We start from the raw sequence: 60,948 nt of genomic DNA on the forward strand, positions 1-60,948 counted from the left end.
ATGTAATACCTACGTGACAAATTAGATATAAGTACTATCTATTAACCCAACTCTTGAATACCAAATCATCGGAGGCGGCGAAACGTTTATTGCAAACGAGTAGGAAGATACTCGTCGACTCTCTGTCTACCATTCTCAAGAACACTGCCCTCGGCTAATAATCTACGTGCAAACACACCGCCTCCGTCCGAGTGACACAATTCCTGACACATTACCTAATTTCAACGTACGTTACTCTGATTTCTCTACATCGGTTACTTTGATTAACCGAGTTCCGGATACATCTATTGTAACTTGGGATTCTTCATCTAGAGGACTAGGCCTATTGGGGACACCTCTATAAAAAAAGCGCGCCATTGGTTCTTACCTCTTAGGTGGTGTGGAAATGGAACCATTGCAATCTACTCTTCTTAGAACTCAATTATTTTACTCTTCAGATATTTTTAACTTACATAAATACGTTTTTTATCAATATAATCTTTGTTATGAAGTCTTAATCAAACTAGGTATCAAATATTGATCGAAACGAATGTGTATAGAGCTCTACTCTACAAACCAATAATATTTCTAAAGACAAAAGACTTTGTAACTGGAGTATTAAAGAATATAGGTACCTCATTAAAATTTGTTATATGCACAATGCAGTTATCACCCTCTTAAATCTCTGAGCATCAATGGAGTTCATTGTTGAAGTCGTTTGCGACCACTAACAGCAGCTTAAACGTTGCAAGTTTGTTTTAAAGCGACGTAGAAATTGTCATTTTTATAAATAACCGTTTCTTATCAATTATAGCAAGGACGCGATAATGTTGAGCACATATTAACTACGGATTGCGATGTGTTTTCTCATTAAATCATTTAATTAGAGTTTATTGAATTATTAGCATTGTTCACTGTCTTTTTAATAGCCACAATGAGATTTGTAAGTTCGAGGTCAAAATCTTTACTTCATATTATAGTAGTGCTTTATTAATAATTTTGACGTAAGATACGATAAATGCCCGCATCTCTTTATGATCCAATCGAGATCGAAATCTAAATCCTGGGGTAGGTATAACGGAACTATCTCGCGGATTTAGAAAGTAAGCCAATATTCGCTGGTACGACCTGAGTAAGTAAAATGACTGAATAAATGGATAAAAACTTCGACCAGTGAGTTGAAGACACCGTTTAAAGTTATTTTGGTAGCTCTACCATCATCGCTAACTTTTTGTGATTGGCTCACATAGGTAATGGAAACTTTTTCGGGAAAAGTACTTAGACTTTAGACTTCGAATCACGCGATCCTTACAAGGAAACAGACAATATAATTCGCAGCATATAGTCGCGGGTCATTAGCTGTATCATGGTCGCGCGCACACGGGTCGCACGCGCATGTGTGTCCCGTGATGGCCATTTGTAGCGATCGATTGTTTTGGCTGCTCGCAGTCACCTTAATTGCTCATGAATCAAGATGTCTCGAGAATTTTGCAAGTCGAATAATGTTTGAACGCTTTGTAAAATATTTTATAAACACACGTTTGTGTTTGTTATTTAAAACGTGATCTGTAGAAGTTGTAGGTAGGTAGAGCAATATACGATCTGTTTTTCACATATTATGTAAGTAACTGTGTCTCATAACAGAACTGTGGTCTCAACGATAGTAAAATGTCTTTTAGGACCAAGCCTGCTAAAATTACCTAATGTTTGATAGAGACAACATTATTACTAGGTGATGAATGTGATGATTAAGGATCAGGAATCAGAAATCTTCCGCAGTATGAACTTATTTTAATTGGTCTTCAGTGTTATGATTGTACGAATAGAGATTAAATAGACGTCCATATCAATAGGTTTATCATTGAAATAACTAAATTAACACCACTTAAAAATTTCATAAAATTACTGCACAGTTTGGTTATAAAACATTTTGTTACTAACTGACAAAATGTCTGAAGTCCCATTGAATTTAACAATGTGAGTAACGACCGCTCAATTGAGTAGCCTGTACATACTATGTTTTTGGCTGCGCCATTTCTTTGGTACAGGAGGGAAGGAATGATATAAAGAAGCGGATATCTTGAGCAAGGAAAGCGCATCCGCGAAATTAAATAGCGTTGCGAATAGCGGGCGACTCCTGCGCAGCTGAGCCCGCATGCCGGACCACCCCCGAGCTTCGCAACAGAATCGTGAAATCTACCCACGCTTCTAATAAATGGCCAATGACATGTCATTGTCATCCCTCATGGATAATTTTATTTATATCCCCATGCTTTTAGATACGAATCTAACAGATTATTTATATTGATCTAAGTACACCATTTGCAGCATTTTTAAATGTTGTTATTATTATAAATGCAAATCAACGCGTCGTGAATTTCAATATTTGGACATGTAAGCTTGAGTTTGAATCGAGTTTTGAACGGATCTCTATTTATTTCATACCTATGCAGATTATTGTACGAAATTATATCTCAGCTGACTCTATCACTACCCGGTTTGTGTGTGCACCGACCAATTCACGGACAGATAGCGTACTTATTTTAAGCTTGATGTTAAATTGTAACTGTGCATACTTATTCAATAAAAAGATATAGTAGTTTATCATATTGCAAAGTAATTTAGGTATTTATCCGAGAAATTAAAGAACTATCTGATGATAGACGAAAGACTGACTCCGTCCCCTTGGAAATTGTAGGTAACCTAATACCTACGTAATAGCTGAGCTGGTCAGCAGAGCAGTGCATAGCAACCGAACAAGAATGGACATCGAAGATAGAAAAAAAGGTCAAGTGGAAGAAGGTCGATCACTCGGAAGAGCTAATTTTAGAGTGGGAAGGGGTAATAAGTATCCCATGTACTTATATGTTAATTAAATACAATTTTACAAGCTATTTACGTACAAGATAGAGTCAGCCTTAGTTTTCAAATAGGTCGTTCGCATTATATTACTACTTTGGAAATCAAAAAAATAATTAAGTAAGGTAAGCAATATCCCACCTCAAAGATTGACACTGTATTCTAAAAACTGTTATTGTATGGCTATACGAATATTTAATAAATTACCGAACAATGTAAAAATGTTAACTTTTACCAAATTTAAAAGTGCAGTTTTTGACTTTTTGTTAATTAAAATGTATTAAACAGTGAATGACTTTTTAAATGATAGAATGATGTGACATCGGTAATGTAACTTAATTTGACATCTACAATTAAATTAAATTTCTTTGACATTTGCAATTCAAATTTTGTTCCCTGACATGTATTTATTGTATTGTTACTTGTTACTGTCATGGTATATGAAAAACAACTATGAGTAAAATAAGTATTTTGAGTTGTAAAAATATGTAAAATCTAAGACTAAATGTAGCAATAATAATTAACATAACTTTAAGAACAAAAACTTTTGCACGTCGCATGCGACAGAATATGGTGGAATTAACTAAATTAACACCAATCTGACCATGTTCTTGCAAATAAATGATTTTATTATTATTATGTTTGTACGCTTTAGAGCTCACGGGTCAAAAGTGACCCGGTCCTTTATAAGGCTTGCGTGGGGATACAGATCCAACACGTAGAGGCCGTTTTAAGCGCAAAATAATCGACAAAATTGAAAGTGGTGTACATGCTGGATCTAGTCTCTGACTATATCATGGGATGTAGCCAGAGACCATCCCCAGCCTGTGCACAGGAGCTATTGCAGTTATTGAAGAATGGACTAGGGTTATGGATGAAGGATGGAGGGACTGGTTGCTGGGCTATGGATGGAGACTACGGGACACCTGCCTGGTTCATAGTCTCTGACTGAAAAAATGGCAGGCGGTGACTAGCCAGCGACTAAATGGGCCCCCCCTGGCGTCATGAGTCGTATAGACCGGACTGAGGGGCAACATTGGCGTCTGCCAGCTCAGGGGTGTAGAGAGGTGTGCTGCGCTTTCTCCGAGGTTACTCGCGGCGTTATGCCCTTTAACACTTCCACCCCTGGAGCATATAGCTCTAGCGACTCCACTCTGGCCGGCCGGTTAAGGCAAGCCAGAGGTGAAAGTCCTGCAGACCCTCTCGGATTCCACTTCGGCAAGCCGAAGACGAGGGTCTTGACCGACTCTCGGGAGCACTCGGATTAACAACTGGCCCCGTGGTGTCGCTACTCACCAACAGCTCGCCACAAAGCTGCCCTGCGGGGCTATTATTATTATTATTATAATAAAGAGAGTTCAAGTGATTAAACATGGTTCAAATAAAGCTCAAGACAGGTTAATAAGTAGGTACAAAACTATGTACGAGTGATTTTCTTGTCATTATCTTGACTTAAAACTAAACTACAGAACCGATGTTGATGAAATCCCATAGAAAAGATGGAGATAAGTTTGTTACCTCAGAAGTCTCAGAACTTCTGAGACTTCTGAGGTAACAAACACAAAAAATACAACTATCTTACTTTTTTGCAGCCTGTTAAATACTTAGGGCTGATTTTTCAATCGTCGGATAACTAAATCAGCCCGTAAGGGAAAAAGATTTTATTTTTGCCCGCAACTGCAATAATTGGCGTTGTCAGTCCGGTACGCGGCGGATCATCAGTCCAAGCAGACGTTACTCGTAAGTTAAAACGTTGGTTTATTGCATTTTGTTAGTTTAAACTTTAAACTTTAAATTAATTTACATAAATTAGTTAGGTAATTTATTACTTAATTTCATGAATTTTCTTCAAAATTCGCCATAACATGTAACTAACCATGTAGCAATAGAAGCTTGCGACTTTAAAAATATCTGTAGTAAGTGCGCTAATTCTTACACATTTTTACACCTATGTAGAGTCCTATAAGTTAAAGCTGGTAGTGGCAATAATTGTTAACGTTTTGAAAAATGTTTACCCAAATGAGCTACAAAGTACAAAATCATCTCACCTATTGGGTAATTGGTTCGTTAAATACTTCTCTCCAAAAAAAATCTTTAATTTGTTTCGTTCGTTCGATCGTTTCAGCCGAAAGACGTCCACTGCTGGACAAAGGCCTCCCCCAAGGGACCTACACCTATTTAAGCTCTAAGCTCGACATAGAGAGGTAAAAACCACTTAGAGGTTCTAATAAGAGGACCAAGAACTTCCATATAGCACCTACATTCGCAAAATTCAAATTAAATTAAACACATTATTTATAACGAACCAAGCCAATACGATAATTATAATTAACTCTGTAAAAGTTTTTAAGAAGTTAAAGTACCTACACCTACTAAAATATTAATCTGTTAAAAGCACTTCTATTCTACGAAATGATTATTGATTAGGTACTTAATGTAAGTAAGTAAATTGTTAATTTATGATATTGATAACGTTAGCATTATTAACGATTTGCATTATTTTATATGGTAGAGTCGGGTGTTATACCGTGTTATGCACCTTTAACCGTATATAAACCTAATCGCATATGATTAAGCGCCTTCGGCCTTCTGGTCAATAACTATATCGTTATGACGAGAGGAGATGATAGTTACAAGGTACTTGTACACGGTCAATTATAATGCCCCATTCTGCATTGAAAGCACCTACTGGTCCGATAGGAAAAATTCTGAATTTTGTGTTGGATAGCCCATTTATCGAGTCAATATGTCATCACGCTACAATCAATAGGAGCAGAGCAGAGCATCAATGAAAAATGTTGCGAAAACAGGAAAAAAAATATTCAAACTTATGAAGTCGCTAAGTATAAAACCATCGTTGTTTGGATGGCATAGAAATTAAAAGTCCTAGAAATAGATCTTTTGAAAAACAAACTCAACTTTTTTACAAGTGCAACTAAGCAACAAGAAAGGCTAGATTTTCCCCAACGTGGTAATTATATTATAATAACTATTATTGCCGAAATACGTAAATTCTTCAAGAATAAAAAGCAATCAGGTATTGCACATTACTCGTGTATGCGCACCTTAAGCATGTTGTTTACTAGGATGGAGCCTGCAATCTACCGTTTAGTTTAGCTAACCGTTAGGAATTTTCCAGATCCACCTATCGGTCACGAGGTTACTGCAGCTCTACCCCACAACACCACTACGTAGGTATTCATCTCATACTCCTGATAAATGCGCTATGTTCATATTTACACCTGCTAATGCAAAGAAAAGAAAGTAAGAATATTTAGATCAACATCATTTCAGCCAGCGTGAGTATTTTGATTTAAGCTTCAGGAGTTTGAATTACGGGAACATACTAAATATAGTCAATAGTTTTGAGGCTACCCTTTTTAATGCAAACAACAGCAGGCACCTTGACACTAGAGGTTGTTAACCGATGCATTAGATGGGGCACAACACAACACAATTGAGGCCAGTGTGTGAGCGAGTTCAAGAGCAATTTAGGTTCCCTAGGTCAGTTCGCCGAAGGTAACCTTGACTTTGACTACAATATTTACACCTGCAATGTTTGTTTTCGCTCTATTATTTGCTCTGATCTCTGAAGACCGTATTTTTCATAATCGCATATGATAATGGTAGTATCTTACGTCATCCACTTGCTGAATGTTCAATTTATTATCGTGTAACAACAGTAATGAGATAATAAAATTCGTGTATCCAAAGTAAGCTGGCAACTATTAAACAATTATTGTTTTTGAGATTTCATTGAGAAATATGGTGCCTATTCCCTTTCCAACAATGGTAGATTAATTATTAAAAAAAAATTGCGTTAAAAGTGGGAATCGAATCCACGACCTTTCGTTTGCCGGGCGACTGCTCTCACTCCCACTGTCTCAAAACGATTTTTCCAGTTATTTAAAACAAGATCGATGGTAGAGTTCGGCAGGTGGGTACAACGAATAAAAAACGAGGTTAGCGTTATTTAAAATCTAGACGGGCATAAGTATAAACACTTTTCGCTTTTTCCAAAGTCCAGACATCGTCTACGTGTGTTTCGGTCTATTTATATTCAAAGAGTTCGGAGTAATTTAAACGCGTATACGGGAGTCGAGTTGAAATGAACAAAGATTTTGTTACAACCTCCTTTACTTTAGTGGTTCAAAATAGCACATCTGTAAAACGTCGCGACGGATTTCCAGGAGACAGCAGAGACTCGCAAAAAAAACGAGTAAGTTGTAAATTAAACGACCGGAGACGCGTCGAGGCGCTCCTCTGTTGATTCTGCTTTTATACAGGGTTGTTTATTTATGTGGCCTCCTTCTGCAACTTTACACAATTGTAATTCGCGCAAGGAGTGTGAAAACAATCATGGCAACAGATTTTCTTTTGAACCTTTCAGGAGATTCTAGGAAAGTCGGTTTCGTACTTAATTATTGCAATTTCAAATATGAGAATTGGAACTGGAACCGGAAAGGAAACATGCATGAATTTAATAGTTGGTTAAAGTCATCATGGTCTGCTTCACTTTCTACCAAGAGGTAGTGCCAAAAGAAGTTAGATTCACGATCATCGCCTAATTTTTCATTAATGTTTGCTACTACGTAATGCCAACGTTTCACGCTACTGCGATTATTACGTTTATTTAATAACAAGGGAAACTTGTGTTAAAAGTCTTTGTGTTATAATTTTACTATTATGATTATTGTACGTTGCACATACACACAGATGTAAATAATTAAAAATACACACTGATAACCTCTTCGGCCGTACAAAGAGTCGCTAAGTCTACACAGACACAACCCTTACATTAAAATGCTTGGCTATGTACTCTATGACACACACACACCTATAGTCCAGTCAATGAATGCTTTAACGACGGTGTAGAGAGAAATCCGTGGAACACAATTTCTGACCTCGGGACTTTATTTAGACTAGTTAGGAGGTGAACATAGCAAAAGTCCCCGCCCTTAGCCCTTGAGCCGGCAGGGAGAGGAGGGTTTAAAGGTACTACTTTTCGGTTTTTCGCTTAATCCTCGGAAACTATGCGTCCTAGTGACATGACTACTATGAACCAAAAAAAGCTTATTCAATTTGCTACAGGTGAGACAATCAAGTTTTTCTATATCTTTTATAGTTTTCACGGCATCTGCTCTAGAAGGTCTGTAATATTGGAAATTTTATTTTTATCTTACATGTTCCCATCAGGAGAAAATTGACTAAATCAACATTAAGCCAACATTCTAGATATGCGGGAGCATGTTAAGCCTAGTTCCAGGGAGGGGACTGCACCGTGCGTATATTTAGACGACCCAATTGGAGTCACTTTTGACTCCTCATCACTCAAAAACTACTGTGCATTAACACTTCAAATTTGGCTCATGTGTTGAAACTTGCAATGTAAACATCAGCTTCAAATTTCATAAATATACCTCAAATGGTTATTTAGGTATTGACGTTCAAAAATCGACATTTAGAACACTAAAATCTATCTATCACCTGTGAAATGTTAAAATTTATTGGTTTTTTATTTGTTCCTTTGTATTTACACATCTACCTATCTGGATGCCAAATTTCAACCTTCAAGGTCATCTGGAAGTTGTTAGAATTTGGTCTATAGGTCAGATACGTAGATTTTTAGACGTCAATACCTAAAGAACCGTTTGAGGTATATTTATGAAATTTAAAGCTGACGTTTATCTTGCAAGTCTCAACACATGAGCCAAATTTGAAGTGTTAATGCACAGTAGTTTTTGAGTGATGAGGAGTCAAAAGTGGCTCCAATTGGGTCGTCTAAATATACGCACGGTGCAGTCCTCTCCCTGAAACTAGGCTTAACATGCTCCCGCATGTCTAAAATGTTTGCTTAATGTTGGTTTAGTCGATTTTCTCCTGATGGGAACATGTAAGACAAAAATAAAATTTCCAATATTACAGACCTTCTAGAGCAGATGCCGTGAAAACTATAAAAGATATAGAAAAACTTGACCGTCTCACCTGTAGCAAATTAAATAAGCTTTTTTGGTTCATAGTAGTCATGTCACTAGGACGCATAGTTTCCGAGGATTAAGCGAAAAACCGAAAAGTGGTACCTTAAAACCCCCCTCACCCCGCCGGCTCAAGGGCTAAAGGCGGGGACTTTTGCTATGTTCACCTCCTAACTAGTCTAAATAAAGTCCCGAAGTCAGAATTTGTGTTCCACGGATTTCCATCTATAATGCTTTATTGACTGGACTACTATATTATTAGCTCTGCTGTGAAAATAATAGTAAAGCTGCCTTTAATGTCAAAAAGAACGACTAGTGCCTACCTATTAACACCAATCCCAGTTACAATAGATTTGTATCTCATTTATTGCTAAATTCTATTGACGCAGACTATGTATTTTAAAAAAACCTAATCATTTCGGCGTTTGGTTTGCGTACCGGACTATTATGCCAAGAATCGCAGGTTCGATTTCCGCTCATCTTATACTTATTAATTATTGATAAAATTTGTTTTTGCACAAATTACTAACACTCCCGTTAGCCCCTCGTAGTCCAGTCAAATTAGACATGAACCCTGCAATAATTCGCATACAGCTGAAAATTGGTACGAATGTTCTGAGCACCATTATGAATTAACTGTGAAAAGTCCCCATCGATCCGACATGTGCTAAAAAAAAAATTCAAGGTCAAACTTAAAAAATACGGGTTTTTGAGATTTTCAGCCAAACGGTAAGTTTTATCACAAAAATATGTATGACAAGGTTTAAGACCATACAATTATCTATCAAAATTGTCTATACACTTTCTCCTAAGAGTCAGCGTTTCTGAGATTCGATGATCCGAAGAGTCAAAAAAGTGTTTTCTTCATAACGGTCTTACACATAAATCCAATGTGATATCGCCTCGTGCCACGACTCAGTATTGTATCATGATGTGTTGTCGACGTCGAATATAAAATGATTAACCTCAATGTCATTTGTCATCTTTAATTCTCGAAAAATGTTTGCAACTTAGACGAAGGACTGCACCGTGAGTTTCTAAGATACGAAGTTTTCGTGTCTATTATGTTTAAGAGCTCTTATATGCACACGTCACTACTCTACTTGTAACTCTATGGTCACTCTTTTAGCCCGGTCAAGTCAGAAAATCCAGGTTATAATAATTCGAATAGAGCTGAAAATTTGTGTGATTGTTGAGAACACCATCCTTAATGAAATGTCAAAAGTCCCCAGCGATCCATCATTTGAAAAAAAAATTTACGAAGTCCAAGTTTTTTGCATTTTTCCGCCAAACAGTAAACTTATCATAAGAAATGATAATAAATAGTAGTAGATCATAAAATTATCTATTAAAATTGTCTTTGCCCCTTTTTCCTATGAGTCACCGTTTATGTGGTAACGATGCAAAAAGTTGGAGAATTCGCATTCTGTTAACTACTCCAAAAGTCCACAACTTCAACTCTATTAAAATAGTTTTGAATTGAACAGGATAACAAATACACCTTAAAAAAGGCCTACTGGGGAAACCTGGTAAAAAAAATACGCCAAATAACCCTCATAGGTGTTGTGGAAACATGTGCATATAACGAGAACATCAAAACTAACTTTTTGAATCGTTCTACCTCATAATCGGTGACTCTTAGGAAAAAGGGGGTAAAGACAATTTTAATAGATAATTTTATGATCTACTATTTTTTCTTATCTATTTTTATGATAAATTTACTACTTGGCCAAAAAATGCAAAAAACTTGAGACTTCGAAATCTTTTTTTTTAAATGACGGATCGTCGGGGACTTTTGACATTTCATTTAGGATGGTGTTCTTAACATTCGCACAAATTTTCAGCTCTATGTGAATTATTATAACCTGGACTGTCTAACTTGGTCGGGCTAAAAGAGTGACCATAGAGTTACAAGTAGAGTAGTGACGTGTGCATATAAGAGCTCTTAAACATAATAGACACGAAAACTTCGTATCTTAGAAACTTACGGTGCAGTCCTTCGTCAAAGTTGCACCCATTTTTCGATAATTAAAGATGACAGACGACATTGAGGTTGATTATTTTATATTCGACGTCGACAACACATCATGATACAATGCTGAGTCGTGGCTAGAGATGGGTTTCCACCCGGGTAAAAACCCACATGAGGGTAAAAACCCAATAAAAACCCGTTTCATTCCACCCGTGGGTGTTTACACCGGGTGAAAACAAATAATTTTATAATTATTTCAATTGGTATCTTTTCTTTATTTTTATTGAATTTTTCTCATTTAAGTTTATTGATTAATAAGTAATAAGTCAAATTTAACACTAATATGCATTTATATCGTGGCCAAATCGTAAAGTTGATCACGTTATGATGATGTGACCAATTATTTTATAAAATGGTGTTATTTCAAGAATCGTTGAACCGATTTAGAAGAAATTTAGTAGGAACACAATAATTTGTGATCATGGCAAGGACATGGAGGGGGGAGGATGCCAAAGATGCCAAACTCTCTCTTTGATGACATTACGGTATAAAGTTACAAATAACAACACCAACTACAAAGTACTTCTGCTTAAAAACTTGAAATCGAACCGCCCTTCCGCCACTGTAACGCATTGTAACGTTTTTCAAGACCTCCTCTCCCCCCAGATTGCATTACGTAACACTAGAATGCCCCCTTAGCAACAAATACCACTTCTCACTTTAAAAAAAAGCTATTTTTGTTTTCACCCACCAGAATGGGTGATAATGGGTAAAAACCGGGTTTCTACCCAAATCACCCGATTTTAACCCAATCGGGTGAAATGGGTTTTTACCCACTACCCATCTCTAGTCGTGGCACGAGGCGATATCACATTGGATTTATGTGTAAGACCGTTATAAAGAAAACACTTTTTTGACTCTTCGGATCATCGAATCTCAGAAACGCTGACTCTTAGGAGAAAGTGTATAGACAATTTTGATAGATAATTGTATGGTCTTAAACCTTGTCATACATATTTTTGTGATAAAACTTACCGTTTGGCTGAAAATCTCAAAAACCCGTATTTTTTAAGTTTGACCTTGAATTTTTTTTTTAGCACACGTCGGATCGATGGGGACTTTTCACAGTTAATTCATAATGGTGCTCCGAACATTCGTACCAATTTTCAGCTGTATGCGAATTATTGCAGGGTTCATGTCTAATTTGACTGGACTATCGTGGTAAGCTAAATATTATGCTTGTGTTACGAGTGGACCACAATTATAGTCGGGCGGTGGGATTCGAACCCGCGTTACTCGGATCTCGAGTCGGCCAGTCCGACCCCTTCACCGTTCGGCTATCGAAATCGTTTGTATTGGTCTGGGTTTTTTCTATCTACGAGTATAATATGTATGTATTTCCAAAAAAGTATAAAAGTATGTTTATATCCGTTGGCTGGTCAACGGTGGTACCTACCCATAGTTCAAGCTTTGTTTAATTTGGGACTAGATGGTCAGTGTAAAAGTGTCCAAGTAATATTATTTATTTGTGAATTTCTCAAACTTGTGACGAGTAGCAACCCTTAGTAAAATCTTGGCGACGAAAAAGAGGATGTCATGATAATGCGTGATTGTTGATTGCAATAAGCAGTTACTTTGCATCAATGCAGTGAGGACGTCGATTTCAATTTGACCGCATCCTGCTTTCTCGAGATATATTGAGGAGAGGAGGGGCAGTTTTTTAAGTCACCTTTTTGTCCTCGGGTTCAACGAAACACACCTACCTACGTCGTGTCTTATAGAAATCTACGTGTGCAACATTTTTTAGTTTTGTGAAATTGCGTAAGTAATAGCAACTAAGTCGACCGTCAAGGGCTTGCAGTTAGCAGCTAGAATTAGAACCCAGCTAGATTTTACTGGTTGCATTTAGTACCTACTTACGCATTTCAACGGGATCCGAACCCCTTGGGTGCAAAGGTTAGTATGATGAGCACGAGAATTTGATAGCCAGAGCCATAGGCGTACCTACCTACCTACATGTAAGTATTGTTGTAATTTCCTATGATAATTTATCATTCATCACCTTTCGTTATGAGTTAGCGTTTTACCCCAATATCACCTGATTTTATGTCACGATGAGGTCTAAAATATAGGTAGGTAGGTATCTGTGACATCTGTGTATATTTATCCGTTCTAAAAAACTATATCAAAATAAGATACAAAAGGAAAACTTTATTTTCTTCATTTAAACCTTTACTTTTATTTTCTTCATTTATTAATTAGGTAGGTACATTAGTACCGATACCGAATCACGTACTCTATGTACCTATTAATAATATTCTATTTACAGGGTGGAAACGATAAGTGATCTCACTCGATTATTTCTAAACTATACAAGATATCGAAAAACTGGTTACTGATCGGACTTGTGATCTAGGGATGTCTGGCGGAGCGGTCTTTATGTATCTAATACATAAAATAGGATTGCTTTTCTACCGAGAAAGAGTTCGGGAGTATTGATTTGATGAGCGAGCTCATTTTTACTCTTTTTGCCCTTTTTATGTAGGTATATGCATTTTTGTATTGCAAGTTAAACGCAGTCATTAATGGGTTCCGCCGCTTATGACTCCGCGCCAAGCCAACTGGCCACCGACCACGGACTTTAAACACTTTTTAAGTTGCAGACTGTAGTTTAGTATAGGTAAAGCCTGGTGCGCGAGCACCATAGAGTTGTTAATAACTCTATGGTGAGCACGTAGAATTTTATAGCCTGACCAGGAACATAAAAACCCTCGCCATGTTGCGGAAAACTAATGGTACTAATTTCTTTTAATGGCAACAGTAACTGAAAACTTCATTGACATGTCACCTTGCAGTCAGTCTATTGCTGTCAAAGTGTAAACAAACTTTATTTTAAATGTGCGGAATTGATTTTGTGAATTAAATTGCTAAAATCTTTTTATAGTCGTGAAAGAAAAGTGGTTCACAATGTGTTAAAGTATTTGTCGAAGAGAAATACTAAGGGTTCGGACAATATTTTCATTGAATAATGTTTCCGACAAAGGTTGTCAAATTGACTGACATGTTTATCGTATAGTACAGTCCACTATGAAAATTAGCTGTGGTTTGTTTCAACTACCTATTTTAAAGTTTTTTGTCACTTTCTAAGTGTTGAATTTTATGGAATTGGGAAAGAAGTACCGAGTTTGAAGCGTTCAAGAGCAGACATTGCAGTTGAATATTCAAGTTCTGAATTTGATTATTGATGAATAATAAAATAAATCCTACTAGCTCGATTGATGGTTTCATTTAATTTATTTAAACCAGGTTACCTATAACAATATTTTTTCGTTAATTTATGAAAATATCAAATTAGCCCGTAATCCTGAATCCTGATACATAAAGTTAGCCTATTAATTTAACACAGGTACGACTGTACTCAGTGTTGCACTATCAAATGCAATTGACGCGCCTCTATGCCAGGGTTTTTATGTTCCTGGTCAGGCTATACCTAGTATGATTTAGAATTTAGCCTAGGCGCAGACCACCGACTTTTAGTTGGCGATAGTTGGGTCGGGCTGATAATCAGTATGGAGATTTAGGAATGTGCATAGAAGAATGTGCGCACATCTCTGCGTCTAGGCATAAAGCAGAAAGATCAAGCTATGACAGTTACAATCTTTTTCTCAAAACTAGGATTTATAAAATAATTTCTATGCCACTACATAAAACACAGACATAAAAAATTTTAATGTCGAAATGACAGATGACTGACATTGACATAAGAATGACGTCAGGGTTTTGACAAAAAGTTGGGATGGGGATTTGCACTCAGCTATTTATTACTTTACGAAAACGTAATACTAATGCAATAGTTCCGTTGTTACTGAAAAGTCATTAAAATGTGGTGAACATATCAGCTTTTCAATGTTAATTTAAATAAATTTGTAGGTTATATAATGTTAACAATTTCCTTGAAACATTCAATCAGCTGACAAGAAAATGATCGCGCCAAGGGAATGCTTTCACATTTCCTCAGTTTTGAAGTGCAATTGGAAGTATATTAATCGTCATGCAAGATTATTTTCATCGCAAGCAGAGCGTCAACCGTTGGCATCTGAAGGTCCTTGGCAAATATACTCTGACAAGATTTCAAATGGCATCCTAAGCAGAGATGAGCATCAGGAAAAAGTGGTTCACCAGCTTCAACAGATTTATCAAGAAGTAGCAGCATTCGAAAGACCAGTGTTACAGAACCGGACTAGTAGTTCACTGTTTAATTTCTTCAAAAAAAGTGAACCTCAGAAAATTATTGCACCTAAAGGTCTTTATATTTATGGCAGCGTTGGTGGAGGAAAAACGATGCTGATGGATTTATTTTACGAGACAGTGCCTGTAAGTCCATAATTTCAGAGGAAATAGCAGTGGAAAAATATTTTACAAAGTTCTTTACATATTCTGTTGTTTTAGATAAAAGAAAAGTTAAGAGTACATTTTAACTCTTTTATGCTGAATATTCATGCTCGAATTCATGAGCTTAAAATCAAATCTGGTAAAGGAGCTAGCTCTTTCAGAGATGAAGGTTCCAAGCCATTTGATCCCATACCCCCCGTGGCAGCAGATATCACACAAGAATCATGGCTCATTTGTTTTGATGAGTTTCAAGTAAGTATTCAACGTACTGATTTAATAATAAGTAAGTATTGCTAAGTTGTACTTATATTTATTTTGATGTCATATTTTTTCTTGCAGGTAACTGATATTGGTGATGCTATGATTTTGAAGAGATTGTTTACACAATTATTTGATAATGGTTGTGTTGTCATAGCTACCAGTAACCGCAAGCCTGATGACTTGTACAAGAATGGATTACAGAGATCAAATTTTCTGCCGTTTATTCCGATCCTCAAGTCTCATTGTGATGTAATCCAGCTAGACTCTGGAATTGATTATAGATTAAGAGGAATGGGTAGCAAATATAGTAAATATTTCCTGTAAGTAGATGCAAATATTAATTTTTAAGTAGTAAATTATATAAAGTTATATATTTTGTCATAATATGTTTTTAGGAACAGTGAATTGACCCCTGAAAATAATGTAGTAGACAACTTATTCAAGTTCCTGATATCAAAGGAGAATGATACTGTAAGAGTTAGAGTTATAAATATAATGGGAAGGAACGTCAAGTTTTCAAAATCTTGTGGAAGAGTTTTGGACACTACTTTTGAGGAATTATGTGATAGAGTGAGTTTAATTTTAGAAGTTACTAAAATTTATCTTTGGTCAGAATAAATAATATAAAAGCTTTGTCAGCAAATTGATATTGAACTGATATTATTATTAGTGATTACATAAGCATAATGGCACATTATCAAAAACTTTGATGTTTAACACAGAGTGGAACTCAATTTCACTGTCTTAATATTTGTCATTTGCTTCAAAATACATATTTTATTTTAATTTTCAGCCTCTTGGTGCTAGTGACTATCTTGTGATATCAAAAACTTTCCACACTGTGTTCATAAGGGAATTACCTCAGCTATTTCTGTCAAGACATAGATCACAATTGAGAAGATTTATTACTCTCATTGATACTCTGTATGACAACAGGGTGCGGGTAAGTTAAAACAATAGCAATTACAATCTAATTTATTGTAAGTTGTGTCATAATTTATATTAAAGAATATGTTGTTATAAAAATAATTACATGATTATTTATTCACAGGTTGTTATAGCTGCAGATTGTGATCCAAAGGATCTATTTAAAGCAGAGGAAGTAAAAGAAGTTGGTGATGCAGACAGGGCTCTTATGGATGACTTGAAAATAACAAAAGATTCGGTAATATTTTAAAATTGAAATTAAAATATGGTTTTTTATTTATTGGATTTTGTCAAGACATTTTTAATTTCATTTGTTATTCTTTTTTTGTATAGGAGGATGCTAATGCTGCAATATTTACTGGCGAGGAGGAGTTATTTGCATGTGACAGGTGCCTTTCAAGAATAATGGAAATGCAAACAGATGAATACTGGGAGAAGTGGGGAAAACATCTCAACTAAATTCTTAACTACACTGTTTTGTTTGGACTAAAAGTAAATACTAGATAACGTCTGACTCGTTTCATAATAATTGATCCAGCAATATTAGTTGTAAAAGTGCTAAAATATTAAGTCAGTATTAGCTCACATTGTCATTTGATTTGATAAGTTTGATTCCATTCATTACCTTACAGTGTGAATGGGAGAGATAGCAAATTAAGTAATTTATAGCTGACCAAATATTGCAAGATGTATGTACTTATTTGGATTTAGTTGTGTGTGGCAAGGCCATTGTGTTGTACCTAAATATTTTTAATGAGAGAACTTTTATTTTGTTAATTATTTATTATTTCAATAAAAGTGTTGAATTGTAGATATGTTTTTATTAATTACACTAAAACAACTGTGGACGATTAATGCGTCGTTTATTAATAACGTTCTTAACATAACATTTATCCTTATCTATTGAAGTAATTTAATCGTACATATGGCTATAATATTCCTGATATACCTGTATGTATGTTTCTTTCTCTGTGGGCGTCATCTGTGCGATGACGTCATCGTCGACGCTGGTGATAGGCACTGCCTTGCCATTTACCAGCACGGTAGGCGCGTTGTCATCTGAATCTGAGTCTTCGCTTTCCATTTCAGCTGAAAAAAAAAAAAACAAGATTATTATTGAATTGTAGCAGCAAGACAAAACATACTAAAATATGTATTAAGAAGTAAACAATGAGTAACTGCTGATTATGATACTTATAAAGTATCTAAAATAGCTTTCTCTTCTGAGAAAAGATACTTACCAACAGCAGCTAATTCATCTTTGAGTTTGTATGGGTCCTTAGATTCATTGTCACTAGAATCTGAACTATCTTGTTCAATGCCTTTCAACGCGTTGGCCGCTGAAGTACCTAAAACAAAGATTTTTTCGTTATCAATAAGTAAGTGTTGTATGATATTACGTAACGTCATTAGATTTAGGAAAAAAAAATATTTTAAATGTTTACCTGTAGTTTGTTTTTCATGTGCCAAGAGAACAGACATGATGTCATCGTTCTTTTCTTTCCCAGCACTTTTAACGTTGCTTGCATTGCTTGCGGCCTTCTCAAGAGCGGCGTCTGTTGAATGTACGCTGTCGCCCTGTAAATAAAATTACAAATGTGATCTTCGATTCTGGAATTCGTTGCCTGCTGCTGTCTTCCCCGAAAACTATAATCCGGGCCTCTTCAAGGCGAGAGTGAATAAGCACTTACAGGGCAGATATGTACCATCCTAGACTGCATCCCACTTAACATTTGCGATTGTGGTCAAATACCTGCCTTGTTATGCATAAAAAAAAATCTCATTGGAGTCGAATTCGTGACCTCTGTGTCTGAGACAGGACGTTGTCTTGCAGTGGTCGGCTAGTGAGACTACAGAGGCGGCATTTCCTAGCGTATTGCCCCCACTGAGGGTCGAACCCAGACCCCTGGGTCTAAGACAGGCGGTATCATGCTCTGCTGCTCACCTGGTCGTTGGCTGCAATGGTGCTTTCCACCATCCAGACGCTCGCCGTCGGGACCGCGCATCGCTTTTCGCAACCGCGCATCGCTTTTCGCAACCGCTTACTTGATCGTTGACGATGATGGTGTCCTCCACTATTCATTTACGATGGTAGTAGCTAGTCAGGAGGACCCCATCGGGAAGCGAATCCAGGAGCCCTTGGTCTGAGACAGGAGATCTTGCCACTAGCCCACGAGACGGTATCCTGTGCTTCATTACCTGGTCGTTGGCGGCAATGGTGCTCTCCACCATCCAGACGGGTCGCTCCTTGACCCTTGCCCGACCACTGCTCGCCGCCGGGACCGCACATCGGCTGCTTCATTAGTCTACAACCGCTTACCTGATCACTGACAATGATGGTGTCCTCCACAATTCATCTACGAATGTGGTAGCTATAGTCAGGAGGACCCCATTGGGAAGCGAATCCGTTGGTCTGAGACAGGAGATCTGGCCACTGGCCCATGAGACGGTTCACTCACCTGGTCGTTGGCGGCTCCACCATCCAGACGGGCCGCTCCTTGCGCGCGGCGGCAGCGTCGGCGGCGCCGGTCTCCTCGCCGATAGTAACGTCCACGCGCGTCCTACCGCCACCCCTGGCCTCGCACGACCACTGCTCGCCGCCGGGACCGCACATCGGCTGCTTCATTAGTCTACAACCGCTTACCTGATCGTTGACGATTATGGTGTCCTCCACTATAGGTGGTAGCTAGCCAGGCGGGCTTAGAAAAGTCCTATTATCAACGAAATCGAGCAGAAAATTTTGTTCTCACTAGGACCGGACCCAGGATTCCTGCGTGAGGACAGGAGATCTTGCCACTTGGCAACGAAAAGGCATTTCTTAGAGGTGTATTTCTTAGTGTGTATTGCTCCCACTGGCAGTCGAACCCGGATCCCTGCGCCCTGGGTCTATAAAGGCCATATTTCTAGAGCTTTGCTTGCCTGGTCGTTGGCAGCAATGGTGCTCTCCACCATCCAGACGGGCCGCTCCTTGCGCGCGGCGGCGGCGTCGGCGGCGCCGGTGTCCTCGCCGATGGTGACGTCCACGCGCGTCTCCTCCACCGCCAGCCCCTGGTTGCGCGTGGCCTCGCCCGACCACTGCTCGCCGCCCGGACCGCGCATCGGCTGCTTCATTAGTCTACAACCGCTTACCTGATCGTTGACGATGATGGTGTCCTCCACTATAGGTGGTAGCTAGCCAGGCGGGCTTAGAAAAGTCCTATTATCAACGAAATCGAGCAGAAAATTTTGTTCTCACTAGGACCGGACCCAGGATTCCTGCGTGAGGACAGGAGATCTTGCCACTTGGCAACGAAAAGGCATTTCTTAGAGGTGTATTTCTTAGTGTGTATTGCCAGGCCTGTTCATCTCCGCGAGTTTGCATCGAAAACAAAACACGCGCGACGACCCCTCCTGAGGTACCTAAGTAATCGACAGGACAATCACGAGCGAGTATTGACGGACGCACGTGTATTCTTCACCCATTTGCATTGTAAAGACAATAAACTATATGTAAAAACGGTGGTGTAATTAATACTGTGCAGTATTTTTTAACTGCCTGAATAATAATAGAAACACAAAGTATAATTCATGCTTAATCATGAAACAAAACACGCACGATGGCCCACCCACATACAGGACACAACACACAACCCACATACAGGATACTATTCGACAAGGCCTCACATACGAGCGAACATTGACTCACGCACGCGTATTCTTGTGTATGATGGAAGAAAATAAAGAAAATGGTGTACTAAATACTGTGCAGTATTTAAATGCCTAAATAATAATAAAAACACAGAATGTACTTTTTTAAGTTGCCTCAAGACACTGAGAGGTAAATAAGTAGTTAATATTATTCATGATAATTCATGCTAAATCATGTATTTCCTCCGCCATTTTCCGCAGTTTGGCACCTCACGTCACACATCATTTTACCGAAGTCAGCCCTATGCCTTCGGCGCAGTACCGAACACTGACGTTTGTCAACAAAATGGTGCTCGACTATTGAGACAAGCTAAATTATACCATATTATTAACGACATTAAGCATACATTTTTTTAAATACCTTTGCAAAGAGAATCTTCTGTACGTAGTACTTGTTATTATTCTGTGGTATTGCTCCCACTGGCAGTCGAACCCGGATCCCTGCGCCCTGGGTCTATAAAGGCCATATTTCTAGAGCTTTGCTTGCCTGGTCGTTGGCGGCAATGGTGCTCTCCACCATCCAGACGGGCCGCTCCTTGCGCGCGGCGGCGGCGTCGGCGGCGCCGGTGTCCTCGCCGATGGTGACGTCCACGCGCGTCTCTTCCACCGCCAGCCCCTGGTTGCGCGTCGCCTCGCCCGACCACTGCTCGCCGCCCGGACCGCGCATCGGCTGCTTCATATTCAGACTGAAACATGGTTTTGATTAGGAACAAATTGTGTGATACAAGAAATACAAGAATGTTTCTAAGACAAGGTATTTACAGAACCCGACATTTTCAGACACTTTCTCTGGGTCTGGAGGAAAAACAAATCAATCAAACATTATTATCCGGAGGTTCGATTACTAATTCTTCTTGATAAAAAACCTTGTTTTGGTAAGTAGGTATTCTCAAATCTGGCATTCTTTTCGACCCCGCCAGCCGCGAATTCGCAATGTTTCAAGTTTGTGACTCTTGCTAATATTTTATTTGTGATTCATCGCTAGCGCTACATACATAATATCCGCGCCCGTCATAGCTACATGACTAATTTTATCAAAACAAAGTGATATCAGAGGTTTTCAGAAAAGATAATAGTTTTCCTTTTATTTCAGGAGAAATAATAGTTTTTCTGGTGAAATTAATACAAAAACGTCTACAGAAATTCTTATTACCCTCTGATTGTGTTGATGTCTACTGGTTCTGGCTCCAATATCTCAGGCGCCAGTTTTATTCCTTCCACTTCTCGTAGCAGTATGTACAATGTTTCCAACTGTTCGTTAAATTTGGCCAACAGTAATCTGGAATCCTTTTTAGGTAGCGCCGATTGGTCCTCTTCAACAACTTGGTTACAAAATGTACATCGGAACTCTTGTGTCATCATGTCGTATAATTGATCTGCCTAAAATATTATAAAATATAAATAAAGATTTATGAATGGCACAGGAGAAAATATTAACGACTCGACATGGAGTAGAACTCGGAAGTTTGGCTTTTGTACCTAACAAACTTTTATTTGCTACATGACTTACTTTCAAGTTTCAGAGAAAATAAGTTGTTTCTGTAAATGATAACTAAGAAGGCTTCTGTCGTAGTAGAGCGATGTGCGAGATATGGACATGGGGCGTAAGTAAGTAAAACAAGTCGGAATGCTAGAAGTAATACTTATAGTCCTCCCGCACCACTTCATTACTGCAGTAACCAACCAATTTATGGGCTACTCTCAGTTTAGCAGTTCCTTACCTCGAGGTCTGTGAACGTCTTGCCACACGCAGGGCATTTGAAGCTGGCGCGGCTGGTGGCGTCGCGCTCCTCCGTCTCCATGCGCTTGCGCATCAGGTCCAGTTTGTACTTCACCACGTTCACGAATGTCTTGTAATTTATGAAGTAGTAATTCACTTTTTGTGCTTTTCCATCAGGACCTATAATACGAAAATATAATATGATTTTGCGCGATATAACTTTTAGTTTTATGTAGTAACGGCATTTATAGACGTGTAGTTAATAGTTATCCACTAAAGTACCTACTTGTATCGTGCAAGATAGTGTTAGTGTCGCTTAATAAAGCAGAGGCAAATCAAACCTGTTTCCATTTTTAATCGAACTTGAATGAATTTATCGTTCTTCAATGTAGCTATCCTGGCTCTCAACATTTTTCTTTCGAACTTGAGCAGTTCGCAGATGTCATCTTCTTTCATACCTAAAATAGAAAAATGATAAGTAATTAGGCAGTAGGTAGGTATAATTTGGGAAAGAACTAGGTTAGGTTTGGCCTGGGAATCGAACCCGAACTATCAAGTGGGGTAAAAAAATCATTCAGTATAAGATAGTTTTCACTGCTTTATAACGAAAATTGCGAGTGTTGTGTGATGTTTTCACATTTTCTGCTCTCTCCGTCGCTGCCACTCATGCTTGTATGTTGTCTTGAATAAGAGGAATGGACACAGATCTGAAAGCGACTTAGAATAACTTTCGCTGTCATACGATATGCAAGTAGTGCCGCGGTTTCTGCTGATGATTTTAATACTGTAGAATAAACTTATAATACTTACAAGGATTTCTTACGAGCATGTCCACTATTAGAGCATCTTCGATTGTGTAAAACCCACGAACAACAAGACGAGCAAGCTGTTTCAAACTACTGGGTACTTCCGTTACAAGACGTTCTTCAGTCATATTTGCGGGATAGCTTCTGTAATAATTTATTTACTGTTAATAACTTAATCATTCCGCTATGTAGGTAATAATTTTTTTAGTAATTAGCTATAAACTATTTTTGGAATCAATAAAACAAGTTCAGTTTTATTAATTGCTTTATTCCTTAATTAACGACAAAAATTAAAAACATTCAAATAATTTAAAATCATAAGTACTCAAAATATACTACTAATGTACGAATTCTATACCATACACATTTTAAATAGAAAAATCAGTAAAGCTATGTTTAATTTGTATTACAAAAAATATATATTTGTTACAATACAAATAGATTTTTTTCCTTTGGCAGTGTGATTCGATAATATTTTGGGTAGCTTTATCATACAATTTTTTTCAACAAATTAACGCATCTACAAACTTGTTCACATCTGAAGTTTTTTTGTTTGAGCTATTACTTATTTATTTTATTATAAAGGAATGTAATAATTATGTTACTAAAAGTGATTTTACTAGCCGCGTACATGCTATGAGACATTAGGGTACAAATTCAAACAAAGGGCAAATAATTTAATCACACAACTACATGTGACAAACATTACATTAATAATGGGAGTGTACATTAGTAATAGTATGATTTTGTGAAAATGAATTATGTGAAACTAAAACTACTAATACAATTTAAAAAACATTTCTAAAATCAGTCTTTACAAAAGGAAATGAACTTGGAGTCAGAAGGGTCTCAAAAGATATATGAATTATAATTTTAGGCCTTATGAGCTTTCAAAAAGTATTTAAGTAAACTATACAAAAATTTGGTGTATCACCATGAAGCTGCTATGAGACAAACATTAAATCAAGAGTATTTATACTTAATTTCAAAATCTAACTACTACTTACAAAAATTGACAAAGTATGCATGTAATAAATAAATAACTATAACACCAAATTATATTTTACAGGAACAATAACTAACAAAACCTAATTGAGAGCTTAATCGTTTTTATCTTCAATTATGGTAAAAATGCTAAAAAATTATTAAAATGCATTCAGCTTTCAATTTGTACAAAGATAATTTAAAACAAGTATAAAAACATTGTATTACTGTACATAGTACTGTTTATAGCATAATTATCATGTGTAGCTAGTTATATTTTAAATCAAAACACTCACATGCACATGCCATGGAATCATTTTTTACAAAGAAACTTTCACAGTTGACATTTAAATAGCTGCCGTTAAGACTAAGGTGTCAATCAACATCTGTGCATTCATACACACATGACGGTAATTAATAAATTTTACATTTTGTTCCACTTTCAGTTGCAAACATGATTACTATTGAGGTAAAATTGCATTTACAACTTTTAAATTATACTGAAATTGGATTCTTAACATCTAATCTTAAATATAACAAACACCAAATTATTCATGAGTTCTTTCAAGAATTATTTGTATGTTGTCTAATGTTTGATAAATAACCCTAAAGTTGGGGCGGTCACTAGGTTGATGATTCCAGCATTGTTTCATAAGATCATATACACATCTTGGGGTATTGTCAGGACATGCTAGAACATTTCCATCTTTTAAAAATCTTACTACTTCTTCATGTGTCATACCAAAATAAGGTTGTAGAGCAAAAGAAAATATTTCCCACAGGCATACACCGTATGCCCATACGTCAGATTCTAAAGTATATTTATTGTACAGTATACTCTCCAAAGGCATCCATCGAACTGGAATAGCATCATGTTCATCTCCTTTGTAATAGTCTTGTAGATAAATTTTATGAGATAAACCAAAGTCTGCAATTTTCACTACCATATCATCATTTATCAGGCAATTTCTTGTAGCTAGATCTCTGTGAACAAACTTGCGATCTGATAGATAAACCATTCCAGAGGCTATCTGCCTTGCAATATGAAGAAGATCTAGATGTCCTAATGGTGCTGCTAGGAGTCTTAGATCTTCTCTATTTTCAATCGCTGTAGAGAAATTGGTACCTGTGCTGCATGCTCGTAAGTATTCATTCAAGTCACCTTTCCCCATAAACTCAAATAACAAGCACATTGGTCGCCCAATCGCACATACTCCTAGTAATTTAACAATGTTTGGATGATCAAAATCTGCAAGTAAACAAGCTTCTCTTTCAAAATCCAACTGCAAGTCGTGAGAAGCTTCATCCTTGAGCATTTTAACAGCGACTAGTGTAAATTCTTCTTCAGGCACTAGTCCAGGAGCTTTGGCTTGGAACACTCTGCCAAATGCGCCCTGTCCTAAATCACGAATGTAAATAATGTTGTTTCTAGGAAATTCCAATTTCTCTAGTTTAGGATTAAGTTGTGCTCCAGTTGTGTGGTAAGCCAGATTGCTAGGAAGTTTGTCAAGATCAATATCCATATTTTGTACATTTCTGCGGCTTGACATATTGCATTTGGAGTAGTGGTTCTTAAGGAAGTAATGACACAGCAAAGCAACAGATGCTATTCCTATGATACAACCTAGTCCACCAACTGATAGCAACAGGACAAATGAAGGTGTGAAGTAGTTCTCCATAACTATATTTGGTCCACTGATATTGTCAAATTCATCACTTGAATTGGCACATACTGGTATGTCACATAGCTCCCACCGTACATTTGGGTTCATCGTATAGCACCAAGGTTTACGTTCCTCTCCTCCTGCATTTCTGCAATAATTTGTTGAGTTTTGAACTTCAGGAAAGACTAATGGTGGTCTTGTATGCTGATGTGGAGACTGTGATTCCCATGCTTGACATGCTAGTCCAGTCTCTGTCACATTCATAGTGCCTTGGTAATACTGCCCATTACCCCTCACACATGTAGTAGTCACTTGGCTGTAATCCATGTCAGTGATACCTGTGTTGTGGCAAGTTACTTGGTTGCCTTTCCCAGAAAATTTGGGCAGCTTTTCACATTCTGGAAATCGAAAGTGACCTCTAGATTCAAATATAACTCCACGTCGCTTTTGTTCTTCAATAACAATCCAGTCATTATAACAAAACTGCATTTTAACAGCCATGCAGTCTTCGTAACAAATTGGCAATGCAAAATAACCAACTCCGTCTTTGTCGACGCATTTGGGAAAAGCGTAGGCACAAAGTAATTTTTCAGCTCTACTTCTACATGGCTCTTTGAGAGTAGATATCATTTCTTTCCACAGGCCAGTCGTAATCTTCTCATTGTCTAGTCCTCCTGTGTGGTTGTACCAAACATAGCCCGTAGAATAACTTTTGCAAATCTGTCCATTGTAGGGACCACAATAAAGATGCACTGATTTTATGAGAAGAAGCACCAAAAATAATTTGCAGTGGATGTCCATTGTTTTATTGTATGACCTTCCCGAGTTGCACGTACGTCATATATCGTTGCATTTTATTGTGAGGTTTAAGAAAATTATCTCTATACACGATACTGAATGTACAATGGCGGACGCATTATTTATTATTGATTTTACTTTTCGTAAAAATTCAGCTGCAAGCAAGTGTATTGTGTAAAGTAGTTGCGTTTAGTTTTTCCCAGATTTTCCTATTAGGAAAAAATAAAATTATTTTATAAATGTTACAAAAAATAGAATAATAAATTTTCTCTGAACTTAATAAGCAGCAACATAAAACTATTTATTAAACAATGCATTTATTCTACTTTTAATCAATAAATAATATTTTATAATTATGAAATCAATGCCGATTTGAATATTAACGCAAAAACAAAACGCTGCATAATGTTACTGGCAACATTAATTGTTTCTTATAGGTTGGCAGTAAATGTCAAAACAGAACCTGCCGAGCTGAGTGTGAAAAATTCAGTATAAATGGCAGCAATTGAGAAAGTAAAAGTGGTTGTTCTTGGCGATTCAGGTATAAAAATAATGTAATATATGACTTACAGTTTCAGCTTACTAGTGTGTTGCTCTACGAAATTAAAATCACTGTTGAGAATTTATCAACTGATTGTCTGCCAACATGACTTCAGCCATGACACAAAAATAAAAGGGCCGCCAACATTACGCCAATATTTTCCCGCCACAAATTAAGATCTGCATAGTGAGCGCGTAAAAGTTTTTAATCTACTTGTATTCTTTTTTTATTTATTTATTACTTTTTTTCATATCACGCTACATTCTAATAATTTGTTTATTTTACTGGTATGTGATGATTATTTATCACCACTTGAAAGTTATGATCATCAAGGTATTTTTGTAACGTGCGACAGATTGCATTTTATTTTAGTAAAATAAATTGCACTTTAGGTACATAAAACTTGGGCTAAGGCTATGTAACTTTAAAATATTAAACTAGTAGGTATATTAATTATTTTTATACCGAATGAAAACAAATAAAGAAGGGTGGAATTATTCGTAATACATTTTTGATTCGTAGGTAGGTAGGTACGATACGAGAGATAATCGCGCGTTCTTCAATTATTTGTAAGTTTGTGCTTAGTGTTATTAATCGTTTGCGTATGTATTTTGAACTTAGTTAGACTACCCACTTCTATTAATTTATAAAGCCATAGAATATGTCCAAATTATGAAACTGAAAAAAACAGTAATTTTCGTAGATTCTAAGAGCGCTTTACAAGCCTTAGAAAAATTTCCCTTTAAATGCAATATTCAATACCCAATTGTAATTAAATGCAGAGAGTTGCTTCATAAATGTTCTACTTTGGGATACAAAATAATCTTCGCCTGGATTCCGAGTCATAGCCATATTTTCGGTAATGAAAAGGCTGATAAATTTGCCAATGAAGCTGTTGTGAATGGTGATATGATTAGTTATAAAAATTACTGTCATGATCTTTTGTCCCTCCCTAAGTCCTACTTGCGTGAATCATGGGAATTGGATTGGACGCACACTAGTGCAACTAAAGGAAAATGGTACAAGATCATTCAACCAACCATTCCTTTAAAACCATGGTTTTTTAAAATGAAACTGGGAAAGGTCTCTACCTCTAATATTATCCGTATGAGAATTGGCCATGCCTGTATACCTACGCATCTTTTTAGACTTAAAATTGTGAATTCTGATTTGTGTGAGTGTGGTACTGGCACAGATGACTTAAATCATCTGTTTTTCATTTGTCCGTTACATGACCGATCCTCTTTCATCGAATCCCTTATATCCTTACGAGTACCATTCCCAACTTCCATAGCCTGCCTCCTTAATATGCATTCTATTGATATTTATAATACCCTATCTGTTTATATGAGTAATAATAACATAAAAATTTAATCTACCTAATATTTTGTTTTCTCCTTAACTTTCCTGATCCTTTGCAATTTTTTTTTTCCGTTCTCCATTTTTACTTTCCTATACGTTTCCCTAACTTTACCTTACCTCGTCGTGGCTGACGCACAAGCCGTGCATGCCATCATAGAAAAAAAAAAAAAAAAACGAACATTTCGAGTAACGGGTTACTCAATTTGAAAACTATTAGCGTTCGGTTAATAGTTGGGATCGCTAACGCTATGCTAATGACAAAATATAGGCTTACAAACCTAATACTACATTATGTAGGTAGGTATCCATTTTGTTTGGAAAAAGCATTCCAACAACCTGGTAAGCTTCCCTCAGCACACAAAATCCATATCGGGAATAAAATATGAGGTAAAAGTCGTGTTTTATTATAACAGGTGTTGGCAAAACATCGCTGACGTACTTGATAGCTCACAATAAACCTCTGCTATCTCCTGGGTGGACTGTAGGCTGCTCTGTGGAAGTGAAGCTACATAAGTATAAAGAAGGCACTCAGGCGCAAAACACTTTTTTTGTCGAACTTTGGGACGTAGGCGGATCCAATGGCCATAGAAATACCAGGAATGTGTTTTATCAGCCGACGCATGGTGAGTTCATGGAACATCTTTATTTATCTTCGATTACTTATTTCATAATACATAATATTCTTAGCAAGTGCGCAGTTGTATAGATAGTTTACTTTAATGTTTCAGGTATTATTTTGGTACATGACTTAACAAACAGAAAAAGTCAAATTAACTTACAGAAATGGTTATCAGAAATATTAAATCAAGACGGTCCAAGTCCTTTGCAGCATGTAGACGTCGATCCAGAACAGTTTTTGGGTTCTACTCAGGTAAGTATTTTAAGAATAAAGACTACGTATAGGTACTTACTTAGCTGTTATTTACTTAAGGCCTACTTGAAAGCCGTTGATGTTTTAGATTCCAATACTTGTAATTGGGACCAAATTCGACATGGCGGAGGAAAAACAAAAGAAGAATCAATATAGAAGACTAGCCAGTAGCATTGCAGAGCAGTGTGGGTCCGATGAAATATTTGTCAACTGCCATCAATCCAGGTATTAGAATATGATGGATGAGTCATTCATAGCACCAATGATTTTGAAAGATTTTGTAATACGATTTCATTATTGTTTTCAGGTCCTTAGCTCCAGGAACAAGTAATTCAGTGAAGTTGACTAGGTTTTTCGATAAGGTAAGTGCCTAATCATTTTTTTGTTTTATTTCATAACTCTTACACAGCCTCAGTTAACCTGCATCTCCCCTAAATAGAGAAACAATCGTGTTGCTTCGCCACTTTTTTTGTTCCTAATGACGTCGCTTCTCTATTGTTGTTGGGGGCTGGATTGCCCTTTTTTAATCGCCCTAGTCCCTACACAAATGGTTAAGTCACAAAGTACTTTGATGATCAGAACTGATCAGAAGAAGGTTCTAAATTCTATTTGAATATTAAGCTAAATTGCTATTTTCCGCGAAGGCACCTCGTCCAAGTTGGCTTTAGACTTATTCAGGCAGAAATTGTTGAGTTATTTGAATTAAATTAGCATAATTACGAAATTTCACAAATAGTAGGTACTATCGGCCACAGTTCTAGCTACCCATTTCCGATTTTTCTCTCGCTCTCATCAAATGGTGATTCTTTGTGATAGAACGAGACGACATGACCGGAAATGGGTAGCTGGAACCCTCAGATCATAGAAAGGGAAGGATCTGTGGCTGAGAGTGCCTATAATATTACAATATTTACAATGATTTTTTTTACATAGTACCTAGTTAAAAAGTAGGTACAGTTTCAGGATCAGGATCGTCTTTGATATTCTATTGTCGGCTTTGACTTACATACCTACCTACTTACTAAGGTGTCTACGAACAGTCTAACCATCCACACTTTCGTTTCTTATAGGTAATAGAACGGAGATATTATTCCCGCATCAGTCCTTTCCCGGACAAACGCAGACAGATACCGTCGTACATGATGACTACTTCTACACCACTATCCAGTAACAGACCACCTCAGTACTTGAGTCCCAGGTTTTACCACATGGATTGATTTTTATTGTGGTTCTGATATATATTTTTTTATTCATGCAGAGCTTTAAATAACTTGTTTACATTATTTTATAAGAGTTGTTGATAACTATCTAAACTAAAGTTGTATCGAATTGGAAAATCGGTTCACATATTTATTGATCATTCCAAAATCATAGTTATTACATACGAACCGATTGGTAATATTTGTAAATAAATAAGTTGCTAAAGTTTATATAAAAGTCTTTTAACGATCAACACCTATCACATTCAAGTTCTATTTTTTACCATATCAGGCTGTTGTCGCCTTACTTGAGAAAATTTAGCAAGAAAAAGACATTTCGTGATCATATCACATAATTTATTGTATATGGTATTTAATTTATATAGCCCATACACGCACGTAGTCCACTTGCAAAGAAGCGTCTTGCCCGTCATTCTGGTCCAGTCTCCAGGTCGGGAGCCAGTTGGTCCTTCCGTTCCAGAAGTCGGTTGCGGCCTGGAAAAATGAAATAATTATGCAACGATATGTGTTATTTACTATTCAGACACTATTGTGTAAAACTTTGTCATATAGTTTCAGTATCTTTTTCCTGTTTGTTCATTTGAAGATTAAAGTAAAGTAAAAGTGAAGATAAATAAATTAGCTAGCAAATGTTACTAGCATGGAAACTTTAATAGAAGAAAACTGCGTGCTAACTGTCAAAAGTTTCGAAGGCGAAATTTTTAATGCTAAATTATGATTTGATTTTGTTTTTGTAAGTAAACTAACCGTAGGAGATCCATTCCACCAGGGTTTGGGGGTGGGGTTGGTGACGCCGTCAGGGAAGAAACCATTCGTGCCTCCGACTGCCACGTTAATGATGATGTAGAACTGAAAAGTTTACATTAAATTGTTATTTTTTAAATTACATCTATTTATATTTAAATGAATATTATAAAAATGCAGATTAATTTGCATTAACACACATTAGTATTTTATGTCATTAATATTCTAATTACTTTTTGATCGAAGGGCGCCATCTTGGACCCGAACCGCCACGGGTTCTCAATATTCGGGTTACTGTTGAAGCCTCCGAAGTCCCAGAACCCTCCGTTGCCAGGCATGACTCGGCCGAGCTCCACATCGTCGATGCTGAATCTTATCAAATCTAGAAAAAATTAAAATCTATTTTACATAGAAAGAATTGCATGTAGCAAGTAGCAACTAAATGAGAATCCATAGAATTGATGTCCCTACATCGTTTGACGGGGACAGAAAGGTAGGTATTGTTGCAAATGAATGTTGATCAGTTAATTAATAAATACAGGTAGAATATATTCTGCATTTCTTTAATTAGTTACTTACGACGAGTAAGTAGGTAAGCAGCGTATTTACGTAACTAAGTAAGAAGGTTTAACCTTAATTTATGAGAATGAATTTGCATATATTGTATTTAAAATGGTAAGAGATAAAAATACAGTTAAATAGGTTAGGTGCACATGTGACATAAATTACATAGTTTTTTATTACCTGGTGTCCAAATAACTTGGTAGCGATGGAACTGGGAATCGTATCCAGCTGTGTTCCTCCTGAGCCAGTGCGCTCTTTCCCATCCATTGAGGTCCGGGTAAGGTCCATAGTGCAGGGTGGAGCCAGCCTCCTGAGTGCCGATGTGGACACCGTTGAACAACATGTTGCGGTTGCCGCGGGACTCCACTAAGTCGATCTCCCCTGATGCTGGCCATGTTCCATACACGTTGAAAGCGGGCATAAGCCAAATAGCTGTGAACAAGCGTAATGGAAAATTATGCCAGTTATCATAATTAATCTCATCTGAAATACCTAAGATTATTGTTTTTAATTAGGGTTTATCGAAAGACGTCAATATAAGAGTTCAATTAAATTATTTGCGATTAATAGATATCGATAATGGCACCCTTTGGTGAAATATACCTACTTAGGCCTAGGTCTTGTGTTAAGTTGTCTAACTCTATAAACTATCTGATATCTGTCTAGATCACTCTATATTCTGTCTAGTTTCTTACCTGGCCATAACCAATCTCCAGCTGGCATCTTAGCCCGGACCTCCACGGTTCCATATCGGAAACTGAAGGAGTCTACGGTGCGAAGGCGTGCGCTTTTGATGGGATTCAGTATGTTAGTCGGGGAGCCGGTACGCTCGCAACCCCACCATTGGGGATTTGTGCATCTGTTGTGGAGATAAAAGGAATTAATTTACAAGTTAACACAGTATTTAATTGTGTTATCCCAGAGTACTTTACTAGGTAGCACAGCATAATACAAATATTTTCTTCTCATTTTGGGTTGTTTGGAAACCTAGCTCGGGTATTTGTCTAGTTTGGATAGGTACACACGGCCACACTGTTAACTATCCATTTCCGTTTTTGCTCTCGCTCTAATCAAATGGTGATTCTTTGCGATAGAACGAGATGACATGACTGGCAATGGGCAGTTAACACTGTTGCCGATAGTACTTACACTTACCTAAAGTTACTACAAGTACTAATAGACATAAAAGGAAGTTGAATAGAATGACTCTCGGCGCGGAGTTGGTAATTACCATTTACCTAGTTTGTCATTTATCTATTGTGGGAAGTCAAGCATCACAATGAGTAATTATTTCAGACGTTGAACTTTGTACTGTAACATGCTTCATCAGTTACGTACCTGTCAGCTGGTGCACCTCCCTCGATGTTCAGACGACCACTGGTCATGAACGCAGATCCAAATTGATCTTCGGTCAGAGAGGGACGAATGTACAATAATCCATTGTTGGTGAAAGAGTTTGTCCTATTGTTGTTGTAGTATTGGAATTCCCAGTTCTGAAAAAAAAATAAAGACATAAAGTACAGTTATTTTCATGAGGGACAAAAGAAAGACGATTTAAAAGGGAGAAGTAAGGGACTACGGAAAAGTCCACGTGTGATTTCTGAAGGATGTAAATAATTTTTACGCGATAAAAAAGCTGATCCACATATATTTCGCGACTAGAACCAATGGCAGCGATGGGATTGACAAGCAAAATTGATTGTTTTGAGTAGCGCACCGTGGAACGCCCTCCATCAAGATATAGCAACGATAGGTACAGCATTGGGAATAACTTACATCAAGTTGCTAAACATACCCGACTAAAAGTAGCTATGCCTGATGCAGGTTGATGATAATAAGTGGACAGGAGAAAAATGGCGCGCGCGGATAAACAAGATCTGACGAGCACGGGGATATAATTTAAACTCAATTCAACTTTTGACGTAAAAGCGTTTTAGTACATACACCACCGCCTGCAAGCGTGTTCTCATGCTGCCACTTTTCAAGATCAAATTCGTTGAAGTCGTCGGAAAAGATGAGGTCTCCAGCACAGAAGCTGGCTGGAGCGTGGGTACCGCTGACTGCGGTTACACTGGGTGTGCACGCGCTGCTCAGAGAAGCGAGCGCCAAGACAGCAACAGTATAAAGCCACATTTTGTCTGAAAAAAAGTCAAAGAATAAAAACTCGCACTTGATACTAATGAAAACAACTTATTACCTAAGACGTGAGAAATAAAGGATTGCTAATTCCCCAGTTAAAATTTGATTTTATACATTGCATTTGTTATTTTCAATTGAACAGTATAGAGAAAATAGTTACCGGCTTTTAGTTCTGCCGAAGCCTTGTCGAACACTAAAAAAGTAATCTTGTTTTTTTGCCTATTATAGTAGTTTGAAGTGCAATAATCTTCAATCCATCGCAGATACGATTGAATAAGTAAGATTTTATCTACAAAAATAATCAGTCTTATCAATTGTTATTCGCTCACTACCTGTTTATTAATAACGGTTCCGCCCAATATTAAAAATAACAGCATCATAATAATAAGATTTGCACGCGAATGATGCAACTCGCATTTCACTGATTAATCTAGATATAACATTCACTGATTAATGTAATATAAATTAAACAAATAATTAAAAACCTACCTTTCTTTATCTGTGTCTGCTGTGCTAATTATTGTTTCTTTCACTAATTTTAACTCCAACCGTTTGTCGGTAAATTTATTTTTAATTCCTTAATTGACACTGAAGCACATACATTCCAGTGCTCCCTCTAAATGATACTACTCCAACTGTTTGTGTTGCAGTTGAATACTTGTAATATTTTATTTGCAAGTGTGTTAAATGTTATTTTGCCTGACAATGAGAGCACTGAAGCGTAACTAAAACCACCGCACGCTATATAAGTACTCCACCCGCCATTGTCAGCCTAGGACGGAAAATGTTCTTTACCTATACTTATCCTCATTGATTTACTCTACCTCACTCTACCTCTTTACAAATGATAAACACAACCAAGTTCTCCGTAACCGTCCCTTATCATTATGAAAATACAGTGACGTTGAACCTAGAATCATTCTTGAATTCTCACGCATTACGTTTATAATAATATCCTCTAATTTAAAATTAGATTTCTGTAATTACCCGTTATTCATAGGAAACGCGGATATAACGGTTGGGATGTTCCCAACCTAAAACCAATGTGATTTGTAGTCGTTCATCGTAGAGATGTTAATTGACGAATAAATTGAAGTCCTATGATCGTTGGTCTGTATATAAACTAATCAATTGGTGGTTTTATCTGAGAGTGGGAAGATTAATTAATTAAATCGTCACTCTTGTTATTTCAAATTTTCAATTATTTAAAAATTAGCCACTGTCACTTCACTTGTTCGGATTTCAGTAGACGAAAGAAACGGTCAACTGAATACCTACCCGTAGAAATAAAGTCGTAGTCAGTCGTAGCATAATCCGTAGCACTAGGTACAGGGTGTCCCGTAAATCAACGTCAAGCCGGAACTGGGTGTTGAGGCAAGTTGTGCTGGTTATCAGAAAAATATAAAAAAAATCTATGTGGCATATTTTCAAAATAATAAGCATTTAAAAAAAATCAAAAAATTCTACTCCCGGTGACGGTCTTTTTACTCCTTTTGCCACAAATCTTCACTTTTTCCAAAAAAATTTTTTGTTATGTAACCCTGAATAATGCTTCTCTAAATTGTGATCGAAATTACAAAACCAGCTGCTCCAGATTGGATGAAAAAAATACATTATTCCCAAAAAAAATATCACAATAAAAATTTTGCCTAGTTTAAACTGACTGTACTGAAAAAAAATTGTACTACGCGAGTTTGGCAAGTGACGTCATAAAGACGTGACAAAAATTTTTTTGGAAAAAGTGATGATTTGTGGCTAAAGAAGTAAAAAGACCGTCACCGGGAGTAAAATTTTTTGTTTTTTTTTTTTTTAAATGCCAATTATTTTGAAAATATGCTACATAGATTTTTTTCATATTTTTCTGATAACCAGCACAACTTGCCTCAACACCCAGTTCCAGCTTGACGTTGATTTATGGGACACTCTGTATAACACTATTCGAAGATGAAGGATACTAAAGCTTATTTTTAGAAACTATGTACTAGGTACTAGCTTTTGCCCGCGGCTTCACCCGCGTGAATTATCACAGATCGTCATAAATTATAGCCTAGATGTTATTCTGGGTTATAAACAATAATACTTATACATATATTATTATTATACTGTAAAGTTTCATAAAAATACGTTTAGTAGTTTTTGCGTGAAAGAGTAACAAACATCCAGACATTCAAACTTTCGCATTTATAATATTAGTAGGTTTAGTAGGAAGTAGGAAGGATGTATTGTAGGCCTCCTTTTCACCTAGCTCGTGCCTCAAGTGTCAAGTGGTCAAATAACTTCGGCTGCAAAATTAGCGCTAAAATTCCGGAAGATAATTCTTTGAAATTGCGACCATAAACTTACGAAAATCGTATCTATGTATGTAACCTACTTATTGATAGGTTCTCCTTTGTAATAAAAAAAAACAGCTGTTATTTATATAAAATGACATTGTTGTCATTTCAAGCAAATAATGCACGTTATTTTTTAAAGCATTAAAAATGTTGATAATTTAACAAAAATGGAAAATTGTTCAAGTGTTTATGCAGAATAGTCAAATTTTATAAGTTATTGCCGAAAACTCGGCAATGGGGCCAAGATAATGACGGTAATCAATTTTTATTAACTCTTCTTTCAGAAAGTACCTACCAGTACCTACATTCGAAAGAACTGTGAGTGCTTTCTCATTACTCTTTGCAAGCATTTAACCTTGCTCTCAATACTATTTGGGACCCACCACCACTCCTAAAAGAAGACCTGTGCTTATGTGTTATAAATAGATTCTGCTAACATGATCTAACTGGTGTACTAATAATTTCTATATACATATTTTTATTGCAGATGTCAGGAACTATTAAATTATTTGGGGGACGTAATTGGCCAGTCGTATCACAGATTCCAAGTTTGTTAAAATGCGAAAGCAACTGCTATCTCAGTTGTTTACTTAACTCTTCACGAACCTCCTTAGTTCGTGTTATTCCTAAGTTGAACTCGTATTCGCAAATTAAGTTTCATCAGTTTAACCCTTCAAGAAATGACGTTCCTAAACTTTTACAACCAACACATAATCAGTTTGAATTTGTAAATGGGTTCCCAAAATCATTCTTCTTTCGTCGCAAAAATGAGAATCCTGACAATCGAAAAAGACGAGTTCCGAGGTTGATATTAATACAAAACCCATTTACGTGGCTAATGATTAAGATAGACTTCAGTGTTTTGAGGAATGTATGGGATCCGTCATTCGAAGAAAAAGAATTTAAGTTTGGGACCAAACAAGTAAGAAATATCAGACTTTTTCTGATTCAAAGAATAGCATAGTTCTGTTTGACTCGCAGGAGTTTCAATTTTGGATTTTTTCAGGCGATATCCCGAATAACCCAGGTCATCAGCGACGGTCAGTTCGCGGAATTGAATGGGCTGCTAACTAAAGCAGCGCGTATGAGTCTTCTGCGAGAGTTGGAAAGAAATTGGAGCGACCGCCAGCGCACGCTGCTAGCACTCAGCCGCGATGACATACAGATATCGTCTCCGAGGAAAGTCTACTTCATCAGGATTGCAGGTTAGAGAAAATGTTATGTTATGTAGTCCTAACCATTTTTAACTAACCAAGTCGGTAGCGATTATTCGCGAAGCTGATTCATTCGACCAATAACTGCTATAAGAGTAGTTTTAACGTGAATTTTTTTTAGTTAGTGAACTAATATTTTGTGTTAATTAGTGTTGTTATGACCTATGAAATATTGTTTGAGTGTCATTCATATCTTATCGGTTATCGAATCAATACAAATTAGTGAGATATTGAATAATATCGTACTGACATTAAAATTTGCCCTGATAAGATAATATGACCAGATTTGGCTTCAAGTTTTTAATGCCTGTTATTCAAAACACCTGATAAGATTGTTAGGCTAAGAACTCACGGCGCGATTTTCACCCGCGCCCGCTGCGGGCGAAAACCTCGTCGTGAGTTGTGCATTAGTTTTCACATAAGTATCTGCATTCTACAGAATCTGCGGGCCCGCAACCGCCGCGGGCGCGGGTGAAAATCGCGCCATGAGTTCTTAGCCTAAATAGCCATTTCTTGTGGTAGCTGGTTACAAACTTTTTGTTTGTTTGCAGATAAAAGATTTTGTGATATTGATATGGCATTCCTGGCTCTCAAGTGGGCCCCAATCAATAGTATAGATGCGCTCATCTTTACGGAAATATTTGCCCGGTTCCACAGAGAGTACACTCCACACTGTATCCCAGAATGGACTATCGCTTACTTCAAAATTACAAGGTTTGAAATACTAAGAAGATAACATTGTAAGTGTTCCAAAGTTCTCTGACAAGATCGTAAAATTTGTTGTATGACTTTTCTGCATGTTTTTGAATGCATAATTGATTAGCGCCAGTACGCTTGAAATGAAAATAAAAAAGTACATAATTTAATTTTAGCTTAGACGTTTTATTTTAACAAAAACATTACGTACTTAAAACAGTAAAGAGACTGAGATGGGGATATTGTTGGACAATTTATAGATCTAATAGCAGCGTGTATGGATCCTCGAGGTATTTCTTGAGGCTGTTGGAGAAGCGAGCCATAGTGACGCCGTCGATGACCCGGTGGTCGGCAGACCAGCTCGCTGTCAGAATGTGAGCTTTGATAACTTTGCCTTCCGAATCGAATCGAGGCAGGGCCTGAAAATTCCAAATGATATTATTATCTCGCAACTTACAACGAATATTCAAAGTATCTTTGATTCCCGAATTTTTGTGCAATTTATCTTTAAGTTACTTTGTGATTTTCATTTAAAAATGTACTCTATAATTTCGTAAATTACCTGAATCTTTCCTAGTGCGCCAATAGCAACTTGTGGTGGCAATATAACAGGCTTCGTGTAAGTTCCCCCAACCTGTAACATTGCAAGATATGTAAATTTTCAGCATTCATTTAAGTGGGTATATCTATTACTCGTAATAGATCAAAAATCAATACGTACAATCCCGATGTTTGAAATTGTGAACGTTCCTCCACTTAGATCTGCGAGTCCGAGTTGACCTTTGGTTCCTCTCTCTTGAAGAGTGTTTAGTTCTCGAGCGATGTCTAATATGCTCTTATTTTGAACATTCTAAAATTATCAAAATGAGGTTAAATAATCTTTTGGTAATCTCAGTAAATATCTGATAGCTAATAAAAATGATAATATGATTAACTTCTTTCATAGAAACAAAGGGCTTGAGTTTTACCTTGATAACTGGTACAACTAATCCATTAGGGGTATCCATAGCAACTCCGATGTTATGGCTCGCCTTGTACGTTACATTTTCACAAGTACTATCGAGACTGCTGTTCAGAATCGGGAAGGAAGTCAGGCTGAGCGAGGCCGCTTTCATGATGATTGGCATATAAGTGAGCTTTACTCCATGGTCCTGGGCTAATTTCTTTAATTTTTCACGAGCCTCTACTAATTTTGATACATCATATTCATCGCTGAATCCGAAGTGTGGGATTTTCTGTAACACAATGTAGCTGTAACATTAACAACAGAAAATGTATTGTAAATCCTCTTTTGTTTAAGTTTTCAAAATATGTTTTATACTCAATGTACGAGACTCACCATTGCCTCAGTCATTGATTTAACCATGGCCTTAGTAAAGCCAGAGACTGGTACGGTTCTGTCATCTAAAACCATCTCAGTCCTAGCATGCGCCTGCACCACAGGAATAGAAACTGCTTGTACTGCTGTCAAGTTTGGTACTTCGTTAGATTCGTCTGAGCTCATGTTGAGATAAGCTAGCACATCTTCTTTCAAGACCCTTCCATTTCTACCAGTAGCTTTAATAGTGCTTAGATCTACCTTAAAAATAATAAGTGTTTCGTTAATGACAGTGATATCTTGCTATGGTAAGGAATCTAAATGACGAACTATGCGAATTTAAAGTTATATTTTAATATCTTACTTGAAATTGTGCAGCTATTCTTCTAACAGCCGGAGTAGTCAACACTCTTACTCGTTGTTTTGTATCTGTAGCAGGAGCGGGTGTACTCGCTTTCTCAGTTTCAGAGTCTGAAGAGTCTGTAATAAATTTTAAATTACTCTTAAAAACATGTGACGTGACGGCATTTGACGAAAGATACCTTTAGAATTTTAGTGGAAGTTATTCTTAATTTTAGTGGAAATTATTCCTAACTTCACTACGTTGATTTTAGGTAATACTTACCATTGTCCTCTTCTCCTTCTACTTCTATATCCACGAGCGGCTGCCCGACCAACGCTGTTTGGTCGACCTGATGGTAGAGTTGCGTGATCACTCCGTCATAGCGACTGCTGATGGTCACCGCGGCCTTGTCACTCTGGACCTCACAGATATTGTCGAACTGTGCCACCTTATCGCCGACTTTTACGAACCTGTAATGATTTGTATTATGTCATTATTGTCATGTTGTGAGAATGTCTTGAACCATATCTACAAAGACTTTTTAGAATAACTTCAATTTTTACTGTTTCGTGTTCATGACCTAATTTACACTGATCTTTAATGATTATTTTATACATTTATATTGAAGTCATGTCGTAAACTTTGGACAAGCTCAGAAAGTCTTCACACTATTATAAAAGCCACGATAATAAAGTGGGAAGTAGGAGTATTCAGTAAACTTGTCATTTTTCTTACCATTCTTTGATAACTACTTCTCGGATTCCCTCTCCGATATCAGATAACTTGAAGGCTACTGTTTTTTGAGTGATTTGACTAGTATGGAACTGCCTCCATGTTGTGTGTGCTCCTGCAATGGAGAATTCAATATTTTCTATGCTACTCCCCCTTGAATGTTTGACATCCTGTGAATGATTTTCAGTTAAATATTAAAATATTTCTGACATTTTATAGGTCGAAAGAAATTGAAAGATTGTGAAGTTCGGCATTTTAAACAAGAAGCAATAAACCTACGTCACATAACCATGCTAAATCTATGGGTAACTAAGCTGTATTTTTGAGTAATTTGCCCTAGCGACTTCATTATATCACACTATCTTAAACTGCTTATGGTTATTTGCTTAAATGGTTTGATAAGAATTGTATGCTCACAACCGTTATCTTATTACTAAGTACTGAACAAGAAACAATGTTTTTGTCAACCGTACACAGGCACAGAGATACTATTCAAACAAATCAAACTTTAGGGATTAATTTCTTATCATCATTATCATTCGATTGATTACTAAATCTAAGTATCTGTACCCCTGCTGGTGGCTACGTAATATTGTATTAAAATATTGCAAGTTGTTATCTACGTAACTCATCATTCCACCTTGAATTTTTAAAAGTAAGACCTGTTCGTACTTATTTTTTGGTAGAGCTTCGGTGGTATGACATAAAATAAGTGTTACAACTTTTTTGAGTATAAAATACTACTGATATTTTAAGTATCATAAAAAACCAAGACGGGGAAATGCTAACAACTTGGCTTTATTCCAAACTTGGTTTATGCTTGAATGAATAATACAACTTTGGAGGAAGAGAGTTGATAAGACTACAATAAAACCCTGACATAACCTCCCGTCCGCAAAACCGGTTTACGACAGCAAAATATTTACTCAAAAATGTAGAGTCACTTACACTTCGCAATGGCAGACGTAACTTGCGGCATCGGTTCACAGTCCTCAAGTTAACGACACACTTCCTTAATAGAAATGCCATTGTAACTAAATTAGCGTCGCAATGATTTATTTTACATCAAATTATAGAAGATCCGAGTAGCACAACGCGGGCGTGCGCCGGCGCGTCGGGGCTCGCGAGCGCTACTGGCTTATCACCGCTTTATCAGTGGGCCACGCATTGATTAACATTTTAAACTCAATTATACATTTCGGTCGGATGTGTCGTGAGCCTCACGTCAGCGGAGGTCAATGTTTCACGTAACGAGTTGTTATCTATTAAGCATGTTTACAATTTTAGAAAATGAAAACCATTTCGCTAATACATAGGATAGGATCGCTAATAGATAAACATATCATGACGGTTCTGTTCTCATAAAAATGACAGATAATTATATAAATAATGATATCTTATAATGTGTTAAAATGTCAGGTGTTACTGGTTTTTGTGAAAACATAAAAGCAGTATATATTGGTTGGTATCATATGATAAGATACTATGACAAGGACAAAATTGAAACGATAAATTAAGCAATTGTTTTTATTAAAGACATAATAAACATGTTAATAAAGTGAATAAATACAATAATATATAATCGATAACTGTAATGTTATGCATGACGAGACGCAGGGGCAACCCATATCGAATAACATTAGATTGCGAGTACATGATATTTCAACCGACGACTCCTATACTAAATAGCTAACGTGTATCACAGAGGCGCTTGTCGAGTTTGCTACATCATTGTTTTAGTTTCATTAACATTTAATTAACATAACAATAAAAAAAATACCAAATAAATAAGTTGCCTTCAATCAATCCACTCCCTAGATATTTTCGTAGCCTATTGAATATTTATTAATTGGAGATTATAGTGATATCTAAAACAACATGTAAACAAACCACATCTGGCGCCTTTTCAAGTCTATGAATATGCCGATACTTATCACATCATAACTGTCTACACGTATCTAAATTGTATACTGAAGATTATACGACTGTATTTTTTATTTAAATTAAACGTGCTATACGACAATCTACTGCATTAAACGTATGTATTGTTACACAATGTGTATAAAGTGTATTAAAATCTATGCACTTTAACATCTTGAAGAACATCAGTACTTTTCATGCAATAATATTTGAGTTTTGTACACGCACCAGCCTATTTATGATCAATACGTACCTCATATTTAAGATTTTTTAAGAAAGTGATCGATCCTTTCTAAATAAATATCAAATAAGAGGTGGGAATTGATAAATTATTATTTTAAACCAATGAATTACATCGCTCATTTCAGTTTCTCTGATATAGGCTGATAAAAAATTGTGAAGCATGTAAAAAATATTCAGAACAAAATAATTTAAGAAGTTGCTCCCTTTTTTGTACAACAGCTGAATAATTAAATTGATGCTATGTACAATAATAGTTAATATAAACTATCTAATGAAAATCTATTGCATATTCAGGGCCTTGCAAATATAACTTTTTTAATTAAGGAATTTCAATGTACACGTGCTATTTTATTATTGCATCAAATGGAAGTTGTTAGTTAACATTAAAATCACAACACAGTTAGAATGTGGATAGATCAGATCTTTAAGTTATTTAAACAAGTGGAAGACATCTGAACAATTGGCAAAGCAATGGAAACGTTTAACTTTAAATAATTTTCATCTATAATTTTAACATAAATAACATGTTATGATTTATTATAACAGATTTGCACTTAAAGTATTTTACAATTCCTGCGGTGGGAGAGACTTACTTTAGCGTCTTAAATATAGATCAATCCCCTTATTATAATTAACGAGTCGTCATTACATGTCGTACCCAATCGTTAGTCAACTTAACAGACACGAATTATACAAAATGTTATGAAGCCAATGAGTATGAATTGAATAGTATGAAGTTTACACAGTACGTGAATGTTTTACACCTTACAATTTATAATTTCAAGTCTAGTTGTTATTTAGTTATCAAAATTTCACTAGCCTTTTATAATGTTAGTTTATTACATCATAAGAGCAAGGCCAATTTTTTGTAGTGCAAAGGACTTTAGAGAAAAGTGCGAGTGACGCCAGCCTTATTTTAGAGAATAAAATTAACAGTTATAGAATACGCAGTCGCCGAAAGTCCAGTACTTTACTATTATAACAACACGCACTGTTCTCTGTCGTCGTTTGCCAATAGAAAGATGATAAAGCGTTTGTAATAATTGGTGGTGACAATCAGTTGGAATACGTAAGGAATTTCACTTGTAATCTACCGCGTTATATGATTGCAGCTCATCGAGATTCTACTATCATGAAGAAGTAACTACCGAGACGAGACAAGACAAATAACGATATGTATTCGTAAGAAATACCGTACAACAAGGATCATTTTGGTGCACTGTAGTCCAAAATCTCAAATTGTTTACATATGGAAAACCATTTTCTGTTATTGTTTTTTGGGTACAACGCAAGACGTAGTTCACCGGTACGAAAATAGTAGCATAGAAACTAGAAACCTTAAAGTACCTGTATTTACTGAAACTGTCTTACAGTGGCGTAGCGTGGCTTTTCGCCGCCCGGGGCCGTCCGGAAATCCGCCGCCCTTTATTTTAATTATAAATATTTTAAAGTTTAAATATTATATTGAATGGACTTCAGGTACACTATTCACCTTATTTGTTGAAAGTCAAAATAAACTACCACGCACTGCTTCAGAAGGAAAATACATTAAAGAGAAGCAATTGCTTGAAACCCACAGGAAGTTTGATTTTCTTAAATAGCTCAGCTTTATTATGTAACACTAGGTGTACAACAATAAACAATAATAACAAGTATTAAAGTATTTATTTGTCAATTGAGAGTAAATATTATCTTAAATTATACAGTGTGAGTCACGTTAAAGTGTACATATGAAAATAGATGAAACTAGACCTATTTTTATCGACAAAAAAGAGGTCAAATTTTTTTTGAGATTTTTTTTTAATTTTTTATAGAATTTTTTTTCTTCCAATTACTTATTGTAAAGAAAACGTAATAACTTTTAAACTAAGCGGTATATCCTGATAAAATAAAAATAACAGGCAATAATAAAAAAATACATAAAATACACAAAAAAGGCCAAAAAATAATAAAAAATGATACTTTTTGAAAAAAATCTGCAAAAAATTCGTGTTTTTTTTGTTATTTGATAAATTTCTCCAAAAAATGCCCCTATAACCGGTAGTTTTTATTACTTTGTATTATTCTCTATCGTATTACCTTCGTAAAACCAAAAATCGCATGTCTCTATCCCTATCACAACGTTTGCAATTATCGTTTGAACTAAGCCTCTCCGGGCGCGCCATTCAACGCTTCGTTAACAACCAAACTGAAAATGGCTCTAGATTAGTAATTTTGATAAAGACAAGTTAGATTTCAAATAAAAACAAAAGATTTCGAAGTAAAATAAGCATTTTAGTTAAAATTAAAATTGTCTCTACTTGTAGCGGAGAATAATGTTGTGGCAGGCCTTTGTTCAAACGATCATAGCAAATGTTGTGATAGGGATAGAGACATGCGATTTTTGGGTTTACAAAGATAAAACGATAGAGAACAATACAAAGTAATAAAAACCACCGGTTATAGGGGCATTTTTTGGAGAAATTTATCAAATAACCAAAAAAAACACGAATTTTTAAGCAGATTTTTTTCAAAAAGTATTTTTTTTTATTATTTGTTGGCCTTTTTTGTGTTATTTGTGTATTTTGTTAGTATCGCCTGTTATTTAGCATTATTGCTGTTTTTATTTTATCAGGATATACCGCTTAGTTTAAAAGTTATTACGTTTTCTTTACAATAAGTAATTGGAAGAAAAAAAATTCTATAAAAAATTTGAAAAAAATCTCAAAAATTTTTTGACCTCTTTTTTTTCGATAAAAACAGGTCTAGTTTTATCTATTTTCATATGTACACTTTAACGTGACTCACACTGTATACAGTGTGAGTCACTGTATGAGTCAGTTTTTTAAAAATTTTTGACACTGAGTCAGTTTTTTTAAAAAATTTATACAATTTTTTTTCTTTCAATTTCTTATTGTAAAGAAAACGTAATAACTTTTAAACTAAGCGGTATATAATGATAAAATAAAAACATTAATAATTCTAAATAACAGGCGATACTAAAAAAATACATAAAATACACAAAAAATGCCAACAAATAATAAAAAATGACACTTTTTGAAAAAAATCTGCTTAAAAATTCGTGTTTTTTTTGGTTATTTGATAAATTTCTCCAAAAAATGCCCCTATAACAGGTGGTTTTTATTACTTTGTATTATTCTCTATCGTATTATCTCTGTAAAACAAAAATCGCATGTCTCTATCCCTATCACAACATTTGCTATGATCGTTTAAACAAAGGCCAAGGCCACAACATTATTCTCCGCTACAGGTAGAGACAATTTTAATTTTAACTAAAATGCTTAGTTTACTTCGAAATCTTTTGTTTTTATTTGAAATCTAACTTGTCTTTATCAAAATTACAAATCTAGAGCCATTTTCAGTTTCGTTGTTAACGAAGCGTTGAATGGCGCGCTCGGAGAGGCTTAGTTCAAACGATCATTGCAAACGTTGTGATAGGGATAGAGATATGCGATTTTAGGTTTTACGAAGGTAATACGATAGAGAATAATACAAAGTAATAAAAACCACCGGTTATACGGGCATTTTTTGGAGAAATTTATCAAATTACCAAAAAAACACGAATTTAAAAGCAGATTTTATTCAAAAAGTATCATTTTTTATTATTTGTTGGCCTTTTTTGTGTATTTTATGTATTTTTTTAGTATCGCCTGTTATTTAGCATTATTACTGTTTTTATTTTATCAGGATATTTCGCTTAGTTTAAAAGTTATTACGTTTTCTTTACAATAAGTAATTGGAAGAAAAAAAATTCTATAAAAATTTAAAAAAAAATCTCAAATATTTTTTACCTCTTTTTTGTCGATAAAAATAGGTCTAGTTAAGTACATCTATTTTCATATGTACACTTTAACGTGACTCACACTGTATAGTGCTCATTGAACTTAGAAGGAATAACATATTATTATGTGCTTAATATTATTAAGGGTTGTACCCTAGCTAACCAGCGCCACCATATTTTTTCTTGATTACTTTTGTTATAGACCGAAATTAAAAAAGTGGTTTGAAAAATGTATATCTAATATGTATCGAAGCTATTTTTTAAAATAATTTGTTTGAATTCATTAGATATTTGCAGCAAGTTACAGATTTAATTACTGCTAAATTTTAGCTAATTTTGAATTTCGAACTTGCAGAATATAGGTACCTAATAAATACACGGTTTTAAAAGTAGCTTAGATATGGCTTTAACTATTTACAAACCACTTTTTTATTTCGGTTTGTAACAAGAGAAATCACGAAAGATTATCTGTGGCGCAAGTTTTAGAGGGGTAAGTAAGCTCCTTAAATATTTTTGTCACACTTGTGCGTTTCGTTTCGCTTTATCGGTACGTAACATATTACGACGCGATTTGTAATAACTTTTTTTTTCTTGTTCATGCAATGTTTTTTTTCTTATCCGCCGCCCCCTTTCATATGCCGCCCGGGGCCATGGCCCCCCCTGCCCCCCCCAAGCTACGCCACTGTGTCTTACGTATCGAAATGTTTAGATTGACTACAAAATTGTACGTTCCTCGTTGTACGGTCTTTGTAAGTTACGTACTGTTTGTCGAGCTTGACACAGCTCGACGTTATGATACATACGAACACTACTTGCTCATCTAGTCTGACACCGTACAGTAACAAAGCGACAACATCAACTAAACATCGACGTGAAGTATACTCATAATGCAGTGGGTCCACTCCACAACACGATTTGCGTTTTTTTATTCTATTGTTCGCTATGACAGCATCTTGGGTAGAACTGGCAACACACATCATGTTACAGAGAAGCCTTGCAGGTGTGAACACACCTAATAAAATAGAGCTTACGTACGAAAACCGTTCTTTAGAAGGTCTCGCAGCGAAAGCTCCTATAAGCACAATCCTTAGTACATATTTGAATAATAACTTTTGAATGTGAGATATTTTCAAATGTGCATCTTGATACGTTGAAAGAAGTACTTATTTTAATACAATTCACTGTGCTGCAGAACATCATTCTTTAAATGTAAATAAAATGACATAATGTATGTATAATATCTTCTATAATACGAATCTGATAAATGTATAGCATTGTCGTGGTTGTTTTGGCGCTTGCAGATATTTTAGTTAACTCTATATTTGGTGCCCAATTTTTAATTGGCCACCCACCTATTCCCACGACATTCGTTGTAGCACATTGCTTCAATTAACAATTCCTTTGTCCAGTCTATTGATTATATCTTGATTTTCAATTAATTATACCTATTATTGCATACATACTCTTCTCTAAGCTCTTATGAAGAGGTTTAATAAAAGAAGGTACAGAGGAAAAACAAACGATTTGATATTATAGTAAAACCAGTTGAAGAACTTTCAAAAAGAGTCTGATGGATAGTGCTATCACGAATTAGGCCCCACAAACAGGCATTAAACATTTAGGTAACTAGACACCGAGTAATATTTTGATCTATGGTCTAAACAACGTCAATCCTGGCAACGGTGCTCTTACATCGTGTATAATACAGGGTGGTCAAGCGTCGAATATAAAGTATTTACTACACCTCCCGGTAGACATAAGAAATTGGCCCTAAAGATTTAACACGATCATTAATGTATGAACGTTATAGAACAAGGAGCACGAAAATAGGTATATCTTTACTGAACAATATATTCGAATATAAATCCTCGCGGTAACTTTTAATACTTATATCACGACTTTAACACATCTTATTTACTAGTAAACAATAATTTTAACATTAAAATATTTTTAGAATTCCTCATTTGAATTTATCGATAGCTATAAATCATTCAGGTAGGTAATAATTCCGTTTTATATCAGAATTCGGAATTAATGTCGTTCAGTGTAATAGTCGGTCGTCACGTTGCAAAAGTTAGCACTCAACTGTAGCGTCTGTAGGCGCGCGAGCATATGTCGTAGTGCGGCTTATCGTACTATGAAATATACATTTAACACTAGACTAGTCTACGCTCTCACACGATAGTTACAGTTAAATAGTCCAACACTATCACTCGTAAAAATTAACAAACCGAATCTCTTAAAACTAGATTCCCGTTGCCGAAAGCTTGTCGGTCAGTCATCGTTCACATAACGTTACGAGCGAACACAAACTCCGCACACAAACAATAAACGGCAACACTATAATAGGAAGCTCTTTTTTAGAACATCTCTTAACTTGATCGAATCCAAGGTGACCTGTAGCGAGGGTCCTCGGGTGATTCGCGTTTAGAAGTCGGTGGTGTGCGGCGGCGTCGTTCGCTCGAGGTCCGGTCAGGGGTACCTGTGCAGGTGCGGCGGCGTCGCGGCCGGCGGCGCGGCGGGCGCGGCGGGCGCGGGGTTCAGGCGGAGCGGCACCAGCTCGGGCTGGGGCCGCGGCCCGCGTCACACCGCCGGCGCGGGTTCCGCTAGCGGCGGCGCCTCCGCGAACTTGACCTCGCGGCCGCGCCGGAACGACGTGGAGCGCCGCGGCGGGCTCCGGCGCCGCGCCCCGCCGCCCGCCGGCTCGCTGGGCTGCAGGCTGGCCGACGACGCCTGCGGCAACAGCCGCGGCTGCGTCACGCTTCGGCCGAACGGCGACTTCCGTAGGAATTGCCGTGCTACCATTGGTTGCCAGTACGAGCTCCCTGTAATGCACGAGAATAGTCGAAGCTGAGCTTTTCCCCTTCAATATTTTGTCAGTCTTACAGGAGTTTCTTTCTTAGTAAGTTTATCTCGACGGATATGAGAAAATTTAACCCTCTACAAAGTATTTCCCACCGAAATTACGATAGTGTATTAGTCCGGAATTTAGTTTAACAATATGTCTCTTAAAAGTAACAACAATTTAAAATGACAAATCTCAACTGTAAAGACGCCAATGTTCAAAGTAGACAAGTGGAGAAAAAACCTATAAAGCCTTATAACTTGTTGGAACAAATCCAAATACTGTTTTCTGAGTGGAAACCGCACAGCATTCTGATGATATTGTGTGGCATTACGCATTGCAATATAATAATAATTGTTATTCTTTAATATGAAACTCAAACAAAGAGAATGTCGATGAAAGATAAAAAAACTGGAAACATGGTGAATACAGAAATTAATAATATAATATTGTAAAAGTTTGCCTGCTGACCTAGATTCGGTCGGGGACACAAAGTGTTTAACAACTTAAATATTTTGTGGCGGTTCTCAGTATGGTTCCTTTTGTTATGCCATTGGAAACATGGTAACAATTTAAAAACAAATTATTTCAAAACTAAGTTATCCAGAAATATCAGCGTAGAAGAAATATCCATTATGTCTCTACCTATATCATCTCGCTAGACTGGGAGACAGAGCAAAAATTAGCTTCATGAAATCAATTCAAGTAGGTGTATAGTGCAAGATTCCAAGAAGTAGGTATACAGCCCGCAAAATAAACGAAGACGATTTCTTTATTGTAAGTACAGTCGTCAGCACAAGACTCTACATTTTTGTAGTAAACTCGCCCCTACAACTTCGTAAGAACCCACCCACCCACTCACACCCCACACAGCCTTATTACAAAAAAAAAACTCATTTTCACACTAAATGTCCATTTAAAACTAGAGTCTAACTTTTTGTAATAAGTGGTCAGTATACAGAGTGTAAACGATAAATGTTCTCACTCGATTATTTCTAAACTATACAAGATATCAACAAACTAGTTACTGATCCTGAAAGTGCTTCACGAGCTCTATCCAATAGTATCAATATTAAGTTACAGAATAAACTGGATGGAAAAATTCAATGTTTCCATCTTCTTTACGGAATATGATACAAGCTGAGTAGGAGCCATTTTGGTTCAACAATTTATTTATAATTATTATCCAAATTGTGTAAAATTACTATGTTTGAACCAAATATAAAAATTTTCTTTCTTTCTTTCTTTCTTTCATACATTTAGTACCTACTATCACAGATATGGTACTCTTCTCTTGATAATATTATAGCAAATTTTATAGCAAGTAAAGCCTAAAAGTAATGTTTTCCTTAGAATGCAATTTACGAGTTTATTTAAAGTTTAAAAAAAAATTACACTTCTAATATGTATTGAGTGGTTGGCATACATTTACCTAGTATGGAAGCTGGAAACATTGAATTTTCGGATAGATCCCGTTTATTCTGTATAAACCTGTTATTGGTACCGTTTGAAAGAGCTCGTGAAGCATTTTCAGGATCAGTAACCAGTTTTTCGATATCTTGTATAGTTTAGAAATAATCGAGTGAGATCACTTATCGTTTCCACCCTGTATACCTGTTTTGATTTGGAATACTGACCTTTATTGGTGGAGGTGCGCGAGCGCCAGGCGAGACTGCGCAGCTTGCCGCGCGCGCCCTCGTGCACCGCGTCGACGCTGGCCGAGCGCGTGAGGTGCGCGGGAGTGCCCTCGCGCTCGCTGCCCGCGCCCGCGCCCAGGCCCTCGCTCACAGAGTACAGCTTGTGGGTTATATCCTTACCTGAAGGTCAATAAAATTTAATTCGATTCTTAAGTTATTAAGGACGTAGCACATTTACCTATCAATCCGGAAAGGGATCGTAACCGTATCAACTCGAAGCGGTCAGTATTCTTTGTATGAAACTCCATACTGTAACCCACACTTAACCGCACTGTAACGTAAACGTCTCACCTCGCAATAGACAGCTCGCAAAAGGCGATGACAGCTCGCGAAAGCCGATGACAGCCCGCGAAAGGCGATACGGTTGATCCGTTTCAGAGTTGATGTCTGCTATGAGTTTTAAACGGAAATCTAAAAGCGTCCAAAGGAAGACCCAAAAAAATTAAAGTAATATCCCTGAAAAGGCAGAAGAAGAAAATAGATTTCCCCTAATTTTCCAGTGATCCTATTCCTATCTTATCCACTCGCAATAACCTTATCAACTTTTGTATTATACTAATTAATCAAGGATACATTTTATTTATTTTCAGTAACTTGACGCATAAAGTTACCTACCTACCATAGTTATTAGTAAGTAGTTATTCTAGATTCTTAGATTATCTCAAACTATGAATTTCTGCAATGACCCACCCACCCACATTTCAGAATGTTACTAAAAATACAGCTCCTTTAATTCACGTTAGTTTCCATCGGTTTCTATTTATAGACTTCAACTTCAACCTTTACAATGTTGAACTGAGTCTCGAACTATTTTTAATACGCTGTTCATTGAAATGACACAAATTATGAAATATCTATTTTCAATGTTTACTACTTTCAATGGCACTCTCTACAAAAGTACTCTCTCCACTCTCACTCCTTAATAGGGATTTGTCAATTTGGAGTCTCGTTTATTTGCATTTTGTGTTCGTATTGATTTGACTGCATTTACATATCGCCGGTTGCTAGGGACCGATATTGTGGGTCACTGTTACGAGTTGATCCCTTTCATCGTTAAATTGGTGGTTGCTCATGTTGCGAACTGACGGGTTGAATAATATCGGCCTTTTGTGAGTCAGTGTAATTATACGCTTGCTTTTAACGACTAGTTATTCTAAAAGGTTAAACAAAAATGAAAGCAATGTTTAGAAGATAATATTCAGCCATGTTTTGCTAGAAAAGTGAATGTTTATTTGACTGAATATTTCTTGCTATAGTGAAGTTACATACCATTTCTTCCTTTTCAGAAGTATGTACCTACTACAATTATTGTTATTTATAAACATTAAGGACCAAATAATAAGTCCTATTAATGTACTAAGGCAGAAGTCCATTAAACCATTTGCCAGGCCCGAATATAATAGTTTCCTCAGAATTGCCCCGTCATCGACGTTAATCTTCAGAACAAGTGCTAGCGATTCCATCAGTTAATTTGTTTAGGGGACCGTTATTATTTTCGTATAAGGTATATTTTTACAAAGGTAATAATTTATGTTACAAAAGAAGCTCTTATGTGCAGCAAATTGGATACCATTCAAAAGGTTAAATGTATTTACGAGTAAGTACAAACTATACGTTTCGGCACTTTTTGTTTACATTCTAGGAAACTTATGATCAATCATACATTTTGTATTTACAGAAACTTTCATGAAAAAGGTTATCAGAACGGTTCTAGGGATTGTGGTAGACAACCTAAGTAGATGTGTCTAGGTTATTTTGTAAGTAGATGAATGTACTAAATATTTTTTTAAATAAACTTCCTCAAAATGAAACTTATTTTTAGTGTTTTTTCGGAGAGAAACCAGATTATACCTACGTTAAAGTTGTATCATTATTTTCTAATATCACGTCGTCGATACAGGCAAAAATTAATAGAAAATAGCATGCGAAGGAAAGATAACGATCTGAGCCTGTTGGATTCAATTAGTGACGATTGACGGAGTGATTAATAGCGCTATCAATGAAGCTGTTGCGTTAACAGATGGCCAATAGTGGACAGTTTTATTGGCTTCAAATAAAATAGAGCATTGGTATAAAAGCCAAAGTCTTTATACTCGTAGTTGGAAGGACTCATGGTAGCTTTTTCATCCGATTACGTTAATACATTATACTTACACGATCGACAAGGCAATTTAAAATCAACGTAACGTTAAAGCTGGTTTAAGCTACAACTAATTGACGTGCCAGAGGGGTTACCCCGCCATCCCTTCAAAAGGGGTACCCAGTACCCACTGGACCGTAGAGTCCGAACTGTAACGAGATGAGCGCGTCCCGCTTCCCTGTCTGGTACGCAAGGGGACTGACCTATGAGGCAGTCGAGCACGACCTTGAGCGCCGGCCGGTGGCGCAGCACGCGCTCCAGGCGCATGCGCGGCCAGCACACGCACGTGCACACCTCCTCGGCCACCACCGTCACCTGCCGACAAGTTCCACGCTTGAATCTGTCCTAGCTGGACCAGGAGAATACGATACAGTCGACATCATATCACAAAATAGCACAAATAACAAAATAGTAACTTAAGATGACAGTGTTTAAATCTTGATTTCCCGTCGCGTTGTCACAATGATTGAACACAATAAAATGTATCAGATGTTCAGTTTATTGAGTAGTTACTATTTACTAAGTTCCTCAGAACTTAGTAGTAGGGCTGCTCAAGTTCTGTACCGAAAAAACTTATGTTAACGTGGTAGCTACTTATAACAATTGGGTTTATTACAAAAGATGGCACGGTTACTTCACAATACCATAATTTCATTAGCATCATCAAGAAGAGAGATTTATTTAAGAGGATTTAAGACACTATTTAAATCAAAGATGTAACGGCTAAATATTGTACCTAATGATAAATAAATAAATAAAATAAAATAAAATTATAATTCGAAACAAAATACAGCTGCATCCAGTCGGTAAAAAAGTTAAAAAAGTCTTTGGCATTTGGGGGCTCCCATTACTGGGCGCCCTAGATAGTGGCCCGCCCTTTTCATAAACGGAAATGGCTTTTACTCTTTAGTGCTTCCGATAACAGAGCCACTTTTTGATAAAGAAACTTGAATCTACATTAAACCCTTCTGTCAGCTTCACTTTAATAGTAATTAATCTAGACGCATTTGTATAACAATCATGTGCATGCTCAATTTAATTTATTATTCCTCTCACATGTATCTTGTCAAATAAAACAGATTCCATCTATGGTGCAGAATTTACAAAATAAATATTTCGGATTTCAGCGATTCGGTAAAGAGAAAAAACTTTTCTTGTGAAAACTTTAGCACAATTGGTAGAAAAACACAATTTTAGAGTAAGTAGGTAGGTAGTATTCTTACATTCATGTGTATATTCATACATGCATAGTAGTATTTTTAGTCATTGCACTTAAATTAAGTGCCGTGGATTGCTTGCATTAATGCATGAGCTGAGCACACCCGTGGAAAAAATCATTCATATCTGAGAAAGAGATCTAATTTACAAAGTGCCTCCTACGCTGCTGTATTTCATAGTTTTTTCAATTGCTTATCGATAACATAGTAGGTATTTGCCGCAGCAAAGTTCTGTGTGTACAACGCCCGTCTAGTGGTATAGCCTGCTCAACACCGTGGAAGTTATAGTCAACTTCGTTCATAATTAGGAGCTGTGCATACTTTCATATTTTATGAAGCCTTACTTTAATATTTTATGAAGCCTAAATGCTGGGGGAAAAATGAGATGAAGGGTGTGAACACCTGCCTTTTGAGCTACTGATGCTGTTAGTCGTCCGTGCGACTCTACTATTATTGTCATAATACTGTATTTTTCAAGGAATTTCATCATATTTCGTCAGATTCTACCAATAAGCACTGTCTTGTTTCAATAAAAAGAAAGTTGTCGTTACTAATCACTCAATGTGTGTGTGAACACAAAATCCACGCGAATAGAGTCGCGAAAGATGGATAACTTACAAAGATGGATTAAACATTTAGAGGGTAGATGCTCTCTTTTTCGCGCAAAGAAAATATAGGTTTCGGAAAATTATCTCTGGTATATCTCATCTAATTTCTCGCCATGAATCCAGAGTCATTGGTATAATGCGTTATTTACGACGCACCCCTGAATTATTTAGCGTAATCGCGTCCACAGAATCGCAATGAGCTGCCCTGCCGACTGATAGCATCGTCGTACTTGTGGAATATGTGCAATTTACTTATCTGATAGCTTTATTGGTTTATTTTCCCAACGTTATTGGAATTGAGATGGCGAATCGTTCTATTTATTTATTTGGTCTTCATCTTCTAATTCTATAGTTTTGGAATCGGATTAGTGGTTAATCAAAACAAAGTTATTTTATCTATATAATAATACAGATAATGCAGTAATTAACTGCCTACATGTATCTTTTTAAACTTGGTAAATTCTAAACAATACTAAAGCATAATAAATGCTTTTATTTTTCTAGAAAAAGTTCTAAACCTTACGTTTCTCTCAATTATAAAGGTGATGCAATACGTAAAATTGTACGTAATAATAGGCTACGTTCAACGTAGCGCCCTGAGTCCACTGATATTGTTCGTTAAGTGCATTACGGGGGCGTCAACAACGCTCCCGCGCTAATCGAGTGAAATTATAGCGCTACGGCGAAACGCGCCCCCGGCGACTCTACGGGCACTTCTTTCAATTGATTCCTGAGTAGGTATAGATACAGAATACCTATAGGCGACAATAAGACAATGCTTATATTTTATATATTAACGTATTATGAAGCATTTGTGAAGTATATTAATAGATGTATTTAACACCATGAAAAATTCCAGTGACATTTTCACTTAGAAGTACTTATTTGTCTAATAATTTCATTTATACATATAAATCACTATTTATGCTCTTCTGCACGTTGATACGGATGCAAGTCTTTAATCAGGGCCTTAAGTTATCAGTCACTAATGTTCTATGACTCTACGTGAATGTGCATATCACAAGCACAACTAAACTACTTTTTTTTTAAGTTAGTTTTGGTCGCCTTTTGCAACAAGACGTTACGTTAAGTACGTAGAGTTACTCGTAGTTATAGACTCATGAGTAAGCTAAGTGATTGAGTTAACGCTGCCGGTGTTCATGCTAGTCTCGTGTCTAGGGTAGCTATTTCGTTTTAAAATCACGAAATAATGGCATTACACAATAGAATACGCCTAGTCTTCATTTAAATGTTACCTTAAGTTATTTTACGTAACATAAACATTTTACTTCTTAAGTAATAAGTTAAAATTGATACTTCAACGGACATTCGCGTAAGCATGTTTAATGGAAATTAAAATAGGTATGCCTAGATACATATCCATAATGAACTATCAAAATCTCTACTTAGCTTTGTGAACTTGATTCGGTGCATATGACGAACTTAAAAAAAATTATGTTAGAAAATTCATGGTAAAAACTTCATGACAAAGGTAATCTGAGTTTGAGAAGACCAATAAGAAGTAATAGTCAAATGTTAGTGCATACTATAGTTTTATTCATTACCTGGAAGACGTCGTCTGACTGCTCTCGGTTCGCCTCCCACTCGGGCGAGTCTACAAACTGGTACGGCTGTATGAAGTGCAGGTGTGTCTCGTCGCAGCTCACGCGCATCCTGCACAAAGCATAGACATAATGAAATTACCTAGGAATTAAGAAGAGTTAAATGCAATTTAATTAATTAAAACAAAATAATTTCTCATTCGTGAACGTGACTATTAGCTTCTTACTAGAATAGAGTGTATCACTCGATACAAGGCATAAAGAACGTTTCTAAATAAAACTAGACAATGTAATAAATCTCGGTAAAATGGAAACAAAAACTTAATTTGCTTCCTTAAAGAAAACATTTACAACACATACACGGACATATTGTACGTATACGAACAACAATATCCTGCGTCTTAGCGATGTAAACAAAACATTTGGCCTGCAGGAAGATCCCGCATTTTCGCACCTCGCTCTTTTACGGCCCCATTTCTTTCCGTAGCTGCCCAGCTTTATCAGATTCGTCTGCCTTCCGCTCCCCAGCGCATTACCCTTCACGTGGCTTTTACCACCCGCCTGCATGGGCGGGGTAATAGCATTTTTTACTAACGTAGTTAAGTTAAATTAATTTCAGCGTATTTGTGCTCGAACGAGCAACTAAACTGAACAGTTTAGTTTCGTAGGTATTTTAAGGGACACATAGTAATTGTGCGCTTACAAAAAGCTCTGTATTTATAATACCTTTTTCTTTTATACATTAGCTTGATGTGTAACATATTGTGAATCTTCTGATATTTATTATGTAGTAGATTTGTTTGCCTGTTACATCATCATCAATCTTTTAAATGTAACTATCGTATTTAAATTACGCATCATACATTAACATTTATGTAAACAGATTCAGGAGAAAACCACTATAATATAAATACAGTAGAATAAGCAGTTCGCGTGACAACCAAATGAAACAGAACTCTTACAATTGATTCAATATGATACAAAGGTACAAATGATACCTACCTACTCATGCACACACATGTAGATAATATACTACCTTTTTCACTACCTAAGGCGTGTAATATTTTCCCGAACAGATGTGACGTACGCATTGAGTAAAATATGCTCCCTGGGTCGAGAAAAATATCGAAGGCGCAACCAACTTACGTAAGTTCAGAAACATTTCTCGTGTCAAATGAACAAAACTTCCCTCTGTCGTCTCTATAATAATATCTCCTTCAAACGCAATACAAAAACGAAACACGTCTCTCGTATGAAGTTACGCTAACATTACAATAAGCAAATGTTAATTGTTCGAGGAAAATAGGAAAAGTGTGCACAATTTTTCCAGTCTGATATACCAACGGCGAAGTAATTAATATGCCAGCGTGAAACGTCGGAACGTTTGTATTCCAGCCGGTCTACGTGCTATAGTTAAGCAATAATGGTATATGAGGGAATTACCGTTAGTTATGGCCTCTCCTAGGTTAATCGTATGTGCGACCGAGCCCTTGTCGAGGTATTTCTACCTCTACGAATACAAGTTAACGCATATGATGATTGGGTTCTTTTAATTTCCAAGCGATAAACAAATGTTTTTTTGGCCGTTTAACATAAATGTTTCACGCAGAGTTTTTAAGGAATAAAATATTTAGCCACTACCGATAAAACTGTATAATATTCTAAAACGAATATGGATATTTATAGAGCTTTTATAGCTGCTACAAAAACCTACCTACGTTTTTACTCATGCATGTCTATAAAGTTGTTCCATTTATTTTACGAGTATTTTTTCCTTTTCTCGTCGGACACAAATATCAATGAATCTTTTTTACCGTTGAAGGCACACAGTCACTAACCGTAACGAATGGAATCAATCTCAATTTATTTTCATAGTTTTATTGTACTTATTTCATATTTTTGCCAAGCTCATTTGTTTTTCTATTTCAACTCATAAGATATGAATCTATGAAATTCAATTTAAACAATTTGAATAGATTTTATCAGCAGACCTAATCTGTTTTTGTTTCACTTTAGTCACATAAGCCTTTATAAATGTGGTGCAGTTAATATAATAAAATCGTCTGTTATTATGTAACAGGTCGCATCATTTTTCCGGTTTCCAACAAAGTTCCGGTGGTAATTCGTAAATGTCTCCTGCATTATGAAAACATTACCTACACTTAGGCTGAGTTGCACCGCACCACCTAACTTTGACCGTAACTTTAACGATAACTGGTGTTTTTTGTATGGAGTTTGACAGGTTTTTGACGTTTGTCAAAGTTAAAGTAAGATGGTGCAACTAGGGTTTCTGATTTCTCGACTTATTTTTTTTCTCGAGTTTCGGGAATTCTCGAGGCCAAAGTCTCGAGTTTTCTCGGGTCTCGAGTCTTTTAATTAAAACTGTTGAAATCGGTTGAAATTTAATAAAAACACGGGTTTTTATTAATGTTATAATGTGTCTGGGTTATAATCAATGATACTGTAAAGTTTCAACAAAATCCGTTCAGTATTTTTTGCGTGAAAGAGTAACAAACATCCAGACATCCACACAAACTTTCCCATTTATAATATTAGTAGGATAATTATAATTTAGTAATTAACTAAAGGAACAAAAGTCAAAAAGTCGCGTGTACTTTAAGGATTAATAACCATAAATATCTGGAGCTCCAATTGAATCACTTGTTTTCCAAAGAACACAAGTTCAATTTAATTGAAAAATTACGATAATAAACCTGCATTTACAAACAAAAAAAAAAACATTTAAACTTGAATAAACGTATTTACGAGTAGGTACCTAAACTAACAGATATTAATTAAAAAAAATCAGTCTTTAAATCAGTCAGTTATACAAACATAATAAAATATAGCATACTCGTAGGTGATCATTATTAGTTTCGGTTAAGATCATTACTTGCAAATCATATTAGTTAAAAAAAGGAAAGAATAGGCCAGTATAAACGCAACGTTAACTTATTAAATAATTAAACACTTACTTTTGTCTAAGAAAATAGGCTTTCAAGAATATTAAAGCTTCAAAATCGAAACTCGAGAATTCTCGAGCTCCGGTAATTTTTTTCTCGTCTCGAATGAAGCCAAATTTCTCGAGTTTTCTCGAGTTCGAGAAAGCTCGAGCAGAAACCCTAGGTGCAACCCAGCCTTAGTTTTGACAAAGTTTTCTTTCCTGAAATCAAGTCATATACAATACACCGACTACGAGTATTAAGTGTTGTACTCACTTTCCCTTTAAAAGTATGGACAGTCTCTCATCAGCGGGCGTGACCTCCTCCACCGCGTACGCCTCTCCCGGCTCCAGCCTCACCACCCGCGCCTCCCGCGTCAACTCCTGGAAGTGCTTTTTGTTCACCTTCAGCGGCTTGAACAGCTTCAGGTACAGTTCAGTCAGTTCCAGCGATAACGCTGGTGGAAGAAACCTGCAACAATCGTGTTAGGTTGGGATTTTTGTGTGAAATGGGGGAGCGTGAGGGATGTTTCTTTGCTGGTCATCTCTTCATCTCTAAGTAAGTGCAAATTAGGCTGAGTTGCTCCACCTAACTTTGACAGTAACTATAGCGTTAACCGATGTTTTTTGTATAGAGTTTGACAGCTTTTTGACGTTTGTCAAAGTTTAAGTAAGATAGAATAGAAAGAATAGAAAACTTTATTTGCAACAAAGATGGTGCAACCCAGTCTTAGGCTATTATCCATTTACTCTATCATTGCAGAATGAAAGAACTTTTCTTATTTACACTAACATTTAAAAGACTAAACTTCTACATTTTATATTTCAGTCATTGGAGTCAGCCGCTATTGAGCGGACTGAAAAACTATCACAGACTAAGCTAGATTTGCTATATCTTTATTGTTCTAAGACTACAACAGGGCATATAAGTACTTACTAGGTATTAATGAACCCTAAGAAACAAAAATGAACCTCGTACCTTATAATTAAGAAGACGGTGTGTATAGAATTGACGAGGACGAGCGCGAGGCTCCAGGCCAGCACGTCGGGCGCGCAGACCTCGGCGCCCGCCCACATGGCCATGAGCACGGCGCCCGCCGCCGCCAGCGCGCGCAGCACGAGGATGCTCTGCTTGAAGCTCTTCGGCGCGAGGAACGCGATCGCGAAGCACAGGTTCGCCGCCTAATTACATACCACCCGTTCGTTACACGGCAGATCTACCTTAGCACACAGCTACTAGCTAGCTAAAGCCTGGTCCGTGAGCACGTAGAATCCCGTCCAATGACCCCAAGCTACCCATCCCTATCGTTCGCGCGACTGTGCGACCGGCGCCCGCAGTGATTGTGCGAGCGCGACAGCAATATAATTACGCGCGAGCGATAGGGATGGGTAGCTTGGGGTCATTGGACGGGATTCTACGTGCTCACGGACCAGGCTTTAGCTAGTATTAACGGGAATCGAACGGCCTACAGAACTCGTAGACACGCTACGAGTTTCATGACTGCTACGAATTTGTAGATACGCTACGAGGCTTGTAGCAGCTACGAGTTTCGTAACTCGGCGCCCGCCCACATGGCCATGAGCACGGCGCCCGCCGCCGCCAGCGCGCGCAGCACGAGGATGCTCTGCTTGAAGCTCTTCGGCGCCAGGAACGCGATCGCGAAGCACAGGTTCGCCGCCTAATAGACATGTTGACACCACCAATCAATTGACGTACTTTTTAAAACTGTCAAAACGAAACTCTCCCATAGATTTTGTATGGCACTACAAGCAAGTGACGTCACTATTTTGTCAACTCAATTAAACTACTTTTTTCAATTACATTGCGATCAAAAATCGTAATTTACAGGCTATTTAAAATTAATTAAGTTTTTAAAACCAGAATGAAGTGTC

The 60,948-nt window shown here is 36.6% G+C and overlaps 7 protein-coding genes and 1 long non-coding RNA gene across 8 annotated transcripts; 3 read left to right on the forward strand and 5 right to left on the reverse strand.

Moving 5' to 3' along the window:
- The first annotated feature begins 14,561 nt into the window (after positions 1-14,561).
- Positions 14,562-17,176, forward strand: LOC135088614 (putative ATPase N2B). The gene is made up of 7 exons (XM_063983523.1): positions 14,562-15,159; positions 15,235-15,429; positions 15,517-15,758; positions 15,834-16,008; positions 16,232-16,381; positions 16,490-16,603; positions 16,699-17,176. Exons 1-7 carry the CDS (start codon positions 14,767-14,769, stop codon positions 16,822-16,824), a joined length of 1,395 nt encoding a protein of 464 aa, XP_063839593.1. The 5' UTR covers positions 14,562-14,766; the 3' UTR covers positions 16,825-17,176.
- Positions 17,177-17,211: 35 nt separating this feature from the next.
- On the reverse strand, positions 17,212-26,724 carry LOC135088615 (general transcription factor IIE subunit 1). The gene is made up of 9 exons (XM_063983524.1): positions 26,595-26,724; positions 22,583-22,722; positions 22,114-22,230; positions 21,774-21,952; positions 21,206-21,432; positions 20,540-20,738; positions 17,811-17,943; positions 17,607-17,714; positions 17,212-17,454 (listed from the first exon to the last, which is right to left on the reverse strand). The coding sequence occupies exons 2-9, from the start codon at positions 22,704-22,706 to the stop codon at positions 17,279-17,281; spliced, it is 1,263 nt and encodes a 420-aa protein (XP_063839594.1). The 5' UTR covers positions 22,707-22,722; positions 26,595-26,724; the 3' UTR covers positions 17,212-17,278.
- Positions 23,159-26,221, reverse strand: LOC135088613 (tyrosine-protein kinase transmembrane receptor Ror2). Its single transcript, XM_063983522.1, has one exon. It carries the CDS (start codon positions 26,025-26,027, stop codon positions 24,111-24,113), a length of 1,917 nt encoding a protein of 638 aa, XP_063839592.1. The 5' UTR covers positions 26,028-26,221; the 3' UTR covers positions 23,159-24,110.
- Positions 26,468-30,237, forward strand: LOC135088617 (rab-like protein 3). Its single transcript, XM_063983528.1, has 6 exons — positions 26,468-26,565; positions 28,341-28,550; positions 28,656-28,798; positions 28,887-29,023; positions 29,106-29,160; positions 29,869-30,237. Exons 1-6 carry the CDS (start codon positions 26,520-26,522, stop codon positions 30,013-30,015), a joined length of 738 nt encoding a protein of 245 aa, XP_063839598.1. The 5' UTR covers positions 26,468-26,519; the 3' UTR covers positions 30,016-30,237.
- A 95-nt stretch (positions 30,238-30,332) lies between these two features.
- On the reverse strand, positions 30,333-33,729 carry LOC135088616 (beta-1,3-glucan-binding protein-like). The gene is made up of 8 exons (XM_063983527.1): positions 33,626-33,729; positions 33,271-33,464; positions 32,665-32,819; positions 32,022-32,185; positions 31,507-31,758; positions 30,996-31,144; positions 30,766-30,867; positions 30,333-30,492 (listed from the first exon to the last, which is right to left on the reverse strand). Exons 2-8 carry the CDS (start codon positions 33,457-33,459, stop codon positions 30,376-30,378), a joined length of 1,128 nt encoding a protein of 375 aa, XP_063839597.1. The 5' UTR covers positions 33,460-33,464; positions 33,626-33,729; the 3' UTR covers positions 30,333-30,375.
- Positions 33,730-35,872: 2,143 nt separating this feature from the next.
- On the forward strand, positions 35,873-37,883 carry LOC135088619 (uncharacterized). The gene is made up of 4 exons (XR_010261064.1): positions 35,873-36,052; positions 36,286-36,720; positions 36,805-37,003; positions 37,564-37,883. It is a non-coding gene; the product is annotated as an uncharacterized LOC135088619 (long non-coding RNA).
- LOC135088618 (lipoamide acyltransferase component of branched-chain alpha-keto acid dehydrogenase complex, mitochondrial) lies at positions 37,874-41,241 on the reverse strand. Its single transcript, XM_063983529.1, has 9 exons — positions 41,050-41,241; positions 40,105-40,271; positions 39,652-39,839; positions 39,391-39,506; positions 39,048-39,287; positions 38,677-38,943; positions 38,430-38,558; positions 38,271-38,342; positions 37,874-38,127 (listed from the first exon to the last, which is right to left on the reverse strand). Exons 1-9 carry the CDS (start codon positions 41,128-41,130, stop codon positions 37,963-37,965), a joined length of 1,425 nt encoding a protein of 474 aa, XP_063839599.1. The 5' UTR covers positions 41,131-41,241; the 3' UTR covers positions 37,874-37,962.
- Positions 41,242-48,628: 7,387 nt separating this feature from the next.
- Positions 48,629-60,629, reverse strand: LOC135071359 (blood vessel epicardial substance-like). The gene is made up of 7 exons (XM_063965149.1): positions 60,624-60,629; positions 60,035-60,237; positions 59,333-59,527; positions 56,118-56,226; positions 52,931-53,042; positions 50,528-50,707; positions 48,629-48,870 (listed from the first exon to the last, which is right to left on the reverse strand). The coding sequence occupies exons 1-7, from the start codon at positions 60,627-60,629 to the stop codon at positions 48,629-48,631; spliced, it is 1,047 nt and encodes a 348-aa protein (XP_063821219.1).
- Positions 60,630-60,948: the final 319 nt, after the last annotated feature.

This window comes from Ostrinia nubilalis, chromosome 4 (genome assembly GCF_963855985.1).
Source record: "Ostrinia nubilalis chromosome 4, ilOstNubi1.1, whole genome shotgun sequence".
In the NCBI taxonomy this organism is placed as follows: Eukaryota; Metazoa; Arthropoda; class Insecta; order Lepidoptera; family Crambidae; genus Ostrinia; species Ostrinia nubilalis.

What these genes read in the sequence shown, in the direction of transcription:
- LOC135088616 (XM_063983527.1), bottom strand. Translation starts at nt 33,459, where the DNA reads ATGTGGCTTTATACTGTTGCTGTCTTGGCGCTCGCTTCTCTGAGCAGC. An exon ending in TGGAGATTGGTTATGGCCAG is followed by an intron (nt 31,759 to 32,021) that starts GTAAGAAACTAG and finishes GCTTGTTCACAG; the next exon opens with CTATTTGGCTTATGCCCGCT. An exon ending in TGGCGCCCTTCGATCAAAAA is followed by an intron (nt 30,868 to 30,995) that starts GTAATTAGAATA and finishes TAAACTTTTCAG; the next exon opens with TTCTACATCATCATTAACGT.
- LOC135071359 (XM_063965149.1), bottom strand. An exon ending in TCCATACTTTTAAAGGGAAA is followed by an intron (nt 56,227 to 59,332) that starts GTGAGTACAACA and finishes TGCTTTGTGCAG; the next exon opens with GATGCGCGTGAGCTGCGACG. An exon ending in GCGCACCTCCACCAATAAAG is followed by an intron (nt 48,871 to 50,527) that starts GTCAGTATTCCA and finishes CGTGCATTACAG; the next exon opens with GGAGCTCGTACTGGCAACCA.
- LOC135088618 (XM_063983529.1), bottom strand. Translation starts at nt 41,130, where the DNA reads ATGGCATTTCTATTAAGGAAGTGTGTCGTTAACTTGAGGACTGTGAAC. An exon ending in TACGTCTGCCATTGCGAAGT is followed by an intron (nt 40,272 to 41,049) that starts GTAAGTGACTCT and finishes AATCATTCACAG; the next exon opens with GATGTCAAACATTCAAGGGG. An exon ending in AATCAATGACTGAGGCAATG is followed by an intron (nt 38,944 to 39,047) that starts GTGAGTCTCGTA and finishes ATTGTGTTACAG; the next exon opens with AAAATCCCACACTTCGGATT.
- LOC135088615 (XM_063983524.1), bottom strand. Translation starts at nt 22,706, where the DNA reads ATGACTGAAGAACGTCTTGTAACGGAAGTACCCAGTAGTTTGAAACAG. An exon ending in AGACGTTCACAGACCTCGAG is followed by an intron (nt 21,433 to 21,773) that starts GTAAGGAACTGC and finishes ATAATATTTTAG; the next exon opens with GCAGATCAATTATACGACAT. An exon ending in ACATGAAAAACAAACTACAG is followed by an intron (nt 17,715 to 17,810) that starts GTAAACATTTAA and finishes TCTTTGTTTTAG; the next exon opens with GTACTTCAGCGGCCAACGCG.
- LOC135088617 (XM_063983528.1), top strand. Translation starts at nt 26,520, where the DNA reads ATGGCAGCAATTGAGAAAGTAAAAGTGGTTGTTCTTGGCGATTCAG. An exon ending in GTCAACTGCCATCAATCCAG is followed by an intron (nt 29,024 to 29,105) that starts GTATTAGAATAT and finishes TATTGTTTTCAG; the next exon opens with GTCCTTAGCTCCAGGAACAA. An exon ending in TGACTAGGTTTTTCGATAAG is followed by an intron (nt 29,161 to 29,868) that starts GTAAGTGCCTAA and finishes CGTTTCTTATAG; the next exon opens with GTAATAGAACGGAGATATTA.
- LOC135088613 (XM_063983522.1), bottom strand. Translation starts at nt 26,027, where the DNA reads ATGGACATCCACTGCAAATTATTTTTGGTGCTTCTTCTCATAAAATCA.
- LOC135088614 (XM_063983523.1), top strand. Translation starts at nt 14,767, where the DNA reads ATGATCGCGCCAAGGGAATGCTTTCACATTTCCTCAGTTTTGAAGTGC. An exon ending in TTGAGGAATTATGTGATAGA is followed by an intron (nt 16,009 to 16,231) that starts GTGAGTTTAATT and finishes TTTAATTTTCAG; the next exon opens with CCTCTTGGTGCTAGTGACTA. An exon ending in TGAAAATAACAAAAGATTCG is followed by an intron (nt 16,604 to 16,698) that starts GTAATATTTTAA and finishes TTTTTTGTATAG; the next exon opens with GAGGATGCTAATGCTGCAAT.